The sequence below is a fragment of the Eulemur rufifrons genome, chromosome 16 (genome assembly GCF_041146395.1).
Source record: "Eulemur rufifrons isolate Redbay chromosome 16, OSU_ERuf_1, whole genome shotgun sequence".
NCBI lineage: Eukaryota > Metazoa > Chordata > Mammalia > Primates > Lemuridae > Eulemur > Eulemur rufifrons.
In genome coordinates, this window is record NC_090998.1 from 30,691,091 (window position 1) to 30,763,179 (window position 72,089).

Sequence of the window (72,089 nt, forward strand, 5' to 3'; positions counted from 1 at the left end):
GAGTTTTATTTTTATAATTCAGATTGGAGAATGTAACCAGTGTCATGTGAAAGGCCCAGGTGAAGTTCTGTTGGAGTTTAGGTGAGGGAGAGATTACCATTTGTAATGTAGGCCTAGATCTAGTTCACCTGAGCAAAATATTTATTGAGTGCTAAGTGCCAAGCAGTGTGCCCGGTGGGAGTACAAACTATTAATAACTGAAATTTAGTCTCTTTCTGTAAGGTTTGTAGTTTTGGGGAAGAAAAGTGTGATAAGCCATTAAGTTATACAATATTTAAGATTAGAGGCCAAAATATGGTATAGAAAATAGATAATGTGAACAATAGTACAACATAGGATAGTTTTATCTGAGGGTTTGATTGATCAGAAGCAAGGACAAAGTAAGGTTCAGATGTAGAAAAACAAAATGAAAATAAACATTACATAAGTAGTTGGAGATAAGGTTATATATTTAAATATTTAAACTGTGTTTATGTGTCTGCTTGATAGTGAGTTTGAAAGCTAAATAGAGAAGTTGAAATTTTATCTGTTATTGGAGGACCATTCAAATCCAGAAGTAACACAATGAAAGTGGTCTCTTATGAAAATCAGTTTGTGGCATTAGTAGTACGTAGGTTGGAATATACTGGGGAGAGACTCAAAGATAGTGATACCAGTTAGGATTCTGCTGGGCAAAAAAAAAAGAAAAAAAAAAAAGTAAAACTATTTTTCCATTATCTGGTATGACTATATGTTCTCCCAACCCCGTCAATGCAAGTCCTAACTCATTTTGTAGGGATCACGGGCTGTGTGAATTTGGGTTAATAATTAAACCTCTCTGTACAGAGACCGATGTAGGTTGTAGGGAGCCCTGTTTACAGAAACATAATACAAAATTGTGACTATTGGAAGTGGCACATTCAGGTGACGGGCCCTGAAGTTTAAGCTTAATTGTTACCGTAAATTAGCCTCTGTCTCCTGTGTCTCTATGCATCTGTTTCTTCATCTGTTAAATGTGGATAATACTTAAATGTACAGTGAACATCGTCCCAGTTTGCCTGGAACAGTCAATGTTTATGCCTGTGGTCCTAGCAGCACGCCCAATTTAGCATTTTCTTAGAGTTTTTGTTTTTTAACGAAGTTTAAACTATCATTAATAGTCCCATTGAAATGAGCCTGGATAGAGTTGGATAGAGCCTGGATGGACTATTTTTTTTTTTTTTTTCAAACCTCTGCCATGATTCTATTAGTGTATGAGTGAGCTATATATGTGCAGTGAAGAGAATTCTCATTTTAACATGTGGTTAAATCTGAACGACATCCAGTGATAATTCAGCTCTCTTTTCCTGATACTTTCCAGATGGAAAGTAAGTAACAGCTCCTTTTAAAGACAGCATGAAGGGCACTTGCTTATAAAAGGAATTGTGCTGGGACATGAGCAGCTAGAGACAAATAACTTGCTGGTTAGGGTGAGAGAAGCATTATTCTGTCTTTGCTGGCCACTTGGTGTTCCAGCTGGTTATCCCATTGCATGCTAAGGTCTGAGAGATTTGTGTGGCCCCAGGCCTGGGGTGGGGGCAATAGAAAACACTGGGAATTTTAGATTCGAAGCAAATGAAATATTTGTAAAGAACAGAGGCTAATCAGTCCTGTCAGAGAGCATACAAGGAGCAGTATGAATGCTGTTGCTACAGCTTTTGTCAACAACTGTTTTTTCATATTGTTTGGTAATGCTTTTGTAGGAAATCTTTTCGGCAGCAGAGAGCTTAAAGAAAGGAAAAGTTAATGTTTAATGAAAAATTAAGTACTGATATTTTGTTTTTGAAGGAAGGTGGTAATGAACCAAGAAATTATACACAAAGTGTTTGCCAACATTTAGCATCCCCCATGGTTGTATCATTGACTACATGAAAATCTGAAGACACAAATCTGAAAAAGCATCAGGATTTACTTTCACATTTGATAGTTGTTTTGAGGAGATTATGCCTGCCCACAACAATTAACACATATAACTGCAGAAGGTAAATTTACATATTACTCAGTGGAGTTTGAGTTTTCATTTAGATCAAATGACTTCTGAATTAATTCTACTTATTTTGATTTAAATTTTTCTTGTGTACATTCAAAAATAAAGTGATAGCTGTAAATATGTAACCTTTATTAGCAGAACTTCGTAAACAGTTAAATGATGCCAACTTTATATCAGTGTTAGATACTACAAATAGAAGATAAGCTAATTCCAATAATTTTTTCCATCTAATTCATAGAATCAAAGAGAAATCCTTAGAAGTTCATTTTGTCAGAGGTGAAACATCTGATATTATAGTGTGAAGGCAATTATGCATTTCATTATGTTCAACATTGGAGATAAAATTATTTCTTTAATCATACTATGAATACAAATTTGATGGATCTCAGCATCATGGATAAAATAAGAGTTCTTACTAAATTACGTAACCATTGTAGCTGAGGTATACTTCGAATTGGTTGTGGTTTACATGTATTACATAGTTACATCCAAAGAAGCTTGATATTTTACCAAATAGAAGCTGTAGTTGTCAAAATTTGCAAATTATATATGCACAGTAATGTAACTGAACTACAATATTTTGGAGACAAAACGAATGTATACAGAAAGAACACTTTGGCATGTTATGAAATTTCTTTCTTTGCTGCCTTTCATTGACTGGATTTCACAAATACTTGAGTCTTTGAAGAATTACTTTATAAATCAGTCTATGGGTCCTCCATTGTTATTGAACATTTTTAATAGCAAGTCTATAAATTTTGATGGTATTTTATTCAAAAATACTTGAAAATTTTTATTCAAAGGATTCCATAAATGGAGTGACCCAAAACTTCAACTTTTGAAGATTTCATAAATTATAATTATTAAAAATTTTTTAAAATTTAATTCTGTATAAGATGTAACTTGGAAAATTTATTTTTGGTATTCAAATTCTATATTGGAATATTGTGACTGGTACAAAGAATCTTGTGATGGAGTGCATGTTTTTAATTGGCTAATTTTATATTTTGTACTATAACAGAATGAAATTGAAGAAGCCTGCAGTCTTATAGCATCTAAATTTGGAGAAATGGTTAAAAGAATCAGAGACTACTTATTTGTTAAGTGTTGTCCTATAAAAAATAAGGAAGGTACTCTAACTGGAATGACGAAGGTAGATCTTGTGAAAATATTTGGGCCAAAGGCTTACATACAAAAAAAATTTCACAATATCTTCTACTTGGCAAAATTTGCTCTGTCTTACCTGGTACTTCAGTATCTGTAGGGAGAATATTTTTTTCAGTAAATGTGGCATGTGCATAAGTGTTGATTCAATAGTTTTAAATTTATTAACCAAATACAATTTTAAAGAATTTTCAGGAAATTTTATGAAGAGAATTTAATTATAAGGAATCCATACTGAGAAACCACTTTCTTCTGAAAACTAGAAGTAACACAGTATTAGAAACAAATGCAGTTTAAGTATTATAATTGATTATAGTACATGTATGCAATAAATAATGTTTCTGCTTATGCTTTTTGTTTAACCTTCTAATAATTGACATAATTTTTTTTTGCTTTAAAGTTCCTAGATATATATATATATAATCTTAATTTTTTTAGACATTTATTTTTGAAAATGGTTTTGTATTAGCCTATTTTAGAGGTTTGACAGCATAATAAAAACAATATTTTGGTCCATAAATAAAATTTTAAATGTAAATAGATGCATATGTATATATTAATTAAATTATTAACTTATAAAGACACATACATATGTATACATATATATACATATACATGCTTATATATAACATATACATACATGTACATTTGTACGTACATACACAGTCATATGTTGCTTAACAATGGGGATGCCTTCTGAGAAATGCATTGTTAGGCGATTTCCTCATTGTATGAACATCACAGAGTGTACTTGCACAAACTTAGGTAGTATAGCCTAATACACACCTAGGCTATATCATATAGCCTGTTGCTCATAGGCTAAAAACCTGTACAGCATGTTACTGTGTGAATACTGTAGGCAATTGGAACAAAATGATAAGTATTTGTGTATCTAAATATATATAAACATAGAAAAAGTACAGTAAAAATACACTATAAAAGGTAAAAAATGGTACACCTGTATAGAGCACTTAGCATGAACGCAGCTTGCAGGACTGGAAGTTGCTCTGGTGAGTGAATGTGAAGGCCTAGGACATTACTGTATATTGTAAACTTTATAAACACTACATTTAGGCTACACTAAATTTATAAAAAATTTTTTCTTTCTCTCTCTCTATTTGTACTTTTAAACCTTTTTATTCAAAACTAAGACACAAACACACACATCAGCCTAGGCCTACACAGGGTCAGGATCATCAGCGTCACTGTCTTCCACCACCACATCTTGGCAGACTGGAAGGTCTTCAGGTGCAATAAAGCACGGAGCTGTCACCTCCTAAGTTAACACTGCCTTCTTTTGGAATGCCTCCTGAGGGACCTGTTTTACAGGTAACATTTATTTTTTAGTAAGTAGAAGGAGGGCACTCTAAAATAACAGTAAAAGGTATAATACAGTAAATACATAACCCGGTCACATAGTTTATCATCAGGTGTTATGTACTATACCTAATTGTACATGCTATACTTTTATACAGCTGGCAGGGCAGTAGGTTTCTTTACACCAGCATCACCACAAATACACGAATAATGTGTTGTGATACCGTGTCAGGATGGCTGTGATGTCATTAAGTGATAGGAATTTTCAGTTCCATTATAATCTTATGTTACCACTGTCATGTATAGTCTGTCATTGACTGAAATGTCTTGTTGTGCAGCGCTTGACTGTATTTACCCCTTGAAACTTAACTGTAAACTCAGTTCATTGTCTACCCTTTTTTAAATTTGTGAATAATTAACGTTCTTAAAGATTTATATGAAGTGTTTTTTAGGAATTTAGGAGGTTTTTTGTATTCATAATATTATCTTAAAATTCAAATCCATATCTAGCTACTTACAAGATTACCAGGAATGTTTGTATGAAAATCTTACCAAGTTTTTAGCTATAAAATGAGTTGCCAAATTTCATCTAAATACTAGTTTAATAAATTTAATGGAAATGTTAATTGTTTTAAGAATATTTCTAAATATTAGGAACAGTACTAATAGAACTATTAATATATTCATTTTTTCTTCCTGAATCAGTGATAATGTGAATGGTCCAAAATGTACATCTGTGTTAGAGTGTCATTTGCACTCTAAATTTTTTCCACTGTGTGACTCAGGAGATGGCTCTTTATGTTTATAATTACAGCCTATAACTGTGGAACAGTGTTTTCTGTGTGATAATACTGTAAGAATTCAGTTTGAGTATTTATTGTAATTAGGCCCTGAATGTTAGATGGATTTTTGCTTTATTGGTTTGAAAATTCTTTTCCCTCAATACCTTTCCTTTTGTAATTCATACATCTTTAAAAACTTTTTTTTTTTTTGAGGCAGTCTTGCTTTGTTGTCCCAGGTAGAGTACAGTGGCATCATCATAACTCACTGCAACCTCAAAGTCCTGAGTTTAAGTCATCCTCCTGCCTTAGCCTCCCAAGTAACTAGGACCACAGGCTCACACCACTGCATCCAGCTAATTGTTTTCTGTTTTTAGTAGAGACGGGGTCTCGCTCTTGGTCAGGCTGGTCTCGAACTCCTGAGCTCAAGCCATCTCCCACCTGGGCCTCCTAGAGTGCTAGGATTATAGGCAAAACTTTTTTTTTTTTTTTATGTGTTATAAGAGAAGAACGTATTTAAAAGCCATAGCATCCTAACATATATCATTACTATTCCTAACACATCAGATCAACCTGCTTTAGTTTTGTGGAATGCCAATATAAGTACTTTTTCTAGGCTAGTTACTGTCCTGAATCTTAATAAGCCTACTAGCTAACAATGTTAGATTTTGATGTTTTAGGTTAATATTAATTTCAATGTAATATAAGCCATAAAATACTGGTTTTCATTTGCTACTTGTTGCTCTATTAATTTTCTATGCTTTTTCCACTTTCAATCACACTTAAGGTATTATTATAAGATCTTAACATTCTGAAACAGTTTCTTTTGCATGGCACTGTGCCCCCAAGAAAATAAACTATTCAGGAAACCAAAAAACAAGGCAAAAGAAGTGGAAAAAACAAACAAACAATTTAACTGACTATGTAAGGCATAGGATATCCATTGTATTTAATTCCAAATGTAGTTTCAGTATCTCCTGCATACATTTCTTTGGCAACCTTATTACCTTTGTATCTTTTTTTTTCTTTTCTTTTTTTTTTTTTTTAAGAAAGTATGTCTTTAGCATTTTTCTTTAAACCTTTCCTTACTAGAAAGAATAGCATGGAGTAGAAATGCCCTGATGCGTTTCTGTAGTCAGCATGGTTTTTCTACATTCTGCCCTCCGCACCCCCCCACTTTTCTTTTTTTCTTTCTTTCCCTTGTCTTCCCTTCTGCCTTTCTTCCTTCCCTTAACTAACCCCTTTGCACTTGTCTTTTTATTTTTTTTTTTCTTAGCAAAGAATAATATAACAAATAACTATATTCCTACTATGCAGAATAGGTAACTTGTAGAGTGTTCTATAAAGAGATCATGACCTAATTTTTTTAAATATGTAGCTATAATGGCAAGTAATAGTGTTCATTTAAACTTTTATTGAAAGAGATGGTTGTATATTTCTTTAAAAATCTATTTTCCACAAGAACATAGTAATTACTGCTAAAAAAGATTAGCCTTATTCCCACCCTCCATCTAAACCCCAATTCTCTGGTAATTCAAATTTCAAGATAAAATTTAGAGAAACTTTTATTAGAGTTATTTTGTAAAGTGCATATATCTTTTATGAAGAAATTGGTATTTGAATGGGGTCTTGAAGGTATTAAAAGTTTTGAATATGAAAATATGGTGGGAAATTTGTCCCTAATCTGGACGAGAAAAATGTATAGTTTAGTTTGATTGAGTATTGGAGTACAAGAAGTAGAAGAATGGAAAACAAAGTTGAAAGCTAAGTAGGGGCCATGCTATGGAAATCATGTCCCTAAGTGATAATCAGAGCTATGTTTAGAGCAATTACGCATGTGGTAAAATATAGTGGAGAACATTTGCATAAAATCAGAGACCTTTTAAAATTTAATTATTATAGTTGGCTTCATACTAAATATTACAGTAGTCAATGTAGAATGCTTTTAGCAAATGACTTCTGCGGATTCATTTGCAAGTCCTTTTAAAGATGTGCACATTTTTGGTATGGTTTGTTTTTGTCAGATACAAAGTTCCAGCTAGTTTTCTTCATCACTTAGGGAATATGTTCTCCCATCATTACTATCTTATTTTTATAGTAGCCTAAGCTGAACCATAAGAAGTAACTATTAGGAAATACATATATCTGATGTAGACAAATAAAAATGACTTTTAGGTCATTACCTATTTTTATTTTATTGTACAATAGCTCTTTGGTAGACATTTCTATTCTTTGACAACTCCCTGTCTATATGTACCGTATTTCCCACCTATGACTTTTGGTGATAGGCATAGGACATTCTCTGTCTATAAAAGCTGGGAAAAAAACCCCTGGATACGTGCTTTCTTGTTTGTAGCTAGCTAATAGGCATGGTCTAAACTCAGACTTTGATATGCTGGTCTTTTACTTTGAATCAGGAGCTAGGGACCTAAGGAAATAGGGACTGCAGAGTATCTATTGTAGTTGCAGTTAGTTGCAGGAGCTGTAGCAGGATTAAATTTTCAGGGACAGTGATGCCAGGGGAGGTGTTCATTGTCCAGGAGTGGAGATGGTACAGTCATTGGTGTCCAGCATTAATCAATGCCAGCAGCGGTGTCTTTATGAGACTAATTGTAGCATGATTTTGGCTATGATCCTGCAGCTGCCTAGACTTCCTCATTCCTTTTTTTTTTTATTTTTCCCTGCAGCTGCTAACTAACCGAGATAGACTTCCTTATTCCTTCCATTTGCCACAGCTGCTTTCTCAGCCAAATATGCTTTCTATTGCTTGTAAGTAAGAATTCTGACTGATGCCATCTTCTTCTTTAATACAACTAATTAAGAGATACTATATTTGGTAAAATATTTGCATTATATGGATATAGAGTACTTTTAGTAACATTGATAGCCTTAGTAGTATTCTAAAATGTTTGGTTTAAAACTGCTTTTAAGTGGCAGAACCTAAGTTAAAATTCAGGTCTTTTGAATTAAAATCCAGGGCAGCTGACCCCCAGGCTCTTTCTCTCTGCATTATCTCTCACAGGATCTTCCATTCAACCAAAAATTGAAAAGGTAAAAATCACAATGTAAATATGTTTTCCCTCAATAATAACAACCAAAAAAACCAAAAAGAATAATCATAATTGTAATATTGACATCAGTTTATAAAAATATTTGTCTCATGCAATAACAAAAATTTTCATCTTTAAATAGTAAATTATTTGAATGGGAAATATACCACCATTGTTATTAAAACATAGTTTAAATGATTTTAATATGTCTAGCAAGATTAAATTTGTATTAGGCTCAAAGCATAAATGCAAAATGTATATTTGTCACATTTAATGTAGAATTTTTTGTATTTCCATCTTTTTTGAGGTATCTGACATAGACATATATTGAGGTATACTTGGTAAATAAAAATTGTATTTATTTAAAAAAAAATGTTCTGTTTAAGAAATGACCTTTGACGTATATGTCAGAATCCTTTTTCACTTTCACTGTAGTCTAGCAATTGCTGAGGCTGATCTAGATATTGGCCTTAGATGCCTAATTAATTTTTTCTCAGGCACATAGGAATGGGCATTATGTAGCACATAGAATTTGGCAACAGTTATAACAGTGTCCTAAATAATGGAAAATCAGCCTGGAATAAAATCACCTGATTTATACAAAGATGAAGAATATATGTAGAGTTTGACTTGTTCCTAATTCTATTGAGCTCTAGAATGCGGGAACTGCTTACATGATTGATATTTCTTGTTACCTCTTTATAATCTAGATTATTTAATATTATTGCTTGCTCCATCATACTTCTTATATTCCTGAACTTTGAAAAGTCCCTTTGCCTTCTGTGCCTAAGTTTTGTGAGTTTTAAAATGATGGAGAATAAACTAACCTCTAATGTCTTCCTTAGCCTTAGCATTTGATGAGTCAGTGAAATGTAATTTCTTTTGTAAAGTTTAAAAGTACATTTCTGATGCTGCATGGAGAAGAATATGTAGGATTCTTTGCTCAATGAGTTTGAAATTGTCTGTTAAGACATAGGTAGTGGTAAATATGTTAAAGAACAAGTTCATTAAATGGCAAAATCTAGGGGTATTCAGTGACTGTCATTCATGTAGTTTATGAAAACTATCAAGACAAATGAACAGCTTTGTATATTCTCAATGGGCATAATTGAAAGGCAGTATAATGCAGTTTTGTTAAAAACTCCAAAATCAGACATCCTGGATTTAAATTTTGCCTCTACCATTTGTTAGCAGTGTGATCTTAGGCAAGTTAACCTGTGCTTTAGTTTCCTCTGAGCCTTAAATTTCTTCAACAGTAAAAAGAACTTAGGAAAATTAACAAGAAAAAAATCAAATGACCCCATCAAAAAGTGGGCAAAGGACATGAACTGAAACTTTTCAAAACAAGACAGAATAATGGCCAGCAAACATATAAAAAAGTGCTCGGTATTTCTAATCATTAGGGAAATTCAAATCAAAACCACAATAAGATATTGCCTAACTCCAGTGAGAATGGCTTTTATCAAAAAGTCCCAAAACAACAAATACTGATAAGGAGATTGGAACACTCTTACACTGCTGGTGTGACTGCAAATTAGTACAAACCCTGTGGAAAGTAATTTGGGGATACCTCAAAGAGCTAAAAATAGAAATGCCATTTGATCCAGCAATCCCTCTACTAGGTATCTATTCAAAGAAAAAAAAAGACATTCTATAATAAAGACATCTGCATTCAAATCTTTATAGCAGCACAATTCACAATTGCAAAGATGTGGAAACAACCCAAGTACCCATCAATACATGAGTGGATTAATGAAATGTGGTATATGTATACCATAGACTACTACTCAAGTACAAAAACCAATGGTGAACGAGCACCTCTTACATTATCCTGGATAGAGCTTGAGCCCATCCTTTGGAGTAAGGTATCGCAAGAATGGAAAAACAAGCACCACATGTACTTGCCATCAAACTGGTAGTAACTGAGCAACGCTAAGGTGCTCACATGGAAGTAATATTCATTAGGTGCTGGTCAGGTGGGAGGGGGGTGGGGGTGGGTAAACTCACAACTAATGGATGCAGAGTGTGCTGTATGGGGGCAGGGTATGCTTATAGCCGTGGCTTGGGTGAGGCAAAGGCATTATATGTAACCAAAATCTTTGTACCCCCATAATGTTCTGAAATTTTAAAAAAAGGGACAGAAATTGAATCTGCCTTATAGAGTTGCTGTGGAGATAAAATGAGTTGACACATGTAAAGTATCTGAAGTATTTAGAATGGTGCAAGATATGTAGTACTCATTATTAGCAATTAATTATTTTTATATTAATCTCATATAGTTAAGATACATTTTGTCATTTTACTTACAATTCTTGCATAAATCTTGAATTTGAGACCATAGTTTTATGCATATCTACAAGATATATAGATCTGCTTATATTGTCATGAATATTTTATAGCATTCCATTGTTATTAATAGAGCACATATTTTATAACCATTAAATACTGCACTATCATTGGTATTCAATGCTGTCTTTGGCACAAAGATCATAGATAAGAATGACTAGGCTTTTTTTTTTAAAAGAACATGCTATGATCTCAATATTTGTGTCCCCCCAAAATTCATATGTTGAAATCCTAACTCCCAAGGCAATAGTATTTGGAGGGGGTGCCTTTGGGAGTTGCTTAGGTCATAAGGACAGAGCGTTCATGACTGGGATTAGTGCCCTTATAAGAGAGACCCTGGAGAGCTAGCTCACCCCTTTCACCATTTGAGGACACAGTGAAAAGGTATTATATATGAGCTAGGAAGTAGATGCTCACCAGAAACCTAATCTGGTGCCTTGACTTCCAGCAGACTTCCCAGCTTCCAGAACTGTGAGAAATAAATTCTGTTGTTTATAAGCTCTTCAGTTTATGGCATTTTGTTATAACAGTCTGAATGGACTAAGACAGAAAGGATAAGATTTCAGGTACACATAGCTGAGGGGTGTGTGTGTGTGTGTGTGTGTGTGTATCTGAAAAATATATATATATTCATGATTATATGAAGATTTTATTTTAAAAAAGGAGGAAAACAGAAGGACAAACCCCAATAGTTACTGTGACTTATGCCTAGGAGGTTTTTTTTTATTTCAAAATATTACAGGAGCACAAATGTTTTTGATTATATGAATTGCTTTTGTTATGCTTGAGTCAGGGTTATAAGTGTGCATATCACCCAGATAGTGTTCATTGTACCCATAAGGTAGGTTTTTGCCTCTCCTCTCCTTCCCCTCTCCCTTGTTTGATTTCCAGTGACTTTTACTTCTTCTGTGCCCATGTGTGCCAATAGGTGAGTTCCAAATTATTAGAGAGTACATGTAGTATTTGTTTTTCCATTCTTTAGATACTTCACTTGGGATAATGGTCTTCAGTTCCATCCAAATTGTTGCAAAAGGCCTTAATTCAACCTTCTTCATGGTTGAGTAGTATTCCACAATATACATACATCACATTTTGTGAATCCACTCATGAATTGATAGGCACTTGGGTTGATTCCACATCTTTGCAATTGTGAATTGTGCTGCAATAAACATTTGAGTGCAGGTGTGTTTTTTGATAAAATGACTTCTTTTTCTTTGGGTAAATACGCAGTAGTGGGATTGCTGGATCCAATGGTAGGTCTCCTTTTAGTTCTTTGAAGAATCTCCATACTGTTTTCCATAGAGGTTGTACTAATTTCCAGTCCTACCAACAATGTATAAGCATTCCTTTCTCTCTGCATCTGCAACAGCATCTATTGTATTTTGGACTTTTTAATAAAAGGCATTCTAATAGGGATAAGGTGATATCTCATTGTGGTTTTAATTTGCATTTCCCTTATTAGTGACATTGAGCATTTTTTTCATATGTTTATTGGCCATTCGTCTATCTTCATTTGAAAAACTTGTTCATGTCTTTTGCTCAGTTTTTAATGGGGTTGCTTGTTTTCTCCTTGCTGATTTGCTTGAGTTCTTTGTAGATCCTGGTTATTGGCCCTTTATTAGATGTATAACTTGTGAATATTTTCTGCCATTCTGTAGGTTGTCTATTTGTTCTGTTCATTATTTCCTCAGCTGTGCAGAAGCTTTTTAATTTAATCAAGTCTCATTTATTTTTTGTTGTTTGGTATGATTGCCATTGGAGTCTACTTCATAAATTCTTTGCCTAGGCCAATACCTAGAAGAGTTTTTCCAACATTTTATTCTAGAATTCTTATAGTTTCATGCCTTACATTTAAGCCTTTTATCCATCTTGAATTAATTTTGTGAGTGGTGAGATGTGGATCCCTTTTCGTTCTTCTACATGTGGCTATCCAATTTTCCCGGCACCAATTATTGAATATGGCTTCTTTCCCCCCAGTGTATGTTGTTGCCTGCTTTGTCAAAGATCAGTTGGCTGTATGTGGATGGTTTTATATCTGTGTTCTTTGTTCTATTCCATTGGTCTACGTCTCTATTTTTGTGCCAATACCATGCTGTTTTGGTTGCTATAGCCTTGTAGTGCAGTTTGAAGTCTGGTAATGTGATGCCTCCAGATTTGCTCTTTTTGCTTAACATTGCTTTGGCTATGTGACTGTTTTCTGGTTCCAAATGAAGCACAGAATTATTTTTTCTAGATCTTTGAAATATATTGGTATTTTGAGGGGGATTGCATTGGATCTGTAAATTACTTTGGGTAGTATAGACATTTTAACAGTGTTGATTCTAGTGATCCATGAACATGATATGTTTTTCCATTTGTTTGTGTCATCTGAGATTTCTTTCCTCAGTGTTTTGTAGAGATCTTTCACCTCTTTGGTTAAGTATATTCCTAGGTATTTTATTTTCTTTGTGGCTATTATGAATGGTATTGAGTCTTTGATTTGACTCTAGATTGACTGTTATTAATGTATAAGAATGCTACTGATTCATGTGCATTGATTTTGTAATCTGAGACTTTGCTGAATTTATTTATCAATTCCAGGAGTCCCTTGGTGGAGTTTTCGTGGTTTTCTAGATATGAGAGCATATCGTCAGCAAAAAGCCATTTTTGACCTCCTCTTTCCTGATTTGCATAACTTTTATTCTTTCTCTTGCCTGATTGCCATGCTAGGATTTCTAGCACTATGTTGAATAGAAGTGGTGACAGTGGGTACCCTTAACTTGGTCCAGTTTATAATGGGAATGCTTTCAACTCTGCCTCATTCAGTATGATGTTGGCTGTGGATTTGTCATATATGGCTTTAGAATCTTGAGATATGTTCCTTCTATGCTTAGTTTATTGAGAGATTTTGTCATGAAAGGGTGCTGAATTTTGTTGAATGCTTTTTCTGCATCTATTGAGATGATCACATGGCCTTTGTTTTTGCTTCTGTTGATGTGGTGAATCACATTTATAGATTTACATATGTTGAAACATCCTTGCATCCTTGGGATGAAGCCCATTTGGTCATGGTGGATTATTTTTTTGATAGTACTTTTGAATTTGGTTTGCTAGTACTTTCTTGAGGATTTTTATATCTGTGTAAATCTATCTTATGTGATATTGGTATGTAGCTTTCTTTTTTTATTGTGTAGTTTTCTTTTTTTTCCTGGCTTTGGTATCAAGGTGATACTGGCTTCATAGAATGAGTTTGGGAGGATTCCTTTCTTCTCAATGTTACGGAATAATTTCTGCAGTATGGGTTCCACCTCTTCTTTGTAGGTCTGGTAAAATTCTGCTGTGCGTCCATCTCCTTCCGGGCTTTTTTGTTGTTGTTGTTGGAAGCTTTTTTATTACTGCACAAATTTTGTTGCTTGTTATTGGTCTGTTTTTTTTTTTCCTGATGGAGTATGGGGAGATTGTGCGTTTCTATGAAGTTCTCCATTTCCTCTACGTTTTTGATTGTATGTGTAGATTTCATTGCAATCACAGATGATATTTTGTATTTTTGTGGTATCAGTGTAATATTTCCTTTTTCATTTCTTATTGAGCTTATTTGGGTCCTGTCTCTTCCATTGTTGGTTAATCTAGCAAGAGGTCTATCAATTTTGTTTATCTTTTCAAGGAACCAACTTTTTGTTTCATTGATCCTTTGCATTGTTTTTCATTTCATTTATTTCTTCTCTGACCTTAGTTATTTCTTCTGCTGGCTTCGGGCTTAGTTTGCTCTTCCTTTTCTAGTTCCTTGAGATGTGTAATAGATTGTTGATTTGTGTTCTTTCTGTCTTTTTGATGTGTAGGCATTTAAGCCTATGAATTTTCCCCTCCGGACTGCTTTTGCTGAATCCCATAGATTTTGATAGCTTGTGTCCCCTTTGTTGTTCAACCCTTTGTTGTTCAGTTTGAGGAGTCTTTAATTTTATTATTGACCCAGTAATTGTTTAATAGCAGGTTGTTTGATTTCCATGTCTTTGTGTAGAATTGAGTGTTTCTCTTGGAATTCATTTCTAGTTTTATTCCACTGTGATCTGAGAAGATACCTGGTATGATTTCTGTTTTTTTGAATTTATTGAGACATGTTTTGTGGCCTAAGACATGATCAATTTTGGAGAATGTTCCATGTGCTATTGAAAAGAATGTATATTCAGTAGTTTTTGGGTAAAATGTTCTGTAAATGTTAAGCCCATTTGTTCTAGAGTTCCATTTATGTCCAGTGTTTCTTTCTTCATTTTCTGCTTGAATGATCTTTCCAGTTCTGACAGTGGGGTGTTGAAATCCCTGGCAATTACAATGTTGCTGTTTATCTCTTTGCTTAGATCTAGTAGGGTTTGCTGTATGAAACTGGGCATTCCTGTGTTAGGTGCATAAATATTTAGTATTGTTATATTTTCTTGTTGAATTAATTCCTTTACCAGTATATAATGACCATCTTTGTCTTTCTTTACTATTGTTGATTTAAAGCCAATTTTATCTGACATGAGAATAGCTACATCTTCTTTCTTTTGGTTTCTATTTGCATATAATATTTTTTTCTATCCCTTCACCTTGAGTCTGTATCAATGCTTGTGGGTTAGATGTGTTTCCTGGAGACAGCATACTCAGGTTGTATTTTATCCATGCAGGTAGCCTGTGTCTCTTGAGTGGGGCATTCAGATCATTTTCTTTGATTGATAGAATTAATATGTTGGATGCTGTTCTGTTCATCCTGTTGGGTAGTACCTTATTGCTTTGTTTTACCTCTTGTGCTATTGTTTTATACGAGCTCTGAGCTTAGCTTTTGTGTGGTTTTACACTGGTGCATGTCTATTGTACTGATGTGTGTATAAGGCCATTCTGAGTATTTCCTGCAGTGTTTGCTTGTCTAGAAAAGTCTTTTATTTCTCCTTCATATATGAAACTTAATTTTGCAGGATATAAAACTCCAGGGTGACAGTTGTTCCGTTTAAGAAGACTGAAGATGGACCCCCAATTCCTTCTGGCTTATGAGGTCTCAGTTGAGAAGTCTGGAGTTAGCCTGATGGGTTTTCTTTTTTAAGTTACTTGATGTTTTTGCCTCACCTCTTGCAGTTGCTCCTTCATGTTGACTTTGGCCAGTCTGATGACCATGTGTCTTGGCAATTGCTTCCTTGCAATGAATCTCCCAAGTGTTTGCTGAGCTTCTCGTACCTGGATATCTAAATCTCTAGCAAGACCAGGGATGTTTTCCTCAGTTATTCCCTCCAATAATTCCTGCCCTTGTGTGTTTTCTTCTTCACCCTCAGGGATGCCTATGATTCTTACATTTGGCTGTTTTACATAATCCCTTTTCAGGCTTTGTCTCTTCCGCTTAATTCTCTATTTTTTATTTTTGACTGAGTTAATTTGTACAAGTTGTCTTCAAGCTCTGAGATTCTTTATTCTGCTTGGTCTAGTCTATTCTTAAAACTTTCCACACTGTTTTTTATTTCCTTATATGAATTTTTCATTGCCAGAAGTTCTATTTTTTTTTAATACATTGATTTCTTTAGTGAATTCTTCATTCATTTCCTCAATTATTTTTCTGTTTTCTTTGAACTGGTTTTCCATTTTCTCTTGGATGTCATTGAGCTTCCTTACAGCCCATATTTGGAATTATTTATCTGTCATTTCAATATTTTCATTTTGGTTGGTATTAATTGCTAGAGAGCTGATGTTCCCTTTTGGGGGTGTCCTTTCTCATTTTTCATACTTCTGGAGTTCTTTCCCTGATTCCTTCTCATCTGGGGCAGCTGTCACTTTTTATTTTTGGATTTTCTTTTTTTTAGATGGGGCTTTTGTTTCTCCCCTCACTTGTAAAGGAGTGTCTGCAGCATATGCTTGGTAAGAACCTTTGGCTTACTTGTGGGTGCTTTGATGGTGATCTAGGTTCTGTTTGGATGGCTTGGTTATAGATATCCTTAGTGTGGTGGTTTTTTCAGTTGCTAGTTGTTTGTAGCTGTGGTGAGGTATGTGTGTGGGCAGTTTCCTTGTCTGTCTTTGATGAGGGAGGATGGAGGTGTTTGAAATCCTCTTTCCGTAGCCCTGTGGTCTTCGTAACAGTGTGAATTGTATTTTCATGCCCAGTCTGATCTCTGAGGCAGTAGGTGGTGCTTGTGGGTAAGAATCAACCACACCCTCCCTGTATGGTATTGCTGTAGAGGGCTGCGCCAATTGACCTCCCTGTCAGTAGGTGGCACTTGTTGGATGGAACAAGCTACAAGTATTGTTTTTGGGACCTGTGAGCAGCTCAGCCTTTCAGCAGAAGCACTCAAATGCTCCATGTGATGGGTGGGGCCCTGAGTCCCTATTCTCTGCCACAGTGGAGGTATATGGGACTTGAGGCTGGGAGGGGCTGGGTTGGGTGAGCCTGCCCTTAGGCTCCATAAAAGCTTGTAGGTTATCTGTTTTGGCAGGGTGGAAGGTCTGTTCCCAGGTTCTGGGGAAAGCCATCGGTAGGAGCTGAAGTGAGAAAGTCTGCTTGTGGAAGTGGGGCTGTCTGAGATTCACAGTCTGACTGTTAGGAGTGGGTTTCTCTTTTCTCCCCTGTCCCTTGGTCTGCAGTCTTCTTCCTGTGTTTGCTTGCAGGCAGGAGCTCAGACTATCTGAGTTCCTCCACCATGGCTCTGTGGGCTCGAAGCTTCCCTGTCCAGGATCCTGCCCTGGGCTGAGAGCATTGTCTTCCTGTGGGGGGAGGTGTGCTCCACAAGTGTGTTATGGCTAGAATCTACACTGTGCTCTCTTTTCTCTTCTGCTCACATGGGCTCCTTCACCTCCCAGGATTAGTTCACAAATCTCCCTTTCTTGTCCCCAAGCAACATGATTGAGTCCTGAAGATTGGGATCTGGCCTGCGGGCCTGTCCCCAGGTCCCTGAAGATCAATCCCTGACTGTGCCAGGGAGAAGCATGTTGGTCCCCAGTTGTCTATGGGGTGCTCAAGCAGGTTTGATGTCCCTCCTCTTCGGGGTAAGCCCTGCTCTGATGCAGCAGCTGAGCAGGCAGCACTGGGGAGTGCGGTGAGCAGAGAGCTCGCAGTCTGAGTACCCCTTAGTCCTCTGCAGTTCAAGAGGAAAGGTTGAGCCCCACTCTCTGTGGGAGCCCTGGTGTGGTGTATGCACCAACGGGGAGGAAGCAGCAGCTCCTGAGAGCCCTGGCTTAATCATCTCTCTTGGCAGCCACGGGAGAGGGGAGGGGATGAAAAGAGTCTGGATGGAGGAAAGCTAGCACTCTGGTCATTTCTGTCCCTCTTTCCTGAAGGCAGCCTACCCGGAATGTCCAGGCTCTGGGGTCATGTAGATCCCCCAAGACCTATCGGCCCCCTGTGGCTCCCACAATCTGGGCTGGAGTTGGGAAATATTTGTGTGGGAATGAGCAAGATGAAAACTGAGGGACTGAAACCCCTGGGGGAGACAAAGGCACACGGTGGGTGGAGAAGCAATATGGTGCCGGCTGTCTTGGCTCAGGTCTATGGTGATGGGAAGTGCCTCGGGGGGCTGGCAGGCTGGTGCTTTGTCCTCATGAAACTTCCAGTTCACTGGCAGCAGCAGGTTTTGGGCTTGTGAGGGTAAACAGGCTCTCCAGCAGCTCAGGAGACTGGTGACTGCCAGAGATGTGAGGGAGGGCGAAACAAACCGCTCTACCTACCCTTTTTGCTGGACTCTAAGCCTCTTGTGGGTTTACCTTTGCCGATATCTTGCTCCTTCTTTTTCTGATTTGCAATTTCTTCCCATGGAATGTCTTGTAGATTCTGACAGTTTTCCCTTGGAATTACACCCGATCTATGATTGTTTGTTTGTTTTTTTCTTTTTCATCTAAAACTTTTCCTTTCTGAGATGATCTGGCAGCCGGTGTCTCTGGTCAGCCATCTTCAGCTGATATTAATACATTAAAATAACTTTGAAGTTGCTCTAGCAATGAATTTTATACTTTTTTAGATCCTAAATAGATTTCTACCTTCCCAGTATTCCCTGTTGATTTCAATGGAATGTTGAAATGCAAAGAAACACAAAGAAATTAGAGTCTTGAACAAAAATATTGCTATCAGGTGAGAATGTTTCAGTGGTATATTCTTTCTGATGCATTAGTTTGTCTTTGCTTATCTGGGTTTTATAATTTAGATTTATTTTTTGCTTAATTGTTCGTAGGTATAGAATTTTTTTTAAACTAAATCTTGAATTTCCTACGTAAGAAAATTTTGTGAATATGATGTGTTATAAAAACTTTAAGAATATTTTCATAGTTTCTTTTAGAAACAAATATAAAGATCACTACACTTTTAAATTTTAGTTCCAAGTCTTCACTTCAGCTAAAATGGCAATTGTCTTAGGGACCATTTCTTTAATCAGTGTATGTTTTATTCTGTTTTTCTTTTCAGGACCAGGGTTCTGATCAAACAGGAAAGGAGAAGGCAAAAGGTAAAGAAAATCTATGTATTTTTTGTGTTAGCGTTACAAGAACAGTGATCTTCTGACGAATTTTTCCACCATTAATAAATTCACCTAAGTGAAACTGGAGGACCAGCTTCCTTTAGTCTTCTCTATCCTTGTTGATAGTTTGATTAGCTGCCTGTTTTGCTCAGGCAGGAACTTTAAGATTATTGTTGATTCTTGCTTTCTAATTCCAAAATATATCCTAAATCTCACCACTACTTACTACCTGAACTATCAGCACTATAATTTAAATAATCATTTATTGCCTAGAGTACTGTAATGGTTTCATAACCTATGTCCTACTTCCATTTATTTTGTGTTTTTTTAAAGATTACACTAACTGTGTTACATAGGAAAGTTGAGCATTTACATACCTTACAACTGAGCAGTATACGTCTGAGAGAAAGTCTTGTACCTGTGCACTTTGAGATATGTACAAGATTGTTTGGGTCGTCATTATGGCTAAAATATTAATAACAAACATAGAAGGAGAAAGAAGAAAAAGGGCAGAAGGGAGGGAGGGAACCACCCAAACATCCGTTAGCAGTAGAATGGTTAAATAAATTGTGGCATATCCAAGTAATGGTAGAGCATTGAAAAATTTTCAACTGCATGTAATTAGTGTGGATGAATTAGTGTGGTGATAAAGGCTAACTCCCTTTGCAGACACTCTTTGTACTGTTCTTCCTTATTTCTAGAACTTTATGTTCATAGCCTCTTTGATTAACTCTGATTGTCTATCTTAGAAATCATTTCCTAAGAAACTTTCCCTGTCTTTTTAACCCTCCCTCTGTCCACCCTCTCCCCAACCTATAATTTACATACCCTTCCTGAGGATTATATACCATCTCCTGTTACACTCAGTTGTAATTATTTGTGTCATTCTTGCTCACTATGTATGGTCTTATCCATCACAAAGTACATGCCTTAAGAAATAACATCTTCTTAATTCCAAGGCACCATTAGTTATAAGATCTAGTATTGACTTAGTCATTTTTATTCAAGGGGGAAAATATTTACATCCTGAAGGTCATGTTATTTTGTTGCTGAGCCATAGTGTGATCTTTTGAAAGGAATTTTAGTCCAGTTTAGGATTGCAGATCACTTAAATGAAATATGAACAGATGCCTTTTATCTATGATATATTTGCATAATAAAAGTGCATTTTTGCTTGATAGCTGGCAAGTCTCTTATAGTTCTTACAAGTTTTTTACGATCTTAAAAAGTCAATTGTAATTAACACTATTGAGAAATGTTAATGTGAAAGAGCCTCATCCTCTTGAAAACATAATATGTAACCTTTTGGAAATTTGACCTCTTGCATTGCATTTTGGCATCTTGGACTTTTCTCACTTTTGACATCTCACATTTATAATCACACTTATGGCATAGTATTATGAGCTTTTTAATGGAGGAAGAGAAGATTTTTTTCACAATTTGTTAGTGTCTAGCACATAATAGTTGTTCAATAAATAAATATTAAATAAATGCCTTTGGATTTGGTAAATTAAGGATGTAATCTGAAAGAGAAAAATGAAGATAAGGAAGAATAATGACTGGTCGGATATCCAGGAAGAAAATAATGGGATTCAGAGTGATAATTATGTATAAGTCTGGTTTAAAAAAATGAACAAGCGTCTAGGCATCCTGGAGGGACAACAAAGCAAATTAAGTTGGCTTTGGTTGCAGATTAGTTCTCACATAGCACTCTTTTTTTTCCTCTATTCATTTCAGTTGACTTTTAATAGCATTCAGTGGGACATATATTTAAGGCTTTCAGTATCTTCAGGATAGCATACTTTGTAGGAAACAAGGTTTTAGCTTGTCATATTGTTCTGTTTTTAGATGTTTTTTTAACTTTCTACCTACTGATAATTTTTAATCTTTTGGTTCCTTGAATAGCTTTTTAAAGTTCTATTTTAAAGGTAATGTTTAACAAAACATTATAAAAGGCTGTGGAATTGAGTCTTTAGGTAAACTACAAGTTATAATTGATTTTAATTTATTTGTAAACATAAAAAGGTGGTATCACAAAATGTAAAAATATCAAGTCAGTGATTTAATAGCATTATTACTTTTTTATTATTTATGATTCTGCCTAAACCACATGGTTGCTGCATTAATTATTTTTGATTTTTAATTAGGAATATTTTGAAAAGAACAGGTTAAAATTAAAAAAGGAATTACTGGGAGTTTCATCCCCTGTCAAAAATTCCACCGTCAGTTTAGACCTTCTTAACCTATATATGGTAAATCAGATATCTTGCAAGAAGAAAACACATGGTAAGCCTTTGCAATAGAGTTTTGTTTTGACCTTGATGTGATCATAATAACATTTAGCTTTCGAATTAGCTTATGATATTAGAACTTAGAGCATGTGGAAAATTTAAAACTTTGTTATTCTCTTAAATTAGAAACTTAGTTTATATTTGCTTATATATCTTTAGTTGCTTAATCCATTTATTTCTTTTTTAGGTTGTGTATGTGTTCTATAAAATTAACTTATTAGGTATGGTTACAGTTATTGTAGTGTAGTTAGATTACATATTTCTATCTGGCCAGATAGTTACCAACATTTAACTATAGAGCAGGGAATAAATGTTAATAAATGTCGATAAATTACTTTTACTACTTAGAGAGTTTGTTTGAAAAGAAGAGCTGAAAAGATTTTTGCCTCAATGACTAGTTTCCTATCTTATAATTTGAGTATACTTACATATTCCTGGGATGTTAATTATAGTAGTCTAATACTTCAAAATAAAGTCCATGTTGTCTTCACTTTGATTCGTCAAATAAATAAAAAGTTTTTTGAGAGTATTTTTGTCCTCTCTCGAGGGAACTTGTGTCTGATATCTAATTTTTAAAACAAGTCCAAAAACGAGAGCTTAAAAGGCAATTCATCAAGGAGGGGAAGAAATTGATCATAGTATTGTTAGTGTTTTCTCATTTCCTTTCTCTGCCATTTTTCATTCTCCCTCCACAGATGATAATTTATACAAGTAAATTTACTTATACTTTAGAAAAAATAAATACATTATTCATGGACTTTTGGAATAAAACCTTTCATTGTAAATCAGTCTGTTGTATTTACCTTTATTTATTCCTGTATGTAGGAGAGAAAAAGTATGTTTTCCTCACCCTTTGCTAGGTTTATGGCTGAGGCCCCAATAACAAAAGACAGATAAATAAGAGAAAAACATACAGATTTATTTAATAAGTTTTATGTGATATGAGAGCCTTTATAAAGAATTGAAGATTCAAAGAAATGGATAAACCTATGCATTTTTGTGCTAGGTTTGATGAAGTTGAGAGCCATGGAGAAGTATGATTGGATTAAAAAAAAAAAAGAATGATCTAATAGTAATGAACTGAGGGGAACTTAGCAAAGCCTGTTTGTTCAGATTCTTCTTTGTGACCCTGTGTCTTCGGAGATAAGGATGTACCTTCTCTTCACATAAAAGGGAGGGCACCTCTCAAGGGTTTTATGACCTGCTTTAGGCGAAAGTCAGAAAAATCCTTCCTAAGTTTCATGGCCTGCTCCATGAGAGAAGCAGGGAAGGTGAGAGTGATATTCCTGCTTCTGCATTTTCTCAAATGCCAATGCACCGTATTTTGGGGTAATGTGTCCTGAACCCCATCACTTTCTCCCTCACTTTCTTCTCATTCATTCAACATATATTGATTGAGTACCTGTCGTAAGTTCTGTATTGGGCGCTGGGGATAAACTAGAAAACAAGCGTTTATTAGTCAGGACTCATGGTACCAATGACAGAAATTCAAAACAGAAATATTTTTATTTACTTAACTAAAAGGAAGGATGATGGTGCAATGGGCCTCTGAGACGATTTGAATCAGGAACTTGAATACTACCATGATTCTTAGTTACTTCAGATGTTAGCTTTCTTCTCTCAGACTGTATTCATCATTGAGGCTCAAAACACTGCCTTAAGAAATGAATATTGCTCATCTGTCCTAGATTTGTCACCAGGGAAAGATTGTGAATTGTTTCTCTGGTTCCAGATTTTTACAATTCTATTGGAAGGTTGTTGCCTTGTGTTACTGGTGCCAGGTCTCAGCAGTGGAAAAATTTCACTTATAACCAGAGAGATGGGATACTATTATTGGTTCATCTTCGGTCAAATGGCTACCCCTACACCAATTATTTTGTCTGGAGAAGCAGGGTTTTATAGGAAGATAGAAAATACTCATTAGAACTGTATATGTAGTTGGAGTGGGCATAAAAAAGCATTTCTCAGAAAAGTGAGTAAAAGTACTCAACAGACAAAATGGTGATGTATTTTATAAAGAGAGACAAGGCTTCTGCCCCTAGAAAGTTTAAAATCTAGTGAGGAGATAGTGTTAGTCAAGTACAATAAAGTGTGGAAAGTGCTATAATAGAGAAAATATGTAGTGCTACAGGGAAATCTTAGAGGAAGAAAAAAGTAGAACTAAATTAGTAGGGCCCCTTTCATGAGGGGTATATAAGATGATGAAGAAAAAGATATTTTTAATTACCTGTGATAATTGTTAGTACTGTAATGATTTTTTTCTAGCATTTACAGAATATAAATGTTTCAGTAAAATTCTTAGATGCACATTTATTTAATGAACATGATATATCAAACAATACTTTAAAAAGATTTATTATTTTTAAATTATAATTATATATATTTTATTACAGAAACTGTGAGAAAACCAGTCCATGTGAATATGAATAGAGACATAAAAATGCCCCTGAGAAATTATGATTTAGAACTTCCAATGTCGCCTAACCGTGTACCTTCTAAGCTCTGCCTTGATGATACAGAAAACAAGTAGGTTTTAGCTAGGATTCATATTATTAGGTGTTTAAACTGGTTATTATCCATACTTTTATTCATTGGAAAATGTACAAGGGTTTACCTTCTAGCTCCAGTTTTTGTTTGTTTGGCTAGCAGTATTATAAAACTATTAAGACCTTTTTCAAATGACCTAGGTGTTTTGTACACATAGTTTGACTTTACATATCATAAAAATGTCTGTCTCTAATATTAATATAATTTTTATAAAACTTGGTAATATGCTGGAATGATTTACTTAGAGTTCTGTTTCCATGTGCTTGTGTAGAACAGTATGAATTTTAAATATATAAAGACAATTTTATTGCTATTTATATTTTTAACCTTAACATTTTCTTTTCATTAGTATGAGCTATCAAAGAGTAGGTAGCAAGGACGAACTTGGCCCAGTTCAGGTGAGTTTTTAAAAAATTCTTTTACCAGTTGTGACATGTCACTGAATGATCTAAATTTCTAAATATTGGGAAAAATTAGTTATACTTTTAGAAAATTTTTAGTCTCTAAAATCATTCTTTTAAAAGCTTTTCAGTGTAGGAAACCTATACCATGAGAATATTTTAATTGATCGCTTATGAGAATCCCTTTGGCATACCAGTAATGTGACTAGGCCCATGTGTACATAACATTTGATTCTGCTTGTTACTGATGAGCTGCAAAGGACAGGTCACTTAAAGTTCACCTGGCTATTGAGCATTTCATCCCTTCAAACGTAGTGACAAGATTGTTTTATATCAAATTGTGAGGTCCAGTCCTCACATTGATCCCAAGATGCTTTCTCTTTCAAAGTATAGCAAATAAAATATTTAATCAATTAGAAAATAACATAAATTGTTATTAAAGCTTGAAATTTTGGTTAACATCCAATGCCACATTATTAACTATCCTTTCTTGCCTTTGAATTGCCAGAGTTAAACTAGATGAGAAAGATAATGGCCATGATACTAAAATCCCTTGGAAATCCTGTCACCTGAATTGTGGGTTAATGAAACTCAGATTTCCTGTCAATGCAAGATGGCTTATTGAAATGGAGCTTGAGGGTGGAGGAGAGCAGGAGTGGAAAAGGTAGTGGGAAAGGGGCTCTGAAGTATGGTCTTAGTTGATAACCTCTCGCATCTTAGGAAGTTCTGCCAGTTCTGATAGGCAAGCCATCAGAAGGAAGCCATCCTAAGGAAAGGACTTTCTCTTTTGCAACTCATGCCCTTTTCACTTATTTTAATTTCACTATTGTGACTTTCCTCTTGTCTGGTTTGTATATTTTGGCAGTGTAAATGATTTTGTCTTTTTTCCCATAGTCCTCACAAGTCATGGATTCATATAGTATGTTTGAACCTCAGTTGAGCAGAGTAGAAAACTGCAGTTTCACTCCACCATCTTTTGCAGCAGAATTATCTTCATCTTCTAGCAGACATATTCCAAAACTAAATTTAACTCCCAAAATAGGACCCAGTGCTCAGAAAGTTGCATATGAAAAAAGGCAGAATGAGCAGGTACCTTTGAATCACTAGTTCTTAGCAGTTTGTATCATTGTATTTTCATGATATAATCTTTATTCTCTTCTTATAGATTTAAAATATATGTTATAAATTTCTATAGCTATAATCAAATTAGGAGATAAATTAAGGATAATTCCTCTTAGGTCAAAAACTTAATTCTCTGCACTGTAGAAGATTATGAATCCCAAAAATGGAATGTTCTTTAAAAAATCTTGGAAATGATCATTCTTTTAGAAAATTATTGATAGTAAAATTGAAAATAGTTCAGTGTGTTATATAGTAATTGATGTTTATAATTCCTATAAATGACTAGTTGGTGATGTCATGGTGATCCAATATACACGATATGGGAAATGTCCAATAAATAGCAAAATACAGTCTCAGTGATGTCAAAGTAGTCTCTTAAAGTATGAATTGTGATGGCTTGATTCTTTTTTTGGTTTGAAAGACTACAAATGTTTATATGCATTTTAATTAACACTACACAAATATAAAGAGCTATGTGGTGCTAAGATGTTTAATCATTGTGTGCTCTAAATTTGAAAACATAATGTAGAAATGTTAAATTTCTGAAATTTATCTGTCATAGAACATATCAGGAAATGATCTTCTAAATTTATATAGAGTTTAAAAAATAAAGTTATTGAAGGTTACTATAATGATGTCTAATGGTAATAAGGAGAATAGTTATATAAACACTGTATCTTGACACCAGGAATATTTAGTTTTGAATTTCTTCCATTTTTAGCATGCAGTGGTTTTATTTCATGTTTATATATGTATTATTTATGAATTGATTTATAATCTATAGTTTATAAGTTAATAAATTATATTGCAGTTATATATTATAGTATATCATAGTAATGTATGTTATAATATATAATATAGTCATATATAATTCAATTTTATTGAAGTATTAAAGTATGTTTTACTGTTTCTCAGAGAAGATAAAATGAAGTATTATATTCCAATGGTATGTGCTATCCTTATTAATGTAAGGGTCCAATAATTTTTAAAGATGCAATAAAAGACATTCAGTTACTCATTCAGTTTATTTTGTAGGTCAAAATCTTGCATTCTAGATCAGTTTATTACTCTTTCTTGCTCTATTAAATAGTTTATGGGATAGACAATAAAACACTATGTAATCTCTACTTAAACAATCTCCTTCTTGCCTCTACATACTATAGACTGCAGGTTAGTGATTAACTCCAAAGAGGTAAATGTTATGGTACTTAATATGGTAGAAAATTGAAGAGAGCAGCTAATGTCCTTCTCCAATCATAGTGTCACATTGTGAAGTATTAATATTAGGGAAGTATTTAATAACTTATTTGGAGGAATTTCAAGAGAAGTGAGAAGAAATTAATGAAATTATAGAATACAAAAGAAAATGAGTTAAAAAAATGGATTAGAAGAAAAAGTGGTTTGGGGCTTTGTAACAGAGAGAATGGCCTGAAAAAAAGGGTAAAAATGTTTTTTTTCTTTTTAAAACCTCCCCCACTCTTTTTGGGAATTGAAACCTGCATCCCTGTCTTAGGCCAGTGGTTGGAGGGGCAGGGGAATGTCCTTTGTTCTTTGTACTATTGGAGATATCTCAATGAAATTGTCCAAGGAGAGAGGAGGTCCAGTGGGTTGAGGTCACGAGATTGTCTTCCCCAGAGATGGGATGGATAAGAATCATCAGCTGTACTTCAGCAATAGCCTGAAGCTGAAAACCTTCTTTAAAAGCTCTGTATTTCTGCTTATGAAGAGGACAGTGGTACTTTTAAGACGGGAGTCTCCTCATTTGCTGGCAAATTAATAAACTCCTTTTTCCTTTTCCTTAACCCCATGTCCTCGTTCTTCTGCTGTTGCCTCAGAGACAAGTGCCGAGCTTTCAGTAACAGCTTCTTGGTTCCTAGTATAGTATTGAGCCAATGTATAATCCTCTTCTCTCTTCATTTGTTTGTTTCTTACTTCAAGGGATGACTTGGTCTCTGCAAGTCTGTCACTGTTTCTCTGAGACTGAGATATATTAGTTAGCTGAGACATTAGTATCAGCTCTCTCTGACTTTCGTCTCCCCCACCCCCCACCCCCAACCCCCACAAACTTTCAATGTCTCTCTTTACTCTCACTCTTTTTCTGACTATTCTGTCATAGATTGTGTTGAGACTTCTCATTTCTATGTTTCGTGGATTATAAATCAGATATATTACATATATAAATATATTACATATATAAATTATTGTTGGATAGTTTAGTATTAGGCCAATATATTAATAATTTACATTTATATGGTATCTTCCACATTAACAAATGGATTATCTCATCTGCTTTTCACAACAGTCTTCACACACTATCCCTATTTTGAATGAAATGATATTAATATTCAGAAAGATTAAAGTAGCAGTCTTCCATTTACTCAGTAAATGGAATAACTGAGATAAGAACAACTGTTTCTTTGGGACAAACTATTATTTTCTGTCAGAGAAATTTAACTTTTAGTTACTCAAGATCCTGGAGTTCTGGGTGTTTTTTTAATTTTTTTAATCTTTTATTTATTTATTTTTTTTAACTCTGAGGAAGCGGTTAGTTCACCATAATATCAACTATGTTATTTTAACAATCATTCAAATATTAATATTGATTTCATTGTTAGAAAAGTATTTTGTTTTAATAAAGACTAAAATTTCTTTTAGACTAAAAAGTACATTTTTTGAATATGTGATGTAGTTCACTTAAATAGCATTTTATGCTAAATAATTTAAATTGTATGTATGTTCATTAACTATTTTGACAGTTTCTTTAATCTTTTTTTCAGCTCAATGTTAACTGTTCTGATTCCCTGGTTTCCAAATTAAGTGAGAGTCAGGATATTTTCAGTCCATCATATAAAACAGCACAATTTGGAACATTATTTGAAAGATTAAACAGGTAGGCAAAGATATTGAAGGAAGTAAAAAAGCTGTAGTATTCTATATTCTCAATTATGTATTTGATTTTAAAGGACACAAATATTATTAGTTAGAAATATAAACAGACCTAACTAATACTTATAGAAAAAAATCACCAAGTAATATATATCATTTAATTAAAATAGTTTAAGTAATTAATTTCTAACATGCACATTTATATTTCATTTACTTAGTTTTAAAAATATTATGGACAAAGGTATTTTGCACATTTTGTAATTTCCATGAATTATTATTTTATTTTTCTGTATCATAAAAATACTGATTTTTTTTCACATTTATGATAGTTGAGCCGAATCCCACTTTTATCACTTTTATTTTTTAGATGTTTGTATATACAGTCCAGTGGGTGCCCAAAACTACTGCAGATAGTACTGAACCCTATGTATACTATGTTTTTTCCTATACATACATACCTATGATAAGGTTTCACTTACAAGTTCAGCACAGTAAGAGATTAACCATGACTAATAATAAAATAGAACAGTATGTTGTAATAAATGTTATGTGAATGTGGTCTTGCAATATCTTTCTCTGTCTCTGTCTCTCTCAGAATATCATACTATATCTGTTTTTGGACCATGGTAATATCGTGGGTAACTGAAACTGTGGAACATGAAACTGCGGATAATGAGGGAATACTGTAAACCTTAGATGGTTGTTTTAAAATCCGTTAAGCTTGTAAAACCAGTTTGACTCATTCCTGATAATGTAATGAGAAATGTTCACTCTGTCATCCTATCCTAGTCTTTTTTTATTTTAGTAAATGGCATTACTATTCACTTAGTTGTTAAAGCCAAAAAAAAAAAAGTTGTCCTTGATTCCTTCCTTTCCTTCAACTCCCAATATCCACTTTATTAACAAAATGTTATCAATTCTATATTTTGATAAACTTTAAAATATTCTACTCACATTTCTATCTCTATGTGTTTCATCACAGTCTAAGCCACTGTTGCCTCTTGCCTGGAAAATTATAATGCCACATAACAGTATTTTTCATTTCTTTGTTCAGAGATTTTTTTTTTTTTTTGTAAAAAACAGTTTTATAAATGTATAATTGACATAAAACCAACTGAACTTTCATGTAAAATATGCACTTTAATAAATTAGTTTGCCAATATCAATGATAACATATATGCATCATTCCCGTTAGTTTCTTTGGGCACCCTTGTAATCCCTTCGCCTGGTCACTTCATGTCCCTTATCCCTCCCTGTCCCGAGGCAACCACTGATCTGCTTTCTGTCACTGTAGATTAATCTGCATTTTCTAGAATTTTATAAGTGGTATCATACAGTGTGTTCTTTTTTGTTGTTTGGCCTCTTTCACATGGCATAATCATTTTGAGATTCATCTATGTTGTCTGTTGCATGTACCCATACTTCATTTCTTTTTATTACAGAGTGGTATTCCATTGTATAAACATAGCACAGTTTATTCATTTATTTGTTGATGGACATTTGGTATTCTCCCCCCAGTTTTTGTCTATTTCAAATAAAGCTGTTATGAAAGTTCTTGTACAAGTCTCTGTTTCAACATATGCTGCTTCTCTTGAGAACAAATGGAGTAACTAGGTCATGTGGTAGATGTATGTTTAACTTTTTAAGCAACTGCCAAACTATTTTCCAAAGTGATTTGTATCATTTTACATTCCATCAGCAATGTATGAGAGTTCCTGTTGCAACCCATTTTTGCCAACCCTTGGTACAGTTTTCTTAAATTTAATCCATTCTGGTCAAGGTGTGGTTAATTTTTTCCATTTTTAGTAGAGACAGGGTGTTGCTGTTGCTCAGGCTGGTTACTGCGTTTTGTTTTGTTTTTTAAACTTGATTTTTGCCAAAAGGCCAAGAATTGATTTTTTTACTTCTTACCTGACTCCACTGACTAGAACTTCCAGTACAGCAGTGAATAGCACTGGCAAGAGCAACATGCTTTTTCCAGTTTTAGGGAAAAAGCGTTCAATCTTTCACCATTGAGTATGATGTTAGCTGTGGTTTTCTGTAGGTTCCCTTTATCATGTTGAGAAAGTTTTCTTCTATTGCTAATTAATTAAGAGTTTTTGTCATGGATTTTGTCAAATGCTCTTTCTGTGTCTTGAGATTATCATGTAGTTTTTTCCTTTATTAATTTATAATATATTAACTTTTCCAATCTTAAATCACTTTCTATTCCTAGGTTAAAAGCTATTTGATCATGGTGTATAAGCCTTTCCATATGTTGCTGGATTTGGCTTTCTAATATTTGGTTGATGTTTTTTGTTTCTATATTCATGAAGAAAATTGGTCTGAATTTTTCTTTTCTTGTGTTATGTCTGGCTTGGTACCAGGATAAAACTGGCCTCATAGACTAAGTTGAAAAGTGTTTCCTTCTCTGTTTTAGAGATGAATTTGTGGAGGATTGGTATTCTTTCTTTTCTTAAATGTTTCATAGAATGCACCAGTGAAACCATCTGCACCTGGGCTTTTCTTAATGGGAAAAGTTTTAATTACCAATTCTTTTTTTTCACTTATGGTCAATTCTGATTTTCTAATTTCTTCTTGGGTCAGTTGTAGTAATTTTTGTTTTTCTAAGAGTTTGTCCATTTCATCTCAGTTGCATGATTTGTTAGCATGAAGTTGTTTATATAATAGTATATCCTTGAAATCCTTTTAAATTCTGTAAGGTAGGTGGTGATGTCCCTTCTTTAATTCCAAATATTTGTCCTTTTTTTCTTGGTTAGTATAGCTAAAGATTTGTCAATTTCACTGGTTTTTTTTTTTTTAAAGAACTAAGTTTTAGTTTTAATAATTTTCTCTATTTTTCTGTTTTCCATCTTATAGATTTCTGCTCTAATGTTTATAATTTTCTTTTTCTGCTTGTTTTGGGTTTAGTTTGCTCTTTTTCTGGTTTCTTGAGGTATAAGCTTAATCCTTTGATTTGATATCTTTCCTCTTTTTTAATATAAGCATTTAAAGCTGTTAATTTCCCTCTTAGCACTGCTTAGAGGTCAGCCAGTGATTGGTCAGAGGTTCTGTTTAAACACTTAAAGCTAATAAGGTTTTCCTCCAATACAAAGGATCTCATAATCAGCCAGGGTTAAGTATATACCCAGTGCTCTCTCTGGTCTCTGCTGAGTGTGCACACAGCCTTGCACATATGTGCAGCCTTCTAGACCACCAGTTATATCTGAGAGTTTATCAAAGCCCATTATGACTATTTGTTTTCCAGATCTCTCTGAAGTTTCTGGATGATTTTTGCTTGCTCCAACTAATAATGCAGGCAGCTGCAATGTTGGACTTACCTAATGGTTTGCCACCAAAATTATGATTATTTTTGACAACCTCCCAGATATGGATCTCTCCCCCTTTTCCCCCAGACTTCTCAGTTTTGGTAGAGCCTACCACTCATGGATCTGAGGGTAAAGGGAAAGTACAGCCCCAGGCTAAAACTCTATTATAGACTCCAACTTTTCCTACTAAGGTTCAGTAGTTTTTCTTGAAGTACTGCTTCTCAGTTTATTGCATGTCTTTGGTCACTTCCCAGATTCTGAAATGGTTGTTTTTTGTCAGTTTGATCTGGTTTATCTTTGCTTTTGGGGGAGAGGATTTGCCAGACTTTATACTCTACCATTCTAGAAGGTCTTGCCCCACATTGATTTTTTTTTTCTTTTATTACTGTTGACTAACCTTGTATTAGTATTTCTGAGCTAAATCTTACCTGGTTACAACATGTTATTCTTGTTATGTATTCTTGGTTTTGATTTGCTAAAATTTTGTTGGGGATTTTTACTTAAATCTTTGTGAGGGATATTATTTTGTAGGTTTCTTTTCTTAAAATATCTTGGTCTGGTTTTGATATCAGCATAATGCCAATGTCACAGAATGAGTTGAGAAGTATTCCCTCCTGTTTAATTTTCTGGAAGAGCTTGTGTAGAACTGGTATACAGTCATGTAACATATGAGGATGTTTTGGTCAATGATGAAAGGCATATATGACAGTGGTCCCATAAGATTATAATGGAGCTGAAAATTTTCTATTGCTTAGTGACATCGTAACTCGTAATATCATAGCACAATGTATTTCTCACAGTTCTATGGTGAAGCTTTTGTAAACAAACCTGCACTGCCACTCATATAAAAGTCTAGCACATACAATTATGTATGATACATAATACTTGAAATTGATAATAAATGACTACAATATCATACTTATGATATTGTAATTTTTATTATTTTAGAGTGTACTCCTTCTACTTATAGAAAAAAAATTAACTGTAAACTAGCCTCAGGCAGGTCCTTCAGAGGATATTCAAGAAGGTATTCTTATCATAGAAGACGATAGCCCCATGCATATGATTGCCCCTGAGGATCAGTGGGACAAGATGTGCAGATAGAAGACAGTGATACTGGTGATCCTGACCCTGTGTAGGACTAGGCTAATGCATGTGTTTGTGTCTTAGTTTTTAACCAAAAAGTTTAAAAAGTAAAAATATATATTTTTATATATATATATAAAATAGAAAACTTGTAGAATAAGGATATAAAGAAAGAAAATATTTTTGTATCGCTGTATGATGTGTTTGTGTTTTAAGTGTTATTACAAAAGAGTCAGAAAATTTTAAAAAATTAAAAAGCTTACAAAGTAAAAAAAGGTACAGTACGCTAAAGTTAATTTATTATTACTAGTAGTAGTAATATTATTTTCAAGACAGGGTCTCACTCTGTTGCCCAGGCTAGAGTATAGTGGAGGGATCAAAGTTCACTGCAACTTAAAACTCCTGGGCTCAAGTGATCCTCTGGTGTCAGCCTCCTGAGTAGCTGGGACTACAAGTGCACACCACCACATCCCAGTTAATTTTTATTTTTTATTTTTTTATTTTTTGTAGAGATGAGGTCTTGCTGTGTTGCTTAGACTGTTCTCAAAATCCTGGCCTTAGGCAGTCGTTCTGCCTTGGCATCCCGAAGTGCTAGGATTACAGGCGTGAACCACTGTGCCAGCTTTATTTGTTATTGAAGAAAGGAACATGTTTTTAAATTAAATTTAGTATAGCCTAAGTGTACAGTATTTATAAAGTCCACAGTCGTATACAATAATGTCCTAGGCCTTCATGTTCACTCACTACTCACTCACTGACCTACAGCAACTTCCAGTCTTGCAAGCTTCATTCATGGTAAGTGCCCTATACAGGTGTACCTTTAAAAAAAAAAATCTTTTATACTGTATTTTTACTGTACTTTTTCTATGTTTGAATATGTTTAAATATACAAATACTTATCATTGTGTTACAGTTGCCTGCAGTATTCAGTACCATAACATGCTGTACAGGTGTGTAGCCTAAAAGCAATAGGCTATACCCTATAGTGTAGGCGTGTAGTAGGCTAGACCATCGAGGTTTGTGTGAGTATATTCTATGATGTCTGCACAATGAAGAAATTACCTAACATGTTTCTCAGAGTGTGTTCTTATTTAGTGTTGCATAACTGTAATTTCTTCCTTAAGTCTCTGGTAAAGTTCATCAGTGAAGCCACTTAGTATTGGTGTTCTTTTTTGTGGGAAGGTGTTTTTTTGTTTTTTTTTTTTTTAAACTACAGTTTCCATTTTTACTTTGAAACATAGGCCTAGTCAGGTTATTATTATTATTATTATTTTGAGTGACATTTGGTAGTTTGTGCCTTACAAAGAATGTATTTATTATTTTGTCAACCTTACAGAATTTATTGACATAAAATTCTTCCTAACATTCCCTTATCTGTTTAAAATCTTTAACATCTGTAGTGCTATCTTTTCTGTCATTACTGATATTGGAAAATTGTATCTTCTGTTTTTCCCCGATTCTGATTGAAGAGTTATGAATTTTATTTATGTTTTCACAGAATCATCTTTTAGTTTCACATGTTTTTTATTTTTGTATTTAAAAAATTTCATTGAATTCGCTCTTACCTTTATTTTCTTTTGTCTGTTTTAGATTTAATTTGCTCTTCTTTTTCTTCTTTTTTTACTGTACTTTTTCTGTTCGAATATGTTTTTAAAAAAAGTTTAGATATACAAATACTTATCAAGTTTCTGAAGGTGAGAGCTGAGTTCTTGTTTTGAGATCATTCTTCTTTTTAACGTAGGCATTTAGGACTATAAATTTTCCACTAACTGGTGTTTCTACTGCATCTTAGAAATTTTGATATGTTATATTTTCATTTCATTCAGTTCAAAATACTTTCTAATTTTTCTTTTGATTTCTTTTTCAATCCATGGTTTATTTAGAAATTTGTTATTTGGTTCCTAGAAACCCCAAGACTTTCCTGTTTCTTTCTGAATTAATTCATACTTTGTATGATTTGGTCATTTCAAATTTATTGAGACTTGTGGTCAAGGATGTGGTTTACATTCAATATGAAGACCTATATGGATGGGTTTAAATCTCTTCTCTTGCTATTTTTTATTTGTCCCATATCTTTGTTCTCTTTCCTTCTTTTTCCACCTTTGTTTAGTTTAAATATTTTTTATGACTTCATTTGATCTCTTGTTGGCTTATTAGTTATAAGTCTATTTTGTTTTTCATTGGTTGCTTTAGAGTTTACAGGATATATCTTAATTTATCACTGACTAGCTTGAAGTTATAACATTTCAAGTATAACATAAGAACCCTACAGTAGTATACTTTGTCGCTTTTGGGCTTTGTGTTGCTATATTCATGCATTTTCCTTCTGTATTCGTTATAGATCCAATAATAAATTGTTATTTTTGCTTTAAAGAAAGTTAAATAAGAAAACATGTTGCTTATATTTAAGCATATATTTATGATCTTTAATGGTTTTCATTATTTTGTGTAGATCTAGATTTCCATATAATGACATTTTCCTTCTGTTTGAAAGATGTCTTTTAGCATTTCTTATGGTATAGGTCTGCTGGTGATTAATGCTCTCATCTTTGGTATATTTGTTGTTCTCTTGTTTTTGAAAGTCTTTTGACTTGGCATTTTTTCTTACTAGAAGTTTTGATGTCATTTTAATCTTAATATCTATATAACATAATTTTTTCCATTTTTAAGATTTATCTGTCATGGATTTTCTACCATTGATTTCTGTCTTTTAGTTAGGATGTTCATTTTCTTTGTTTCTTGTGTTCAGACTTTGTTAGTTTCTTGCACTTACTGTTTTTTTGTCAAATTTGGAAAAATTGCAGCCATTATTCAAATATTTTTTCTGACACCTACCTCCACTTTAGGGACTCAAATTAGTAAATTAGTTTACTTGAAGTTGTGTCATTGTTTGCTGATGCTCTGTTCACTCTTTTATCAGTCTTTTTTTCCTCTCATTATTTCACTTTATATAGATTATATTCCTGGATCTTCAAATTCACTCATTGTATCTCCTTTGTTGTCTAATCTGATAATCCTATTTAGTGTAGTTTTCATCTTCAGAAGTTTAACTCTTCTTTATATCTTCCATATATACCTATTAAACATGCTCAGTCTTTCTTCTATCCTCTTGAATATAGAGAATATAGTTATGATAACTCTTTTAATGTCCCGTGTACGAATGCCATCATCTATGTCATTTCTTGGTCTGTTTCTAATAATTGATTTTGCTTCTCATTATGGGTTGTAATTTCCTGCTTTTTTGCGTTGTAATTGTGTTTGGATTCTATACGTTGTGAATTTTATCTTTTTAGTTGCTGGAAATTTTTGTTTTCCTAGAAATAGTCCTAAGTTTTGTTCTGGGATGCAGTTTATTACTTGGGAATAATATGATCTTATTGAGATTTGCTTTTAAACTTTGTTACACAGGACCAATAAACCTTCAGTCTTTGGCTAATTTTGCCCCACTGCCAAGGCAATACCTTTCTGGGTACTTTCTTGATTCCCTTGAATTACGAGGTTTTCTGCTGTGGTGGATGAAAACACAAAATTTTCCCAGCCCTGTGTGATCTCCTGGGATTGTTATATTTTCTCATCTTGTGTGGTTCTTTTCACAGCTTTGGGTAATTACTTCACATGCATGTGCCGATCAGTATTTAACTAAAGACTTGAGAAGAACCCTCTGTAGATTTCTGGAACTTTCCCTTTGATGTACTCTCCTTTATGGTAGTTCACTCTACCTGTGAACTCTGTCCTCTGCAGTGTCCCTGGACCCCCAGCTCCTCAACAAAGGGAGTCAGCTGGGCTCCAATGAGGCTTCTCCTCCCTGTGCTGTGGCTTGGATATTGTCTCCAGACAGTAAGCTAGGAGCAATTATAGACTTCTCATTTGCTTTCTCTTCCTCAGGGATCATTATCTTACTCCACCTGGTGTCCCATGTCTGAAAACTGTTGTCTCATATATTTTGTCTAGTTTTTAAATTAGGTGGGTAAATCTGGTCCCTCTTACCTAATTCTTTTCAGATGGAAATCCTGAAGTAATTCTTCACCCAACAGTCAGAATGATGATATTTTCCAAGGCAAAAGCAAATCAATTTTACTTTTGTACATAGACCCTTTAGATGATTTCTTATTACTGTTTTCAAAAGCAAGGCTCTGCATAATCTGGGCCCTTTTGTACCTTTTAAGCCTTAGGTCATAAGTTTTTCACTGATTCTATTCCAGCTTTACTTCTTTTGTTTCTCAAACATTCTGCATGTCTTGCATTTACAATAGTATTCCATCTCCCTGCAATGTGCTTATGCCTTTCTTTAAGTATCTAACCATTCTGTGTCTTCAGCTTATTGATCACTTCCTTACTCTAAGGGCTTTCCTGACCAACCTATCTGAAACGTGACCTCCACACAAGGTATTCCATCAGGTGATCTTGTAGCACCTGCAATTTTCTTTCCTTTTTGTTTACTTCTTTAATGCTTATCCATTGTACTTCTTAATGCTTAATTATCTTATTTGTTTATTGTCTTCCTTCACTAGAATATAAATTCCAGTCTACCTACTACATACATAGTTGGCATACATTAAATATTTGTTGATCCCCCAAGAGACTCCTGGAATTGATAAATAAATTCAGCAAAGTCTCAGGTTGTAAAATCAATGTAGACAAATCAACATTTCTATATAGCAATAACAATCACGCTGAGAGTCAAATCAAAGACTCAGTACCATTCACAATAGCCACAAAGAAAATAAAATACCTGGGAATGTACTTAACCAAGGTGAGAGATCTTCATAAGAATGACTATGAAACACTGATAAAAGAAATTGCAGATGATACAAATGAATGGAAAGACATATGCTCATGATCAGTAGAATCAAATTTGTTAAAATATCCATATTACCGAAAGTGATTTACAGAATGAATGCAATCTCCATCAAAATACCAACATCATATTTCACAGCTCTAGAAAAAATAATTCTGTGCTTTGTTTGGAACCAGAAAAGAGCCCAAATAGCCAAAGCAATCCTAAGCAAAAAGAACAAATCTGGAGGTATCACATTGCCAAACTTCAAACTATACTATAAGACTATAATACCAAAACAGTATGGTATTGGCACAAAAATAGAGACATAGACTGATGGAACAGAATAGAGAACCCAGATGTAGAACCATCCACATACAACCAACTGATCTTTGACAAAGCAGATAAAAACATACACCGAGGAAAAGAATCCCTATTCAATAAATGCTGGGAAAATTGAATAGCCACCTGCAGAAGAATGAAACAGGATCTATGTTTCTCACCACTCGCAAAAATTAATTCAGGATGGAGAAGAAACTTAAATGTGTGGCATGAAACCATAAAAATTCTAAAAGAAAATGTAGGAAAAACTCTTCTAGATTGTCTAGATTCTTTGCAAAGAATTTATGACTAAGACCCCAAAGGCAATTACAGCAACAAACAAAATAAATAAATGGAACTTATTAAATTAAAAAGCTTCTGCACAGCTAAGGAAATTATCAACACAGCAAATAGACAACCTATAGAAAGAGAGAAAATATTTGCAAACTATACATCCAATAAAGGTCTAATACCTGGAATCTACGAAGAACTCAAACAAATCAGCAAGAAAATGACAAACAACCCCATTAAAAAGTGGGCAAAAGTCATGAACAGAAGTTTTTCAAAAGAAGATAGACAAATGGCCAACAAACATGAAAAATGCTTAACGTCATCAGGGAAATGCAAATTAAAACCACAGTGAGATATCACCTTACCCATGTTAGAATGGCTTTTATTAAGAAGTCTAAAAATAGTAGATGCTGGCATGGATGCCGAGAGAAAGGACCACTTAAACACTGTTGGTGAAACTACAAATTAGTACAACCTCTATGGAAAACAGTATGGAGATTTCTCAAAGAACTAAAAATAGACCCACCATTTGATCCAGCAATCCAACTGCTGGGTATCTACCCAAAGGAAAAGAAATCATTTTATCAAAAAGACACCTGTGGCATAATTCAGAATTGCAAAGATGTGGAATCAACTCAAGTGCCTATCAATTGATGAGTGGATTAATGAAATATGGTATGTGTATACCATGGAATACTACTCAGCATTGAAGAAGGATGACTTAATCCCTTTTGCAACAATTTGGATCGAACTAGAGACCATTATCCTAAGTGAAGTATATCAAGAATGGAAAAACAAACACCACATGTACTCGCTATTAAATTGGAACTAACTGATGAGCACACATGTGCACAGAGGGAAGTAAAAGTTGTTTGAAATCAAGTGGTGGGAGGTAGGAAGTGAGGAATAAAAACCTACAATTAACACTATTCAGGTAATTGGCACACTTATGGCCCTGATTCAAACATTACAAAAGCTATCCATGTGACAAAAACATTTGTACCCTCTTAATATTTTGAAATAAAATTTAAAAAAATTGTTGAATATAAATAAAAGGCTTATTTAGATAGTGAATTTGTCCCTATTTTAGTCCACAATTTTGAATGAATATGTATCTATAGGAAAATTATTAAAGAAGTTGGGTTGATTTGTTTTAATAAGACTTCAGTTTTTTAGCATCATTTCTCTCTATCATCTCTACAAATAATAATTCTCCCCAGCATTCGGTCCCCAAATCATCCACTTGCCCGATTTCTCTGAAGCAGAAGAATCTCCTCTTTGTATTTACTGTAGTAGCACTTGACTATAGGATAACGCTTATCATTTTGTAATTGTTTCCTTCTTCTATACTATAAATTTCTTACTGGCAATAACTGTGTATTATACATTTTTCTATTGTCCAGATCTCTTAATGAATCTTCTCAGTCAGAATGCTTAAAATGCTTTTTAAAAAGTTATGATTTACATTTATAGTGGGCTTTATAACTCATGAAGTGCTTTTACATTTATTCTCCCATTTACAGTAACAGAAATTTCTCTGGTATTAATGGTGTATAATATTACATACTACAGATTGTTTCTTTTGGTATAAGAGCAACATTCTTTGGTATAAAATAGCATTATTCTGCCTAAAACACCAGTAATATTCTTATTTGAAAACCGTGTAGGATCATGAGCTGTGAACATTCATGGATAAAACATTAGTCTCTCTATGTAATATCAAACTGAGTTCTCTAATCTGTCTCCAACACATGGCCTAGTGCCTGAAACACAGTAAGTGCTTATTAAATTTTGATAAATAACTTAAAAGTTAAGATTGGAAACCAGAGTTTTAGCAGTCTGTTTTTCTTTTCTGAATTTCTTTGTTACCTTCAACTTCTGGACCTACCCAATCCCACATAAATTTGTAGATAGTCACTTGAAATAAAATTTTTAAAATCTTGATTTGTAATTATTTCTTATCATAGCTTTGATTCTTGTACATAAGTTGGACTTAATCTAGAATTATCACTTCTGCATTAACAGGAAACTTATGCATTATCTAAGTTACCAAATTAGTTTTTATCTAATTCATCTTATTTTGTGGCTTTATTACTTATATACACGTTTGTACCTATATTGCTCTTCTTTGGAACTTCATAGTTTTTATGTCCACGTAGGTTGAGAAATATCTGTCATAATGTTCTCATAACTATTTGATTTGATGTTTTAACACTGGGGATAAATTTTCTTTGCTCAGTTTTCAAAATATCTTTCTCTGGTTAAATGGAGCAGCAGTGACATACAGTGGTTGTCCGGGTTATTTGCTAGATTTTGTTACAGAAACAGTCTAGGTAAATGTTAGTAGTTACTCAATATGTTCTCTAAGAATTTAACTTTAAAGGAAGTATTTTTAAATGCAAATGATCTGTATTTTTCTTGCTAAATATGTTTTTATTTATCTCAAAGTCCAGGAAATAGGAATTTCCTTACTAAAAGACCTGGCATAATTAGGGGTGAAGATTGTGGAAGCGTGGGTGAAAGAAGACCAAAGGACTTCATTACTGAACAGCAATCAGTACAACATATTTGGGAAGAAGATGGAAAAGAGGTTTCAAATTTTCTTGATGATTTGAACCAGCCAACTCCTGGCCTTCTATCAGAGAACTGTGACTCTTTCATTAGTCAAAATATGATCAATTTATTAAACATTGATCAAGAAAGGATGAAGAAAACCTTTGATGAGCATGGTTACGATAGTATGGGAGATATTTGTGTAGCCACTGGTTCTGTTAAAAACCAGTCCGCTGATACACTCATTAGAAACATTTTTACAGTTCCAGAGTTGACTTTTAGTAATTCAACTTTTAATAGTATAAGTTATCCAGAAAAATGTCAGCCAGCCAAGAACTATCAGAAAGAGTACAGCAATAATGAAAGAAGTGATCTTAGTACATCTTTTGAGAAAGATTATTACCCAACTGGCTCTGTAAAAGAAGGTTAGTGTTGTACATGGACAATGTAATAACCTATTCTTTTTTGTTTTTTGTTTTCAGTTTTAGTGTATACAAAATAGCTTTCTATTATATAATATTGTGGACCAGTGATTTTCCTGTGTCATGCTAATGTGCTTTGAATTGAAAAATGAAAATAGACTATGCTAAATTTTTAACTCAATGCGTGATTTTATTTTTGAAGGAAAACTTGAAAATGATTACCAAGAGAAGACACTACAGAAAAATATCTGGAAACATCCAGTGAATTCTATGTAAGTTTTTAGGTAAATCTGGGGAATACAAATCAAGAGCTTGTATAATGCATGTTGAAGGTTAAATTGATGCAAAATGAAGTAGGCATATTTCTGTCTGAGAGTGGACAACCTGGTTCCAAAGAAGCCTTACTTGTCACAATCATGGTAATGTCACCCTAGTTTATAGTGCTCTTATTTGCTAGCCCCAGAATTCCTTCTTAACTGAATATGATTAATGTTGATTAGATTTCAGGAAATTGACTTATGTGTTCAAGAAATTCATATACCCACCAGAATGTCAATATATTGATTTACGGTAAGAAATAGAAGAGTCACATGTATAGGAATGCTTACTGGCAAGAAAAAGCACGTTTTCTTACTTGCAGGTAGCTCTCCATAGGAAGTTGCTTGCTTTAGTACAAAATGAGAACAGGGATTAATAGAATTCATGTTAGTGGCTTAAATAAGCCTATCAGCAGTTTACAGGACAGTGTACATTCTAGGGATAGAGTGCTGTCCCATTGCCAATGTTTCCCTCTCAGAGAAACTCCTGGTTTTCTCTATGTTCAAGATTACCATTTCATTAATGTGCTCAAAGAGATTGAAAGGAGAAAAAAAGATGACCATTTCTTCCATCCTATCATTGTTACATTTTTTTTCTGTGTGAAAACAATTAGACTTCACTGGATTTTGCTTTCTTTTCTTGCTGCTGGTGTATAAAATGTTCTATATTTAAGGTGATTTTTAAACTCATCCATTATGGTAGATATTTAATGTATTCCTTAGAGTTTGGGGGCTGTCTTACTGGTTCTTCTGTGTTACAGGTAATTAAAGAAAACTTTATTTTAGTTAGTAGTTTCTGAATAGTCCTAACTTTCTTGGTAATAATTGTCATTTAGCCAAATCTTTGGGATTGAAAATTATGAGCTAGAATACATTTTTATTCTGGAGATGATTTTTTTATGGAAATATTAAAAATACCTATTGATAAAATGAACATACAGATGGCATTTTTATGAGATTGGTACATACAGATTAATTAAAACATAGACTCACAGTTTATTTCATAAAATTAACCAATTAGGTTCTTTTGTTAAATCTCCAAATATCTAGAAACTTAAGAGTGAAAAGCATCATGTTAGGCCTAAAGTTTTAAAATGTGCTTCATGGCGGTGATTTAGAACATGGTTCCTAAACCTGGCTACAGATCCAAATTAACTTCAGGGGATGATTTTAAACTACAAAAAACCAGGTTTGACCTATACATAATAATAAATAGGCTCCTTGGCATGGAGTTTATGAGTTTTTATTTTTAAAAAAGCTTCCTATATAATTCTGATTTGAAGCCAAGAACAATAATTTTCAGAGGGAATAAAGCAAATTTTAATACTGTCTTATTTAAAACTCTTAGGGGTAATATCCCTTTGGAAGAATTGCACTCTAAGCAATCGTGGGACTTTGGACTTGGTGAGGTAAAGCACATTCACACACTATCTTTCCAATTAAATCACTATATATTATATCATATTTTAATATTTATAATATACTTTGATTTAAGGTTAACTTTTATTCGTAAGTTTCTTTTTAGATGAACTCTTTTTCTTATATTTTCTTATTCTGGGGAAATTATAGTTTAGATCTTGAAATAAAAATACCTTTTCAGAAACTTTATTTGAGATGAATGAATCTAGGTTAGTATTGATTAATATCGATGTTTTAAATACTTTCTGGATTATAAAATTTTTTGCGAGAGAAAAGTGCTTTAGGTTTCAATGTGCTACTGGTGAACATAATTAGATATTCACCAGACTATTGAAAAATCTATAAACGTTGCTTATGTAATGTTATAATCCCTCCTCATAATAAGGGCATGCCAAGAACTTTATGTACTTTATCTATAATCTGCAAGAGTCTGATCCTGTAAAGTCATCATGGCAAAAGAGACTGAAGTTTAGAAAGATAAAATAACTTGTTCAAGGTCACACTCTTGAGCCAGGATTCAAACTACTGTCTTATCTGACTGAATATTTTCAATTGTACCATTTTCTCCTTTTTCTTTGAGCACATACTATAAATTCATTTAATAGACACTTATTGAGTGTCTCCTATATGCTAGACATCAGGGATAAAATGGTGAAAAAATAAAGTCATTGTTTTCAAGAAGATTACATTCTGTTATGCATTGGACTCTGCAGGGATGAAAGGACATGGACCCTGTCTCTCAGAACCTTTCATCTAGCCGCTACTCAGAAAAAAAATCTTAACGCATTTAAATAAATTGCTCCAACTGAAGTTTGTACAAAGGGTAGTGGGAGATTAGTAAAAGACACTTGTAAGTTTCACATGTAGTTAGGAGGAAGATAGAGGAAATAATTTTTGAGCACAATATCAATTAATATGTTTACCAAATGGGCACACTGTCTGGGGAAAAAGGAGCAACATAAATAGAAACTAAGATCTGAGAGAATTTAGCTTGTTTTAGAAACCTTGTGTACCTTGTTTCATTCTAGTTATTGTTATTGCTACTATTTATAGCATAAATTACAAGGGGGTACAGGAATGGCATGAGATAATTCTGGACAGTATAAAGGGCCAGGTCATAAATGATCTTGAACAATATATAGCAGTTTAATTTCCTATCACCAAACAGATCCACTAAAATAAACTTTAGTAGAGGAGTGTCAGGAGGTTAGAGCATTAAAAAATTGACTCAACAGTGAAGAGAGATTTGATAAGCAAAAAACTCAAGGCAGGGCAAGAAATAATGAGGATTTGAAGTTGGACAGTGGTAGTAGGATGAAGGCAAAGGAAGAGACTACTTAGATCTAGATTTGATAGGACTTGGTGAGTGATTAGTTAAGGGAGAAAGAAAAAATTGATTAAGGAAGACCTGGATTTATGATTTGGGTAAATGAGTTATTGACGAGATGATGCCATTCACCAAGATTGAAAACATAGGAGGAGATGTCAGGAAATGGTAACTGTCCACCAAAATTCATGTGCCGTCTCTTTTAAAATAGAGCTGCCACTGTGAAACGGTTTCCCAGCCAAGGAACATATTTCCTAATCATCCATCCATGTACATGTGGCCATATGGCTAGATCTCACTAATGAGTTGTTAGCAGAAGTGATGTGCATCGTTTTTAGGTCAAGGCTTGTGAGAAGTGAGAATTCTTTTTCTGTGCAATCTTTCTTCTGATGGCTAGATGGAAATGAAGCCGTAAGGAATGGTAGAGCAACAAGATGGAAAGGATCGGGCCTTTGAATTGCTACATGGAAGAAAATTGCCCACTTACCAGGAACACTCACTTTAGTTTATTACATGAGAGAGAAATAATTGTATTTGAGCATTATATATTTTGTGAGGTACTTTTTAAAAAAACAGTACCTCCTCAGAGGAGCAGCAGATTTCTGAGAGAAGATGAGTTAAGTTTGACCTGTTAGCTCAATTGGGGGTCTTCTGAAAAATCTGTGGTTATGTGAGGCTGTATAAAGTAGGCTTTTATATCTACAGGGCTTGTGGTCAGAAGAAATTTTCAGTTTTATTTAGTAGGTGGTAATTGAATACATCCATGAATATGTTTCTCCAGAGAAAGTGTGTAGAATAAGTACAACTGTTGACAGGTTCCTGAGAAGCCACATTTCCTGTTGGAGGGTGTGCAGTAGAAGAGAATCCAGAAAAAGAGACTGAAAATGAGCTACTGTAGAGGTTTGAGGAGTACTAGGAGAATGGTGTCATAGGAAAGTCAAAAGGAGAAACTTTCCAGGAGGGGAATGTAGTTAATAATGTTGGATGCTGTCCTGTTACTCCTTTAAAGAACTCATTTTCCCAAATATGAATAATATAGAGGTATCCTCCCAAAAAAGGAATTACCAACAGGTTAGAAAACTTAAGAGTTAAAACAAACAAGCAAACAAAACAAAAAGAAACTCTTTATTGGGGATAGTAATCCAAAGATCCTTCTGTTGAGGGCGGAAGAGAATAGGAAAGAACAAGATTTTGGAGGAGTAGTATCATTGCTTAGTTTTAAAGTGGTAATAGAGGAATAAAGTTTAAATAAGATTGTTAAAAATGGTAAGGTAATCACTAGAGAAATGGCAACAAATGAGAGAACTTCACAATTCAAAGGAGTGGTGATGTCACACTAGGAAACCTGATCAAGGTGGGGAAAATGAAATAGTTCTACATAAAGTATAAGAGTGAAACCTGCTTAGCACCTAAAATAGTAAATATGAGGGGGTTGACTTTTCAAAATTCAAAGAATATCATATTGAGAAGGAAAAAAATCTGTATATTTTACAATAAACATATATAGAATATAAAGGTTGAAAATAAAAAGCAAAAGATATATACATTAAGAAAACATATATAGGTAGTCAAGCAGACAATATAAATGCAACTAAAAGCCCATTTGGAAAACTGCAAAATCCTGCTGGGCAAGCATTGCGAAGGCTTGCTGTCCTGGAGGATGAGGGAAGCTCTGTGAATAACAGTTTCTTTTATTTTGGGAGGATTTTCTTTGCTATTCTTCATGAACAGATCTGAAGCAGGTATTGGAGTGCGTGTCTGACTTGGGGTCTGTATAGCTTTCTCAGATTTGTGTTCTTGGTGCAAATTTGGGGCTTCAATGTGTCAAGAGTTGAACAGAAAAGACTTTTAAAATGATAAAATAGTGGGGTCAGGGAAGGGGCTCTTCTCCATGTATTCAGGGCCCCAAACTGGTGGGGACTATGCTATCCTCAACTGGTGCTGTCTATCTTTGTAGTATATATTGTTACCAGGTAACAGAAGAAAAAAGAAAGTGGAGGATCGTAGAGAAGATTTTTGTGGGCCAGGATTGGCAGTAGTTTACATTACTTCTGCCCATGACCAGAACTTAAATCAAATGTCCAAACCAAGTGCAAGGGAGGCTAGGAAATGGAGTCTAGCTGTATGTCTAACAGGAAAGGGAATCAGGTTTGGCAGACAGCTAGGTAGTTTCTTCTTTACCTTAGCTGTCCATCTAAAACTCTATATCCCACAAACAGAGAATATATTGAAAATATTTTCTGTAAGTCCCTGGTACATTTGTAAATGTAATTCATGCAATCAGCCGTAAAGAAAATCTAAGAAATTTTTTCAAAGAAGAGATTCGTAGCCACATTCTCTAATCAAAATTTAATAAAATTTGAAATCAACCAAGAAGAGATACTTAACCTCCCTTAACTTCTTTTTTTTTTTTTTTAAAGAAAGGAAATGAAAATAAGTTACATAGGAAGTGATGAGAACCAAAACCAGTGGTATATTCTATAGAAAATTTATACCTTTAAGGGCTGTTATTATTTAAAAAAAGTGATTGATACCCAACTTAAGAAATTAGAAAAAATAACAGAACTCCCCAAATTGCCTTAATAACTGTCTTTTTTTTTCAACTGCATTTACTATGATTACCTGAAGCCTTTCTTTTTCGTTAGTAATTCATTTCTAGGCTAGTGTCTATTCTTTTGCTTGCTGTTTCTAAACCAATTTAAATTTCATTATATTGTTCACCACAGGCTAGTTTTTCTTTGTGTTTTATATGTGTTGAATTAATGTAAAGGAAAAGTACTATAAAATGGTAGTGTTGATAAGGTTGATATAAGTGAATGTTATGTATACTTGGGAATTGTTAAAATTTTGATTTTCTTCTAGGTTCTGATGGAAGAAGGAAGAATGTGTTCTTCAAAGAGCAGGCCAACATCTCCTAAGAAAATGTGTCAGTATAACTGTATAAATGAGTTTTATTCTTTTTAAAAAACTAACAAATATAAATCAGTTAAATTTTAAGTTTTTGTTAGATTTTTGCCAATAAATATATATTTCAGGCCGGGCGCGGTGGCTCACGCCTGTAATCCTAGCACTCTGGGAGGCCGAGGTGGGCGGATCGTTTGAGCTCAGGAGCTCGAGACCAGCCTGAGCAAGAGCGAGACCCCATCTCTACTAAAAATAGAAAGAAATTATATGGACAGCTAAAAATATATATAGAAAAAATTAGCCGGGCATGGTGGCGCATGCCTGTAGTCCCAGTTACTCGGGAGGCTGAGATAGGAGGACCGCTTGAGCCCAGGAGTTTGAGGTTGCTGTGAGCTAGGCTGACGCCACGGCACTCACTCTAGCCTGGGCAACAGAGTGAGACTCTGTCTCAAAAAAAAAAAAAATATATATATATATATATATATTTCAGAGATGGAATAGACTAGGAATGCAATTGAGTCTTTAAAATTACTTCTATATTTTATAAAATATACATGATGAATACATATAATGTATTTACAGTTAAGCAAATAATAATAAAACAGATAACCCTTGTACTGTGTAGCTTAAGAAATAAATAATACATAATACTTTCTAAGATTTACTCAATTGTATTTTCTATCCTGCCCTCTACAGGTAACTATTATCCTGAATTTGTTTTTTGTGATACTACACACAGACTTTTCCATTGCTTGATTTTGAACTTTCTGCATATTGAAGCAAACTCTATATATTTTTCTGCAGCTTGCTTTTTTTCACCCAGTATTATGAGATTCATCCACTTTGATACTTGTGGCTCTAGTACATTTCATTATTATTATTATTACTGCTATACAGTATTCTATTGTGTGAATTTATTTATGCTTCTTCTGGCAAAGGATATTTAGGTTATTTTGAATATTTTACTACATAAACATGCTACTTTTAACATTATTGATGTTTCTTCTTGCACACATGTATAAAAAGTTCCTCTAGGATATATTTCTAGGAGTGGAATTCCTAGCTTATACGATATGCATATCTTCACTTCTTCAAGATAAGGCAAAATTATTTTCTAAAGTGGTTGTGTCAGTTTAAACTCCCACTAGCAAAGAGTAAGAATCTTAATTGTTACATGTTTTCACCAATGCTATGTCAGTTTTTATCATTGCTGTTAATCTGATATCTCATTGTAGTTTTAATTTTAATTTATGTTTCCTTTATTACTAATTAGGTAAATTGGCCATCCATGTTTCATCTGTGAAATGCCTTTCATGTCTTTTGCCCATGTTTCTTTTTGAAGTCTGATTTTCCTTATGGGATGTGTCCTTTATGTGTCTATATCCTATATATCTTTTATGTATCCTGAATACCAATTGCTTGTGGGCTTGTGTGTAGCAAATACTTCACATTTGAGTGGTCCTTTCATTCATATTATTTTTTTATGGACAAAGTTTCATGTTTATCTGGCATTTTTTAGATATTCTGTGCTAGATTGGTTCTTCATGTTATCTAGTTTGCTAGATGCCTTAATGGACAATCTAAAATGCAACATCCTTTAATATTTAGGAATATTTACACATTCTTTTCCCTCTATCCCATATGCTAGTTTTTCATCTTGTCTCTCTGAAAAATGTTTATTTATCATTCAAAACCTACTCTCTATACTTGTGTTCTGTCTATAAATCTTCACCAAATCTCTTTCTCTCTCTCTAGAGCTCGTCACATTTAGCTCCCTGCTACTTTTGTACCTTCTATGACTCCTATTGTCATATCTTATTTTGTGCTCTTTTTAAAAAACTTAGATCTTTCTCTACTACAAGATTCTGAACACTTTGAGGGTTGTGGCCATGTATCCCTAATAACTGTCACAGTTTCACAGTGCCTTACGTTAATACTCAATACGTGTTGACTTGAACTGAATTTACATTTTCATCAGCATATCCTTTCCTGAACTGTTAAAGGTGAGGTATTCATTCAAGAGACATTTTTCTTTCCTACTGATGACTCTGGGTTTGCAGTGCCTATGGACTAAATGAACCTTATGGGTGTTGGCGGGGGAGAGGAATGCCCTTAAATTATGTTGTTTGTTAGTAATATTATCCCTACTCCTCACTTTTCTATGCTCTGCATTCTGCTGTCAGAACCTGCTTTGTGCGGGTATGAATTTTCTCACAGAATGATGAAGTAGGGATATCACAGTTCAGCTGAGTTCTCTCTGCCTCTCAGCTGACAGAAGTTAGATTCTGTTACAGAGAGCATCAGTCCTGACCCAAGGTATGAATAGATAGTGTTCATGGTTTATTGCATATAGGAGGGCATATGATATGGTATGTGTTGTTTCACATTCTGTGGGCTTTGCTTTTCTTGATAGCAGGCCCACTTTCCTAAACAAGGGTACAGGACCAGTTGAATCTATTGTTGCTCTTTAGTGTTGATGCATGGTAGGGAGTCACAACCTACTTCTCAGGTCCATTTTTAAACTTTCCTTGCAATCATAAAATAACATTTTAAGCACATAACAGGTAACATATTGGATGATTTGAATAGGTTTTTTGAATACTGTTTTGATTGTGCAATAAAGTTTCGTTTATTAGATTAGCAAATGTCTGATGCCTTGGGACGTAATAAACTTAGTTTATTCCTTCTTCCTGCAGGCTGATACTTTAAATTATTTGTTCATAAAAAATGTTTCATATATTGGAAAAATCAATCCAATTTTCTCTATTTTTTTTTCCTTCCCTTATGTTATATATCCTTTACTTGTAGTTATATATCCTTTAAGAGTAGAATAAATCTGTATACTCTGTCAGAAATGCAAGGTTCTAACTATCCAAAATTGTAACTAATTTTGGCCCATTTTAAAGTGCTGTGTGTTATGTTAGATATCTTATTTTACTAGCAGATATCTTCTGCCTCTGTGTATTTTGTAGAGTAATAATAAATATCATTCTTCATGCATTAAACCTTTATTTTCAGATCTTGATTCTTCACAAGGTAGTCAGTCTACTAATTACTCTCCAAGGACAACAGATAGTTGTTTCAGCTCCAGTTCAGAGATGGTAAGTTATGCTTGTTTTACTTATTAATATATGCTGTATTAATTTAGAGATCCATATCTTGAAACCCTTCACTCCTCACCTTTTTTTGCCACATCCACAATCCCCTTCATGATTTCCTTGTCTAGCTCTGTCGTAAATCCTGTGAAGTCATGTGTAACATCTGGACACAGTTTTCTCTAGCAGGAATTTGTTGCCTCAGGCTGGATGGCTTTCACAGCTTTTCTGTAACAATCTCTAACAGTGTAATCCTTTCAGACTTACTCTCTGTGGGGGTTCTCTTCCATAGCATTGACAATCCTTTCCATAGAGTACTGTGTGTAATGAGCCTTATAGGCCTTTATGACCCCTTAATCTAGAGGCTGATTTAGAAACGGTGTGTTTGGGGGCAGGCAGACCACTTTGATGCCTTTAGTGTTGAACTCATGGGATTTGGGTAGCCAGGGGCATTGTCCGATAGCAAAAGTACTTTAAAAAGCAATCCCTTACTGGCAAGGTACTTACTGACTTCAGAGACAAAGCATCGATGGAACCAATCCAGAAAAGGGGTTCTCATTGTCCAAGCCTTCTTGTACAACCAAAAGACTGGCAGCTGGTATTTATCTTTGCCTTTCAAGGGGTTGGAGAGGTTAACAGCTTTATAAATAAGGGCTGTCCTGGTCATAAACCTAACTGCATTTGTGCAAAACAATGGAGTTAACCTATCTCTTCCTGCCTTAAATCCTGGTACTTGCTTCTCTTCTTTAGTGATAAATGTCCTTTGTGGCATTTTTTTCCCCAGAGTAGGGCATTTTCATTTTCATTAAAAACCTGTTCAAGCAGATAAATTTATTGATTTTCTTTTTTTGTTGTTCATTTGTTTTTTGGAGACAGTCTCACTGTGTCGCCTGGACTAGAGTGCAGTGGCATCATCATAGTTCACTACAACCTCAAACTCCTGGGCTCTAGTGATCCTCCTGCCTCAGCCTCCCGAGTAGCTGGGACTACAGGCATGTGCTGCTGCGCCAGGCTAATTTCTCTATTTTTAATAGAGATGTGGTCTCGCTCTTGGCCTGGTACTCAGTGATTCTCTTAATGGCATATGGGAACTCACCTGCTGCCTCTTGGTCAGCAGAAGCTGTTCCCCCTGTTTTCTTAACATGTTTTAAGCCAAATCTCTTTCTAAAATTATCAAACCATCCTTTGATGGCTTAAATTTTCCAGCTTTAGATCCTTTACCTTCCTTTTGCTTTAAATTGTCATATAATTACCTCACGTTTCTTGAATCATTTTAGAATCTATAGATATGCCTTTCTTATAGCAATCCTGTACTCACATAAAGACTGCATTATCAATAAAAGATAAAAAGATTTATTCTGCAAAAAGTGCAAGGTTTTCATGCTTGCTGGCATAGCTGCAGTGATGGCTTCAAGAATTTCCTTTTCTTTTTTGGGGGGGGAAGAATTATGCTTATATTTAGCTTTTAAAATTGAATATATGTAAACCCATCCAAATGAGGTCTTAGAAAGAAAGGGAAGAGGTGTCCTCCAATAGTATGTTCTTAACATTAGATTACAGAGTTCTCTATTTGTTAAAACAATTTCATTCTCAAAGAAAATAGCAAATAATGCTTAAATTTACCTTTTAAACATGTTTATGTAAATACATCATATTAAGTACTTATGAACAATAGGTAAGAAATATCATTCAATAGCATATTCTGAATGCATTATAGTTATCTATTTGTTAAGCAGTTCCATTCTCTGAAAGAATACAGCTCATAATCCATCTCTAAAGAAGCATGATTAGATTTACCTTTTATTTCTTTTCTTTCTTTTGTAATTGATATAAATATTTGTACATGTTTATGGTGAGGTACATTTACTATTTTGTTGCATGCATAGAATGTATAATGATCAAGTCAGGGTATTTAGGGCATCTATCACCTTGACTATTCATAATTTCTATGTGTTGGGAACATTTCAAGTCCTGTCTACTAGCTATTTTGAAATATACAATACATTGTTTTTAGCTATGGTCACCCTACTCTGCCATTGAATATTAGAATGTATTCCTTTTATATAACTGTGTGTTTGTACCCAGTAACCAAATTCTCTTCACCCTTCCCGTCCCCATACTCTTCGCAGCCTCTGGCATCTATCATTTTACGCTCTACCTCCATGAGATCAATTTTTTAGTTCCCATGTGTGATTGAGAACATGTGATATTTGTCTTTCTGTGAATGTTCCTTAGGCTGGATTCATTTATTTTGAACTGGTGTGTAGTCACAGCTGCAGACCTTAGTCTGTGGTGCATATCAAGCCATTCAGCTTTTTCTTCTATATACGTCCTGACTTTTGCTTCTTGGGAGCACTTCCAGCATCTCTAGTGGCACTTCATATGGGTCCCCGGGTGTTATTCAAGATTCACGAAATTTCACTAAACACAAAGAAAAAGACTTAAGAACTGTGACCGATCACTTTTTAGTGCAATACGCAGTTTACTGAAGAAACAAACTGCTCACGTGTAGATGATTATCGTCACATGGTGTTTTAAGCAGATACTTGCAACACTTGAGTTCACTGCAGTAGCAATAAACAGGAGGTGGCTATGAAATTATTACAGTAGTGCAGTATGTACTACAGTTTTATGCATATTTGTGTGTTTACATTTCTTTCTATTGAGAATGGTGCCATATTCACCATGTGTTTATATATATAAGTTTTGATAAATTTGAACTTGTTATAATAGGTTAGTGCATGTTTTATGGTGGTAAATGATAGAATAGTATCTACATATTTTATAGATAGAATAGTATTTTATGAATTCATGACATACCTAACTTCTTCTTCTTATTATTTATTTTTTTGCTATTTCTATGCTACACGGTTCATTGGCAAGTTTTTCAAATTGTTGCAAATCTCCAAAAAATTTTCCAATATATTTATTGAAAAAAAATCCACATATAAATGGACTGATGCAGTTCAAATCCATTTTGTTCAAGGGTCAACTGTACATGCACACACAATATATGTTATATAAAATATATAGTTATATATAAAATAGAGATAAATTACATTTCTTTTAAAAGGGTTTTTCAAAGAACTCACAATAATTGGAAACATAAAGCAACCAAGAATACATTCAAAAAAGTCTCCAGGCTTATGTGAAGAAAACTGTAAAATGTTACTGGAAGACTGAAATCTGAATAATTGGAGTGACATGTTATGTTCTGAGTGGAAATGCTGTATTTCTGCTAAATCACATGTTTAAATGAAATTCTCCATTCACTTTTCCATCTTCATTCTATCTGCCTTCTGTCCCTAATTTTCCATCCAAACTGCTATTGCCAAGGACGCCAGTGACTTCTGTGTTGCCAAATTCATCATATACTTTTAAGTTTTTATCTTACAAGGATTCCTAATATTGGTAGAAATGATTATTTTCTTAAAACCTTTTTGTCGCTCTGCTTTTGTAATAACACACTATGCTGGTTTCCTTTATACCCCTCTGAATGCTACTTTATGCCTTTGCCCACTTTGTCTCTGCCCATGCCCCTATGTAGATGTTGTAATGATTAGCGTTTGACACAGGGTCTTCTTTTCTGTTAACCTACACTCTAAACCCTAGATGATGATATTATACACTCCAATGACTTTTTGTGCTATCTGATGAGGACAGTTCCCAACTTTATGACTTTAACCCTGATCCTTATTTAAATGTCCAATTTCCTATTGAACATGTCATCTTGCATATTTCACAAAAATCCCCATCTCTTCATACCTCAAACTGAACACCCCCTGGTCTTTTCCCCCAGATCAATTTTTCTGATATTTCCCATATCAGTAGATACCTTTTCTATCCACGTAAGTGTTCATGTCAGAAACTTAGCACTTAACTTTGTCATTTCTTTCTCTCTCGTATACATCCCTCAGCCACATTCTTTCCATAACTTTATCCAGTCAATACTACCTCCAAAATCTACCTACTGCAAATTTACCTACTTCTCTCAGCCTGTGTCATCAGTACCCTGCTCTAAGTTACCATCATCTTGTTCTTAAACTATTGTGGTTGTTTTCTGAGAGACCTGTCTACTTTCATGCCTGCCTCACTTTCTTCTCTCATTAGCAACCATCATGATCTTTTGAAAACATAAATTGCATCGTGTTATTTCCATGTGTAACTATTCAGTGGATTCCTATTTTATTTTAGCATCTAAACTCCTTTTAGTGGCAACTTGCCCTGTGTGATCTGGCCCCTGGCTAACATTGCCAATTTCTTCTAGTATTCTCCAAACATACTGACATTTCACTTTCCTTAGCTTGTCAGCCTCTTTTCTGCTTCAGGGCTTTTATACATTGTGCTTCCTCTACCTTATTCTTAGTCATCCCTTAGATCTCAGCTCAAACATGTCTGTTAGTCAAAAAGCCCCTGTCTGCCTTCCCTATCTAAATTAGGCCCCTCAGTTATGCTCTCAAAGTCCCTCATACTTGCTCTTTATAACACTTTTCTCAATTTGTAATTATACATGTATTGTTCACATGTATGATTATTTGACGAATGTCATTTCTATCCATTAGAATGTGTGCTCCAAGAGGGTAGCAACCATTCTGCTACACTCACATTGTAGATGCTAAACGAATATTTGTTTCTTGAATTAATAAATGCCTTGAGCTTGCATTCTCCGCACCCATTTGTGCTCAGCCAATTTTAATGCTATTTCTTGCAATTAGTTTTGCTATTTCCATGCCAATCAGCTTGGGTATATACTCAATTTTTAGTTTTTTTATGTTAATTTAGCATTTTTTAGCTTGAATAATCAATGCTTTTATATAAGAATTTTATAAAAAGAATATTTTTATTCAGCAATTAAAATTTTTATGAAGTTGAAAATGTCAAGGTTAAAAATTAAAATCTAGACCTATTAAAGGTTATTAAAGTTTGACTTTTTTAGGTAACAGTTGAGATACGTATTGCTATTTAATTTTTATTTTTTCTATACATAGATTTTTTTATGTAATCAATGGATGAATATTTGAACAAGTTATATGTATTAGCTGTTCCCTTCAAAGGTATTAGTTCTACTCCACACTTTTTAATTGGTTGAAAAGTGTGTTGCATATCGTTTCTTCTGTGCGAAAGGGTTGAGGGGTGATGTACCTTGTGATTATACGGACCGATAAGAGATAAAATTTCCCTTCTCTTTTTTAGCTCTTTGGCATTTTATTACAAGGATTATTGTTTGAAGACTCTTTGATGGTATAGCTGCTTTGATTTGTAACCTGCTGAAGTCTCTTCTGTATTTAAAAATTTTCTATAATGTGAATCTTAAGAATATCTGCTTTGAAGTGACTGAATTAATTTTTAAAATTTAACCATATTTACAGCAAAATTATTTAATTTTCTTTAGGTATCTGAAGATGAAGATCAAATATCACAGCAAATTGAAGATTCAAATAGGAAATCCATTGAAACCAAAGAAACAACTAATAATTTTCATCTAGAAAGGACAGCAAAACTTTCAAGTGATAGAGTTGTTAAAAACAATGCCAAAATGCACAAACAGAATGAGAATTTTCACCAGTTCTCAATGAAAAATAATACAGATCAGTTTCCACAGTCTGAGTGCAGTTCAGCACACATATTGCAAAACAAAACCAGCAACAACTGCATTCTGCAGGTGGCAAGATGTGATGCAGGGGTACAAACAGAGAGTGAACTTGCAATGGAAAAAAAATTAGATGCTGCTGTACAGTGTAATATAGTTTCAAAGTGTACTTGTAGCAGTGATACTTCTCTTTGCAATAACGAAAGTTGCAGTGAAGATATTAAGGCAGACACCACTGGGGGGCAGGAAATCCTTAAAAACAACTAATGTTCTAAAAATTTCTGCATAGGATATAGCATTTTACTTGACCTTGAAAAGCAATAGTAAATATTCAGAATTTCATTAACATAATAAAGAATGAGAAAATGTAGCTAAGCATAAGGTAAAAGTATTCAGAGTATATTTATGGTTTGTTTTAAACATTTTAATATGAATTTATGCATTTGGTTTTTTTATGGCCATTTCTTTAGTAGCTTACTATCATTCTTACATGATTATTCTTTACATTATAATAATATGCTGTTTATGGGCAAAAATATGCTTAATTGCTTTCCTCCTTATTGTATTTATTTTAAAATTGAATGCAGGTGCATCTTCTAGCAAAAATATTCTCTTCCAAGATTTTAAGGCAGAAAATAATACCAAATAATAATACCAAATAATACCAAATGTTTTATGTCTTCATTATAAGAAATGTATTAGATACTTCTCTTTAATATTTCTGTTCAAAAATTCTAGCATTAGTTTTTAGATAAAATATATATTCTATTTTTTGTGGATGATGTTTTTTTTTTGGTGTTTTTATTAGTTCAAAAGAAAATATTCTCTGTATGATTAAAAGATGTTTTAATTCTTTTATAAAAATACTGTTTGAAATTGGAAAAGTGATTTATGTTAGTAATTTTAATGTTGCTAAGATTCTTTTCATAAATACCGGGATTTTTCATTTCTAAAATACAGATTTTGTTTCCAGCACATTTATTTTGTGTCCACATTTTATATGTTCATACTGTAAAATTGACACCTGTTTGGATATATTACAAAGTACACAGCAGAGAGCATTCTGATATCTAACAACCCAAAGTAAAATTGTTAGAGGTTTCCATGCCTTTTAAGAAAAGGATGATTCAGTATTGCATTTTCATATATAGACACATGATTCAATAGTTTGTGTTACAGAGGGGATTTGAGGCATAGCAGTTTAGAAACACCAACAGCTAATGTTTAAATAGTAACAATCTTCAGATTTTTAGCTGGTTTTAGGAAGTTATTTTTGCTTCCTCAGAGAGCACAATGAGCCCATAAGTAATATTCTTAAAGTATGATGATCACCTCACGGAAGGGAATATAATTATCTGAGGTATATACATTGATAGATTTTCAAAAGGCTAGGTTTCTATCCTGGTGTTAAATGAAAGGTATTCCATTATGTGTTGATTATACTGAGCGTCATTTTGCAAAAATATGGCACATTATAGTGGTGAAGACTGACACAAGGAAAAAGAAGACTCTATACTGATGATACTAGGATAACCTTGAGCTGTGACTCTGGGGTGGTTTCAAGTCTCAAACTGATTTTTTTTAAGTATGAATCAAAGTGTTAGCAGTATTGAAAGCACATTAATTATAAAAGTCCACATGTAATTCTATTTTTCTCAGTATCATAATATAACAGTTAAGCTCAGTAAGATGAAGTTCAGGGCTTTTTAAATGCAGTGACCCCACACAGAGCAGGGTAAGGTGCAGTGCAGTAAAGAATCTAATCTTGCCCAAAAAGACATGCAGTTTTTGTCCTTGGCTTCTGCAAGGTAATCTCTAAGCCCTTGGAATGTCGTGCCTAATGAGTGTCATTTGTCTGAGAACTTTGGGCCATGCTAGAAAGTAACAATGTGATTTAGGGTTGGAGACTTTGAGTAAAACAATAACAACTCAACTTTCTAAGGGGTTAGGAACTACATCAGCCATATAGGCAATCAACCAGGCCACTGTGATGGAGCTCCAATAAAGACTCTGGACACCAAGTCTCAGATCAACTTCCCTGGTCGGCAATACTTTGTGTGAATTGTCACAATCATTGCCAGGAAAGTAATCCTGTCCATGAATCCATGGGAGAGGATGACTGGAAACTCAACTTCATTACTTTCCTAGACTCTGTCCCATGTTTCCTTTCTTGGCTGATTTTGTTTTGTGTCCTTTCCCTGTAATAAACCAAACCTGTGAGTATAATAGCTTCCAGTGAGTTCTGTTTGTCCTTCCAGTGAATTATCAAATCTGAGGGTGGCCTTGGAACCCCCAAAATGACAGTTGGTATTAGAAGTAAGAGCAGTTTTGTGGTCCATTCCCTAACTTCACAGTTGCTAATTCCTTAAGTGCTTTAAGAAGATAAATATATTTAGAAAGGAAAGTGAATATTGATTTACAAAATAAGACATCCCATATAATAGATTATAACTTCTCAAAATGCATTACTGGTTTAGGTTTCTCTTGGTTAAACCATTTGTTGAAATACAAATAAAAGGCAATTTAAGTAGATACAGTTTTCATTCCATATTTGCAAGTTAAGGTTTATAAAACAAAGTGAACCCTAGCTAAGTTCTATCCAGATAAACCAAATAGAAACTTAAAGATTCTGCACACATTTATTATGTGTGTTAACAGTTTATTCAGGTTTTAGATTTGTTCCTGGTTCAATCTTGGTAGGTTGTGTGTGTCTAGGAATTTATCCATTTCTTCCGTGTTTTCCAATTTATAGGCATATAGTTGTTCATGGTAGTCTCTAATGATCCTTTAGATTCTGCAGTATCCATTATAATGTCTCTTTCATCTCTGATTTTATTCGTCTGGGTCTTTGCTCTTTTTTTCTTAGTCTGGCTAAAGATGTATCTATTTTGTTTATCTTTTCAAAAAACCAACTTTTAATTTTGTTTATTTTTTGTATTTTTTTGTTTAAATTTCATTCATTTCTACTCAGATCTTTATTGTTTATTTTCTCCTAATTTTGGGTTTGGTTTCCTCTTATTTTTCCAGTATTTTGGGATGTATCATTAGGTTGTTTATTTGAAGCTTTCTACTTTTGATGTTGGCACTTAATACTATAAACTTTCCTCTTATTACTGCTTTTGCTGTATCCCGTAGGTTTTGATATGTTGTGTTTTCACTTTCATTTGTTTTGAGAATTTTTTAAATTTCCTTCTTAATCTCACCACTGACCCACTGGTCTTTCAGGAGTATATTGTTTAATTTACATGTGTTTGTGTATTTTCCAATGTTCCTCTTATTACTGATTTCTAGTTTCATTCCATTGTGGCCAGAGAAAATACTCAGCATAATTGCAATTTTTTCCAATTTTTTAAGACTTATTTTTTGGCCTAACATATGATCTGTCCCTTGAGAATGATCAGTGAGCTGAGGAGAAGAGCGTGTATTCTGCAGTTGTTGGATGAAACATTCTGTGAATATCTATTGGGTCCATTTGATCTATAGTGCAGGTTAAGTCCAATGTTTCATTGTTGATTTTCTGTTTGGATGATCTGTCCAGTGCTAGAAGGGGACTGGTGAGGTCTCTAACAATTATTTTATTGGGATCTCTCTCTCTCTCTTTAGCCCTGATAAAATTTGTTTTATATATCCAGGTGCTCCAGTGTTGGGTGCATATATATTTAGAATTGTTATATCCTCTTGTTGAATTGACCCCTTTATAATTATGTAATGACCTTCTTTATCAATTTTGATACTTTTGATCTTGAAATCTATTTTATCTCTTAGAAGTATAGCTACTCCTGCTCTCTTCTGGTTTCCATTTGCCTGGAATATCTTTTTCCATCCTTTCTTTTCGGTCTCTGTATGTCTTTAGAGGTGAAGTGGGTTTCTTGCAGACAACATACAGTTTGCTCTTTTTTTCTTTTTTATCCATTAAGCTACTCTATTGTCTTTTGATTGGAGAGTTTTATTCATTCACATTCAATGATATTGTTGATAGATAAGGACATACTGCTGCCATGTTGTTATTTGATTTCTGGTTGTTTTGTGGTCCTCTCTTTGCTTCTTTCTTCCTTCTTGTCTTCCTTTGTTAAGTGATTTTCTCTGATGGTGTGTTTTAATTTCTTGTTTTTCACTTTTTGTGTATCTATTGTAGGGTTTTGATTTGCGGTTACTATGAGCTTGCAAAAAACATTTTATAACCAGTTATCTGAAACATATGACAACTCTGCTTACAAACAAAAAATAAATATATTAGCAAACAGAAATCTAACAGAAATTCTATCCTTTAAATACATTTCCCCCACTTTTTAACCTTTTGTTGTCTCCGTCTATCTTTTAATACTATCTCTCTCTCTCAAAAAGTTGTTGCTTTTATTTTTCATAGATGTCTTTTAATCCCTCTACTCAAGATATAAGTGGTTTATATACTACAGTTATACCAATAGAATATTTTGCATTTGTCCTTACTGATACCAGTGAGTTGTATACCTTCAGAAGATTTCTTATGGTTCATTAATGTCCTTTTCTTGCAGATTGAAGAACTCCATTTAGCATTTCTTGCAGGACAGGTCTGGTATTGATAAATCCCTCAGCTTTTGTTTGTCTGGGAAAGTCTTTATTTCTCCTTCATGCTTGAAGGATAGTTTTGCAGTATATAATATTCTAGGGTTAAAGTTTTTTTTCTTCAGCACTCTGAATATGTTATGCTAATCTCTCCTGGCCTGCAAGATTTCCACTGAGAAGTCTGCTGCCAGACTTATTGAAACATATAAACTCCTTTATGTGTTTTTTTTCTTTTTTCTTGTGTCCCTTAGTACCTTTTTTTTTAATCTGTGACCTTTGGGAGCTTGATTCTTGAAAGCAGCTGAGGTGAAAAGACTGCCTTTCTAGAAAGGACAGATGCAGTGTCAGATGACTTTTTAATATTAATAGGAATAATGGAAGCCAAAAGACAGTTAATAAACCTTCCAAATACTAATGGAAAATAATTGTCATTCCAAAATTGTGTTTCTAGCCCTACAGCTGTAGCAACATTTGAAATCACAAAACTAGCCACTACTAGCATTAAGGAAACACTTCTGCAGGATTTGATGATATATATCTAAGGTCTATGTATTGTATACAGATAGTGCTTTCTCTTTGTGGGAAAGATTGTTCCTGATTTTTTCAGTGTTTGCTTTTCATCCTGTATGCTAAACTATTTTCCCATTTCTTATATTTCTTTTAGGTCTTCAAGACTTTTCAGCACTGGAAATTGTTTTAGCCACAGGCATTTTTTAAAATTTTTTCAGTGTTACCTCTGTTGGTCTGCAATGTGTATTACTGTTTGTCTTTTTCTCAGGAGATATCACGTGTCATGTTCTCTCATTTCTTTCAAAATGCTTTATTCCAACCTTCTCTTTAACTCTTAAAGCTTTCCTTGTACATGCACTGCGTGACATTTTTGAATCAGGACATAGATATATTTGGGATGTTCAGTGACGGTATTTATGTATATTTATATAATGTAACATATAATTCTATATTATATATAATTGTCTATAAATGTGAAAAAATGACAAAACACAACCTTGTAAGATAATATAAACAGTGAATTGAGATAGCTGGTAGATGTTTGAGGGGGGTGTGTATGTTCATTTTGTGTATTCCTATGTAGCTCAGTTCTGATGGGTATTTTGTATGTTCACCTAGTGTTTCTTGTGGACACAATCACACATCAGTCAATATGAAACCTTCATTATGCTCGAATTGTTTCCTGATATGTCAGTTGTGGTAACAAATTTGTCTTTTCAAAACAAGTGGTCTAGCAAAACTGTAGTTTTGCCTGTATGTAGTGTCTTTTAATTTTCTTCATGGTGTCTTTTATAACGGCAAACATTTTAAATTTTGATAAAATCTAATTTATCTTTTTAAAAACTTATTGATTTTGGTCCCCAAAATTTTCTATTTTTTTCTTCTATAAATTTTTTATTTTTAGTTCTAACATTGAGGTCTGTGATTCATTTCCAGCTAATATTGTATGTGTGTTTGTGTGTGTGTGTGTGTGTGTGTGTGTGTATAATGTAAGGTTATACGGTTTTTGTTTGTTTGTTTTTGCTCCAGCACCATTTGTTAAAAAGACTATTCTTTCTTCATTAAATTAACTTTGCACCTGTATCCAAAAATCAATTAACCATAGATGTGTGTGTTTGAACTCTTTATTCTGTTCCATTGATCTCTGTATCTCTTCTTATGCCAAAATCACACTATCTTGATTACCTTTATAGCAAGTTTTAAAATCATGAAATCATGTAGTGTTACTACCTGTTGTTTTTCAAAATTGTTTTGGCTAGTCTAGGTTGTTTGCATTTCTATATACACTTTGGCTTCAGCTAGTCAATTTCTACCAAGAAAAAAAAATCCTGATTAGATTTTGGTAGGGATTGTGTTGAATCTCTTTATCAGTTTGGGAGAGAACTGACATCTTAATAATATTGCTTTACAGTCAGTGAATATATCTATTTATTCAGGTTTTCCTTAATTTCTTTTCTTTTTTTTTTTTTTTTTGTTGAGACAGAGTCTCACTTTGTTGCCCAGGCTAGAGTGAGTGCCGTGGCGTCAGCTTAGCTCACAGCAACCTCAAACTCCTCGGCCTAAGCGATCCTACTGCCTCAGCCTCCCGAGTAGCTGGGACTACAGGCATGCGCCACTATGCCCGGCTAATTTCCTTAATTTCTTGTAGCAACCTTTTGTTACACTGTGGCTTCATGAGCAAAATAAATCTCATTTTAAGTCACTAAGTTTTGAGGGGTTTGTTAACCAATAATAGATAACTGGAAGATGTTTTAGTACTGGAAGCGAGGTGCTGCTATAACAAAAACCTATAAAAATATGTGGCTTTGGGACTGAGTGGTTTGCTGAAGCTGGAAGTACCTTGAAAATATTATTGAAGTCTAAGGGCTTTGAAGAGACTCATAATAGTACTCATATCAGCCTTTGAAGTGATGGCTGAAAGGAAACTGAGGATAATGTTATTGAAAGTGGGAAGAAAGGGAGGGGGTATTTATTATGTAGTAGCAGAAAGCTAAGCAACACTATTACCTGTACTAATGTGGAAAATAGAACTAAAGAGAAAACAGAGCTAGAAAATCATAGAGATTTCCAAGAAGAATGTTGACAATGCCACCTGGCTTCTAGCTGCCCTATAGTAAAATGCCAGATGAGAGTGTTCAGCAACAGAAAGAACATTTATATATAAAGGAGACAGGATTTACTGGGATTGAAAATAAAACTTTTGTCATTCCAGTCTGTTCAGATGGCAAATGATGCTAAAATTAAAAAAACAAAAACAAAGGTTTTTGGATAAAGGTCAAATCCAGGACACTGTCAGGAAAATAAGGAATAAAGATGATATCAAGGGTATTGTACAACTCTTCAAAAATATTTGAGGTAGTATTTCAATCAGATAAATATCTCAAAGGACCTTAAAGGAAATGCATTGAGGATTGTTTCTGCCAAACAATAGGGCTTTTAAGAATGTCAACGGTACTTTCCTATAGCAACCTTACAGGAAAGTTAGGGTCTTCATAAATTTGTGAGTATAGCTTTTGTCTAATGGAGTGAACCCCAATATGATTTATAGGAGACCCACAAAGTTTTAAGAGAAGTGTACTTGCAGAAACATCTGCCAACTTGGACTAAAAAGGACAGAGGCAATACAACATGAAGTGAGGGCTTTGGACTTCTGCAGTATTACTGGCAGGAAACAGGGTGAAAAAAACTACTTAGCTGCAAACGTCAGCATTTTTTAATGAAAAAAAGTAACTCGGGGTAGAAATGTGGGCTCTCATGGTGGAGCTAGGAATGCTATACTGCATTCCTAGACAGCAGGCCTGAGTCAAGGAACTAAGACCATGTGCGTGGTTGAATTACAAAATGGTTATGGACAAGTAACTCCTGGTTGCCTCACTTTTCTTCTCTTTTCAATGGGAAATTCCATGCCTCTTCCACCATATGTTCATGTTTGGAGGACATATAACTTGTCTCTTTAGTTCACCAGGTTTTTAGATTGAGAATAGCTATACTTCATGAGCTGTGCTTAGTAAACGGCATCTCTGAGGAGTCTGATCCACACCTAAGATAACTGGATTTTAAGCCTATCCCTGATGCTGTAATAGATAAGACTTTTGCAGTGGTGGAGTTGCCTAAGAAAGTGGAGTGTATTTTGCATGTAAAAGGAATGTAAAAATTTGTGGCCAGAGGGTACAATTCTTTGACACTCCTTCCACAGAAGGTGAAGTCTAAGTGCCCTTCCCTTGTTATGGGTGAGCCTTAGTGACTTGCTTCTGTAATAACAAGCAGAATGAGGCAGAAATGATGTTGCATGACTTCCAAGGCTATGTCATGAAAGGTGATATAATTTCCAGTGGGCATCCTCTTTTTCAGGACACATGCCTAAGTGTCCTGAGCTGCCATTTAAGAAGCCTGGCTACTCTAAAGCCTCTATGCTGGAGAGTTTATGTGGAGAGACCACATAGAGAGTGACAGTAAGATGCCCGAGAAGCCCCAGCTATCCCAACCCCAGGCTTTTTGGGTCTTTTCAGCCTTGGAACCAGATATGCATATATAAGTGAGTGAACCAGCAGCCCCAGCCAACATGGAGTAGTAATGAGCTAGCCCTGCTAGCTCTGCTCACATTTCATATTTATGATAAAAATACATTGTTTTAAGCACCTAAAAGTTTTGAGGTGGTTTGCTACACAGCATTAGGTAACTGGAAGTTAACCTTTTGTATGTCTTATTCTCCTTACTGCCACATTTACTATTGAGAGCCAGAACCTGTTTTGCATGACTTTTTGTTTTTTTATATTTATATTTATATATATATATATATATATACATATATGGCCCACAATAGTGCTTTTTTACACAGTGGACACTCGATAAATAAATCCAGTTGGTGATATCAAATGGCTTGGAGTACAAGCCAGAATACATACATCTGGTTCTTTTAAAGCAGCTCCATTCTAGCAATATAGTTGGATCACTTTACATTTCCCCTTGAAACTTTATTCTTGTTGCTTTGTTTACCTTAGATTACTTTTGCCTTTGGCTCTAGTTCATATTGTAGTACCTTGTATCTCTTTCACTTCATTTTGATGTTTTACTCCTTGACCTAATTTTTGCCTCATGGCCGGATAATGATAATTACAAAATGTATTGAGCTATATGTAAGTTTTATAAGGTCACCAAGAGCCATTGTACATGGAACAGTGCCTAGTATGTAGTAAACATTGAGTAGTCATTTGTTGATTGATCTTAACTATGTGAGAGACACTGAAGTAACTTATATACACAGTCTCCTTTAATCCTCATAACACATTATGAAGTTTATTATATCAATTTCACAGATAAGGAAATTGACGTTTCAGTTAATGAAGTGACTTTCCCAAAGTAGCTCAGCCAACAGTAAAGACAGAATTCAAATCAAAGGTCAGTTTGATTCCAAAGCCTTTGTTCTTAATGATTGCATTTTACCTATAGGTTTCTAGTAGTTGAACTTGGTATTGTTCATTAACTTCAGCCATGCCATATATTTCATTTGCCATTTAGCCGTCGCTTCTCCAGAACTCATACCTTGCTTGCTCCTGGTTTGTGCGTTGCTGCATTCTATCATGTGGTTCATGTTTGGGAGTCCATAGAAAGAATATACCATTAAAATTGTGATTAATGGCTGGGTGCGGTGGCTCACGCCTGTAATCCTAGCACTCTGGGAGGCCGAGGCGGGTGGATGATTTGAGCTCAGGAGTTTGAGACCAGCCTGAGCAAGAGCCAGACCCCGTCTCTACTAAAAACAAAGAAATTAGCTGTACAACTAAAAATATATAGAAAAAATTAGCCAGACATGGTGGCGCATGCCTGTAATCCCAGCTACTTGGGAGGCTGAGGCAGGAGGATCGCTTGAGCCCAGGAGTTTGAGGTTGCTGTGAGCTAGGCTGATGCCACGGCACTCTAGCCTGGGCAACAAAGTGATACTCTGTCTCAAAAAAAAAAAAAAAAAAGAAGAAGAAAAATGTGATTAACTATACACATAAAATTCTGAACTAAGATGACCTATTTCAGTAACACAGAGACTAACGTCTTGAAAAATTTATGAAATCTAGTATGTACAGAAGCCATTGAACTGTTTCTATGCTTGAAAAAAATTAAGACCTGTAAGCATGAATGAAAAAGACCTATGGAAATTCTCTTCTGATGTTAGATTTCATACTCTCAGAATTAGGCATTTTACGTATTGCTGATATACCAGTAAATGTTTTTGTTCTGTTAAGGTGAAATCACTCTCGCTCATATTGAGAGTCTTTTTTTCTGTTGCATGTTGATGTGGGAGTTAACTCTGTTGGTTGCTATTGGCCATTTGGTTGTCCGCTTTTTGTGTCACAGAACATGTTGTATATGAAAAATATTTGCCACCTCTATGTTGTCTTAAGTATTTTTATTGAAATCTATGAGTTAGAAGGTGAATGCCTAAAAACTGACAGAAATTAACAAGAGCAGTTAGAAACATTTGAAAAGTCAAAGTGCAATGAATACAAAAATATCCTTTTTCTGTCATGACCTAATTATACTAACACTTTATTGCATTTGATATCAGTCAATTCTAATCTGTCCTTAATAATTTTTTTTAAGAGATAGGGTCTGACTCTGTCACTCAGGCTGGAGTGCAGTGGCAGGATCATTGCTCACTGCAGCCTCAAATTCTTGGATTCAAGCGATCCTCTGGTGTCAGCCTCCTGAGTAGCTGGGACTACAGGTGAGCACCACTATATCTAGCTACTTTTTCTTATTTGTTTATTTATTTATTTATTTTTTTATAGAGATGGGGTCTTTCTATATTGCCCAGGCTGGTCTTGAACTCTTGGCCTCAACTCAAGTGATTCTCCTGCCTTGGCTTCCAAAGGGCTGGGATTACAGGCGTGAGCCACTGCACCTGGCCTGTCTTTAATAACTGGTAATGGGAAACGCATTTTAGATAAAATCAATCCAAGGATCATTATTTCCTTGAGCTGCTTTTACTTGAAAATAAATTCATGTGACATTATAGAAAGTGACCCTCTAAAAATTGCTGACATTTAAAAAATTGTTTCATAATGGCTCAGAGTAATGATTTCTTTGTTCAGTACTTATGAAGGTGAAATATCTCAGTATATATCTTAATCTAGGAGTCTTTTCTGAAGTTCACAACTGGGTTTACTGTGTATTTTCAAATGTCATTGACAAATATTAAATTTGAAAAATGGGGTATGAAAAAGTCCTCAAGTAGATATCTTTCTGGTTCAATATTAATTTTTATAACACGAAATAACAAAGATTGTTTTATGATAAACTTTTTTCCATAGTAAAATAGCTAATGAAATCATACTGAATTGATACCCAGAGTTGTTGTTCTGTTTACAATTAACTGTAGGGTTGAGGTAAGGGTGATATTGCAGATTGTCTATAATGTTTTATTTATATGTAAAGTCCTATTTATCTTTTTTTTTCTCCCCTGCAGTATAGTGAGGTCAATGTTTACAGCCAGTTCCATAGAACATTTCCAGACAGTAAATTTCCTCAATATTTATTTGAGAGAGATTTGGCAACTGCTGTCAAATGATAGACAAATTTCAAACATCACGGGAATAGCTGTATGTGTCTTTAAACATGTTAGCTGAACATGTTTTTAAAATCCTGCAGGGTGAAGAAAGTATGAGAAGTGTTTGCCAGAATTCTTAATCTACAAATTCTCCTTTTACTCTTTCTGTAAAAATATACTTAACAATTATTTATAGAGGGTCTACTATGTGCAAATACCTCAGGCTATGGGAGATACAAATTAATTGAGACAGCCCCCCTTTTCAATGACTTTTTAATTTAATAGTGAGTTCATCCCCTTATTCATTCAGCCATTTAATCAATAAACAATATTGATTGAATACCTACTGAGTACAGGAATTGTGAAAGCAATGATTACACATTAGAAGAAAACAAGCTAGAACTGATCCCTAGCCTTCTAAGACTCGCAGTCTACTAGGAGCTACCGTATAAAATACAGTAGAACATTGTGATTGAATTATTTATAGAAATTTAAGTTAAAATATATCACTTTTGGCTGGGATGCTCAGGTAAGGCTTTCTTGAAGTTATACTTTCAAATATGTCACTATATAAAATAAGTGACTAAATAAGTCACTATATGAAATAAATGCACAGGGGCTTCATTTTTGAAATGAATTATAACAGGAACAGAAACCAAAGGTAGTCCAGTAGATTGTAAAATGGTCATAATTCTTACTCCTTTCTATATTCATACCTGGTACAATATAATGTTGCGTTTTCTTCCATCAAGAGGGGGAATCTCTTTCTCTACCTCTGGTATTTGGGTGGACGTTTTGACTTGACTTTGCCCATAAAATATAGCAGATGTGATGTTGTGCCAGTTCTGAGCCTAGGCCTCAAGCTTGCATGCTTTTTCTATCTTTCTTGGAATTCTGCTCAGCTGCCATGAATAAGGCTGGGAAATCCATCTGAAAGACAAGAGACCAGGTAGATGTGCCATCCGAGCTGAGGCCATCTTAGACAGCTATCATACAGCCAATCCAGAAACTGACCTCATGCATTAGTGAGATCAGCAATGACCACAAGAACCGCCCACATGGGCTCAGTTGAAATTGACAACCCACCACATTGTGAACTAAATAAATATTTATTGATTTAAACTCCTACATTTTAGGTGGTTTGTTACATAGCAACAACTAGGTGACATGCAATTAATCAAATTCTTCCTAATGCTTTAGAGTTGGGAGGAGTAGCTAATCAGTGGACGTGCATGTAGGAAAAAATATTTTAATTACCAAGCCCTTAATACCATTGGTATAGTATACATCTTTTTAGGGGAATATTTTTAGCAAGCCAATTTTCTTTCCTGTGTTGAATTCCTATGGCAAATATGGAGGTTAGGATTTAGAATATGCACAGATTATATTGCTTTCCAAAAAAGTTGTATCACATTAATAGGGAATAGGTATCCATTTTCACTAAAATAAAGTGTTATAGTGAGTTTTTTGTTTTATTTTGATTTTGGGGGGGCCACTTTCCTAGGTATAGGTGATACACTAAAGTTTTATTCAGTTGCATCTTGGGATCACCTACAAAGATAATTTGTGATCAGGAATATGAATGGGCCAGAGAGAATCATTGGGACTCTGTGCTTTGCTGTGGTTAAAGAAGTAATATAGTGAGAAAGAAAGAATGGGAGATTAGGAGTCCAAACAACTGTATATATTTAAAAGATAAAATTTCCTTTACATTTTTAGAAGATTATTTTTTTTCTTCACAACCTTTTTGTTGTTTCCCAAAATTGAGATAATGTTAAAACTCAGCTGTTTGATTATGTTTTACAACAATATTACAACCAATTTTTATTTCCTTGTAAAAGGAAATCTGATTTGTATTGTCTGAATAAACTATATTTTAAAACTTAATATGCATAATCATTTCATGAACAAAATGCCCTTTTATATTCTTAAACATGTCCTTAATATGTAGAAAACACTAATAAAAGATCATTTCAGGTTTTCTTAAAATTTCTATATTTCTCCTCGAAACAGTTATTTTTCTTATGTCTTCAGAATTTTCATTAAATTTACAGCTGCATTATTCTGTCATTTCAACTGGACATGAGTCAGGTCCTTTCCTTTTTAAAAATAACTTAAATAGGACTTACCATAATCCTGGGGACATACAGCATATCAGAAGATTTCAACCAGCCTGATCATAATCTTATCAGAGAATATTATGAGAAATGTTTTATCTCCATTTTCCTGAGGAGGATAAGTATTACTGAGGAGAGAAGAATTTTATCGTGTGATTCATTTCACAGGGCTGGGTTATGAAGGGGTGTAGAGGTAGCAGTCAGTACAGTGACTATTAACGTTTTATGACTTATGCTGAACGGATGGCTTTTTAAAAGATGCCACTTTGTCAGGTTCCTTTCCATAGTTAAATACCCTTTTTTTTTTTCCCAAGGAAGGAAGAGATCATGTAATTACCAGATATACCTATGCTATATTTATGAAGTGTGTTGATAAATAAACTCTAACATCTAACAACTTGAGGGCTGCCTTACTAGCACCTTCAGATTTCCTGAGATTTCTGATTAAACCTCAGAAATGAAGGTAATTTGTTTTTTGTTTCCAAAGGTACTGCTGTCTTGGAGCTCAAGATAAGGTGAAGAAGTCCGCTGCCCATGAAAACCTAAGACAAGGCTTCACTGTCTTCTGGTCATTTATCCAGTAGCTTCTCCTGGTAGGAAAGGCTTCTTAAATTGTGTAAAAAGGTGTTGTGTTTACTTCAGCTGGAGTTTTTCGAATTGTATTTTTCAGAGTTGAGGAAGCTTGTTAGGTTTCTGGTCTGGCACATAAGAAGCTTGGAAGTCACACTCTGTACTGGCAAGTAAAAAGCTGAACAAACTGAAAATCAATAACTCTCTGTGTGAGAAGTGAAGTCATAGGACAATCACTGCCCCCAAAATTGAAGAGACAGACAGACAGATAGAGGGAATCACAATTTACTGGAGCAGAAACCCACAAACGGAAACCTCCACTGGAACCAGTGGCTGGGAAGGAAAAACCTAAACTGTAATTGACAAATTGCTGGAAACTCAGTGTGAGCAAGTCTCAGAGTTACAAAGCTCCATAGTGCCCAGTCATAGCGACGTTCTTCCTTCTCCCCAACTGCCTCCCCTACCCACTTTATTGAATTTTGCTTTCATCTGCTGTGCAAGGTTTTTACCGTGAAGATCAGAGAAGAATCCTCTTGTGCCTCTGGCAGGGAGAGAGGAAAAGTAACCGTTTTGAAATATGCCAGAGCATTCTGTTCTTTTTAACAAGACCTGCCCTCAGAAGAAACTCTTTTACCAGAGCCTAACTTGCTGGGATTTTATTAGAGCCTAACTGACCTGGGGGGGAGGGGACCACCAGCCTGCTCTAGCTTTCCAAGTGGGGGAAGAGAAATACCTAAGTCCAGCCACATTTAGCTGTCCTTTTCCACCTAGAGGAAGAGAAACCTGAGAAACAATTTGTAAAGTCTGCAGCCCAGGGGCACAGGCTCACTAAAAGACTGAAACTTAATCACAGAACTATAGAATTCTTCCCCTCCCCCAACACCTTACCACCATATCACTAAAGGTTTATTTGTCAGAGTTCCTTTAACCCAGTACATTAGGTCCAGCTTTTATTAATAACAAAGAATTACAAGGCATACTAAAAGGTGAAAAACACAGTGGGAAAAGACAAAGCAGACATCAGAACCAGAATCAGATATGGCAGGGATGTTGGAATCATCGGACCAGGAATTTAAAACAACTATGGTAAACGTGCTGAGGGCTCTAATGGAAAAAGTGGACAACGTGCAAAAACAGATGGGTGATGTTAGCTGAGAGATGGAAATTCTAAGAAAGAATCGGAGATGCTGGAGATCAAACACACTAACAAAATGAAGAATGCCTTTGATGGGCTCATTAGTAGACTGGACCAAGCTCAGGAAAGAATTTCTGAGCTAAAAGGGCAGTGCAATATGGCCGAATAGAAACATCTAGCAATTGTCCCTCTGCACAAACACCAGATTCAACAACTATCCGTGCGAGCACCTTCCAAAGACCAAAAATCAGGTGAGCAATCATACCACCTGGTTGTAACATTATATCAAGGGGGAGAGGCACTGAAGAGGGTAGAAAAGATAGTCCTGCATAGCCCATGGCACCCCACCCCCAACCCCCAGAAGTGTGCTGTGAGCACACTGAGTGTAGACAGAATTTGCGTGTTTGAGGGGGAGAGAGTGAAGTGATATGGGGCTTTGCATTGAAATTCAGGCCAGCACTGGCACAGGGGAACACAGCACAGGGCAGAATTGTGCTGATGCCAACAGAGGGAACATTTTGACCAGCTTGGCCAAGGGAAATCTACCCTGAAGCCCTAGTTCCAGCCAGCCACAACACCGGTAGAAAAAGAACAACCTGGGGTATACATTAAACTCATAAGGCAGTTGGGCCACAAGGGCTGCAATCCTTGGATAATTCCAGTGACTGTGCTGGCACAGAGCCAGTGGACGTGGGGTGCACATGACCCAGTGAGACACCAGCAACTGTGGCCATGCCAGTGCCTATGTCATCCCTCTCCCAACTCCAGGCACTATGGGTCAGGGAGAGTATTCTTCCACTGAGGAAAGGAAAGGGAAGAGCTCAGAGGACTTTGTTTTGCAACTTGGGTACCAGCTCAGCCACAGTAAATTCAAGTACCAACCAGACTTCTGAAGCTTGAGTCCAGGCCTTA

General features: G+C 34.5%; 1 protein-coding gene across 1 annotated transcript; it reads left to right on the top strand.

Moving 5' to 3' along the window:
- Positions 1-17,947: 17,947 nt before the first annotated feature.
- Positions 17,948-56,026, top strand: REDIC1 (regulator of DNA class I crossover intermediates 1). The gene is made up of 13 exons (XM_069491211.1): positions 17,948-18,234; positions 19,051-19,090; positions 21,250-21,388; positions 23,787-23,919; positions 24,290-24,338; positions 25,236-25,430; positions 28,241-28,353; positions 40,581-41,110; positions 41,310-41,379; positions 42,773-42,833; positions 47,033-47,096; positions 50,093-50,175; positions 55,562-56,026. The coding sequence occupies exons 1-13, from the start codon at positions 17,948-17,950 to the stop codon at positions 56,024-56,026; spliced, it is 2,229 nt and encodes a 742-aa protein (XP_069347312.1).
- Positions 56,027-72,089: the final 16,063 nt, after the last annotated feature.

What these genes read in the sequence shown, in the direction of transcription:
- REDIC1 (XM_069491211.1), top strand. Translation starts at nt 17,948, where the DNA reads ATGTCCAGGCTCTGGGGTCATGTAGATCCCCCAAGACCTATCGGCCCC. An exon ending in CTTGATGATACAGAAAACAA is followed by an intron (nt 23,920 to 24,289) that starts GTAGGTTTTAGC and finishes TCTTTTCATTAG; the next exon opens with TATGAGCTATCAAAGAGTAG. An exon ending in TCAGCTCCAGTTCAGAGATG is followed by an intron (nt 50,176 to 55,561) that starts GTAAGTTATGCT and finishes AATTTTCTTTAG; the next exon opens with GTATCTGAAGATGAAGATCA.